Here is a 69,891-nt window from a genome sequence, read left to right on the forward strand (position 1 = left end):
TTGAAGACTGTCGCGACCGAGAAAATTGCCTTTTCCCGAACGCTAGTGTATTAATCCCCGTCCCAGGAAAAGCCGGGGTACACCACACAAACATGATATAAAAGACACATCTTTATTATATCGATAACATTTACACTATTACAAAGGCACTTAAGGCCTGACAATCAAAAATAAACAGCAGCGGACTAGCGGGCCTACGGCTCCATCTTCACAGGCGCTCAACTGGGGTATAAGCCAGGACTCCACCTAAGACATCTTCTCCAAAGCTTCTCTTACTGAAGAGGGGAAGGATTGAGCAAGAATGAGTACAACCACAGTACTCAGCAAGCCACACCGGAGATGCACAATTAATGCAAAGGAGTACAAGGGGATAATAATATAGGGTTTAAGTTTTGCAGTAAACAGCATTTAAAAGTCACTTAGTTGCCCAAAGCCATTTTGTAAAGACGATCCTAGAGCTACACAGTATTATTAAACAAGGCCGTGAACCCTCACGAACCTGCCTTAACCCAAGGCCTACGATGATTCGGACCGAACTGGCAACCCGACCTGGGTTCCAGCTCGTCCCAAGCCAACCCAGGCCAACCATTCCACATTTTAGTTGTTGAGCAAATTTTAAGAATTAGAACACTGACTTGGGTACATTGCTCGGCTTGCCCATATCCGAGGGCTCGGCTATTCGAATAGATTTACTCTGATCAGAGGTGTACATCTTTACCCACAAGACACATCTTCCTCACGTGTAACCACGCGCCACATACCACCACGGTATACGGACGGAAGACGTGACATAGTTTCCAACCCATCCTAGCCTTAGACAAGAGTACCGACCCAATCCCACCTACGGCCAGGATACCCGGGACAGGCAGGCAGAACTGAGCCCCTAGCAGCAGGGCACCAACCCTCTGCCATATGACATCTCGACTACCGGGCCGCAGCTCGTGTAGCCTTCATTTGTCCTGGAGAATGTCCATCGACACCCGACTTCATCCATCTCCAATCCGTGTACTTTTGTTTATGACTAGACTGAGCCACAAACTAAGCCTTACCCATTAGACATGTGGAAGTACGGTAGTGCTTTGCAACAGAGGCCCGAGCTTAATCCTTATAGTGGCCGGGGTGCTACTTCCCACAACTGGCATGCACCCAAACCCCACCGAAAACAGGTTTTAGGGGTTTTGAAAGAGGAAGAGAGGTGTTTGTCCAATTCCAACATAAGCCAACCATTCCATAGTGTCCAAATGATATGAGAATTCCCAAAGTCTAAAGTTATAAAACCACCTAATGTTGCCTAATTAATCAGCGAAGCATCTACCTAAATTCATACTAGTGGAACCATGAATAGAGTACCCACTAGTTGGGGTTTTATTTGTCTAGGGTGAACAAGGTAGTAATAATAACAATAACAATAATAATATGGTCATAACAAAGGTAAATAGGCATGGCTAAGTAAAACAGTGATAACGCGGGAATTTAAATAAAGCGATAATGCAATAATTTAAATCGACATAATTTTACAAACTGGGATTCAATATGCTCAAGGATGATGTGACTTGCCTTGCTCGCTTTCCCAAACGCCGGCTTCAACTTCCACGAAGAGCGGATCTTCCGAAGCTGCAGCGTCTACACGACCAACGGAAAAGAAAAGGCTTTTACTCTAATAAACTCCACATAACAGCAGAAACAAAGCACAAAAATGGGTTCTTTACATCTTAAGGAAAAATTAGAGACTTGAACGGTCCAATTCCGAGTTCAAATGGCCAAGATATGGCCCTTTGAAGTTTATATGCTCTTTAAATGGATATTTACGAATTTCTTCATTTAAATTTTAATTAAAAACCGGGTTTATTGCGTCAGCCGCGGGAGAGGGCGCGCGGACCGGGTCCACGGGAGTGGGGCCCACGCGTCAGCCTCTCGGTCCACGGTGGACCGGGAGCACGCGGCTGGCGGCGGTCGGCGCCGTGGGTCCCACGCGTCAGCCGCACCCGCGGGCGCGGGCGGCTGACGGCCGGGCCCACTTGGCAGCCGCGAGGGCGCGCCCGAAGGCGGCCTCGCCGGCACGGCCGACGGGAGGCGGCACGACCGCGCCCCGATGGTCACCGCCGGCGACCACCGGCGCGGCGGAGCGGCGCCCGAGAGAGCGGAGAGGAGAGGGAAGCGAAAGGGACGGTCCACGGCTCACCCCGAGACACGAGGACGGCGGAGACGACGAACGGAGCGGAGGAACGCGGCGGCGCGGTTCGGGATGACGAGGGCGACGGTGCTCCGGCGGTCGGCGGGCGAAGCGGAGCGGCGGACGGGGTCGGCAACCACTCGGCGAAGCCGATGGAGGTGGCGCCGAGTCGGGAGGAGGACCGGAGCGACGACGGCGGCGAAACGGAGCTCAGCGGCGACGGCGGAGAGAGAGGAGCACGGCGCGGGCACGAAACCGACGGCGAGAGCGAGCGGCGAGCGGCGGAAACGGAAGAGCGAAGCACGAGGGACGATTTTATAGCGTCGGAAGGGAGAGAAGGCGGCCGGGGAGAGAGGAAACCGCGCGCGGAGATCTCGGGCGCCATTGAAGACGCCGGCGAACTTCGCGGGATGAATCCGGACGAATCCGAGGGAGAGAGAGAGAGGGAAAAGAGGGGGAAACGGGAGAGGGAAACGCGGGGAGTAATCCCCCCCTCTTTAATGCGCGCGGGGACGGCGGGATGCGGCGGAATCCGCGGCGGCGGCGGCGCTAGGGCACGGGCGGCGGCGGGCGCGGCGCGAGGAGGGAGATGACAGGTGGGACCCACCCGTCAGCGAGGGCGGCGGGTGGGCCCGCCTGTCAGCGGCGCGCGCGCGCGGGGGAGACCGATGGGCCGCGGGGGAAGAGAGAGAGGGAGGGACTGGGCCGAGCCGGCCCAAGAAGGAAGGGGGGGGAAAAGAGGACTTCTTTTAGGGTTTTTCTTTTTATAAACCTTTTCAACTTTGTTTATTTCTTTTCAATTATTATTTGTGCTCTGAAAATTCCACTAAAATTTGAGGGCTCCTTTTAGACCAAGGAGAATTTAACAAAAATTCTCCGGGCCACATTTGAATTTTTCTTGTACGTATTTTAGTGTTTGCCAATTTCTTTTCGAATTTTAATTAATTCTATTATTCCTTTTAGAAGATGATTTTTATTTCGGGATGAATTTATCAGGACGTGACAAATCCACCCCCCTTACAAGAATCTCGTCCCCGAGATTCGAGGAGGCTAGCAAGAAGATAGGTTGGGCGGTCTTCTCTTTTTGTCTGACTTCTTCCGTTGCGTCTTGACAAACTTCCAGCAAAACTTTACCACTCGGAACTGCTTGGCTGGATCTCCTGTTGCAGGTGGAATCTTCTTTTCACCGGACTCGAACCAGGGTTGAACCTTTAGCTGACTTTGACTGGGTTGCGGCACTTGAAGATGGGGCTTCAGTTCCAGAACTTCGCATAGTTCATATCTTTGGAGTCAACCTCATACAAGTTACCACTTCATGTCATGCGTCGTAACCTGCTTGTCATTACTAAGATACCATGCTTGTCATCATAAGGATATCAGGCTTGTCATTTACTTCTAACTTGCCACAAACTGCCTCATATTAGCTTTCCTGGTCTCCGGTGCTAGGTACTTCGGCTATTCGATGCAAGGGTCAACCACTCTAACTATAAGTTATGCTTCCCAAGAGAACCAATTTATCCCACTCGACATACTTTGACGTCTTCTCCAATGGCTTTATTGCTGGATTTGTTATTGTCTAATCATTACCCTGTCAAATCTGAGGCTTCGTTGTGAGAGGTGATTTTAATCTGACCTCTATAGACTATCTTCGAACATATCACTGGTTCTATAACTGGGAATGGCTCTCACGAACAAGCAGCTCGGATTCACTTTCTTTACATTCAGTTTACTTCCCCTTATTATCTTCAGGTTGTCCTCAGTTAGCATTCAACGTATTCCTTTACACCTTTAACCTTGATGTGTTCTTTCCCATTGGATCATCTCCCAAGACTTGGCATTACCTGGTAACCGGTGCTTGCACTTTTCACTTCGTGTAGCATCTGATACCGAGTTGAAGATTTCACTCCTTGCCTTCATAGAAACACTTTTACCTAGGTCATCTTGCTTACTTAATGACAAGGTGACTGTTGCGGGGCAATTACAATCAGGGGTCTTCCGTGAGCGATGCAGAGCATGTTTCTGTTTATCAATCACCTTTCGGCCTACTTCTTTCATGCTAGAGAACATCTTTGCCAATCTCTTTTTATCAATCATCTTTCGGCTTATCTCTAACAGGTGGTATTCTTTAATGTGGATTGCGGACGCTTCTGGGGACGATGAGGTCCTTTGGCTTGCTGCCTTTCAGTGAAACCTTGACGTGGTTCGTCAAAAGCTGCACTGACTACCTTCAGGGAAATACATTGCCTGCTATCTGTATCTATACCACTAGGGTTGAATTGCCGATGGTCATCTTTAGTGCTTCCTCGAGATGGGGAGCATCCAAATTGTTCTTCTGCCACATCACCTTTGACCTTTTTCTGATACCAGATAAACTAATTACCAACCATCGACTATTATGTTCTCAAATATTGATGTCTCCTGGATCTCCTTATCTGTTGGCAGGTATATCCGATCTTATCAATGTAGAGGCATGGCGGGTACCCTTCGGGGTTTCCTCCAACAATCCTTATCTTGCTCTGTAAAAGGCGTATCCGAACTCCTATCCTCAACTACTGTCTCGTTGGCTTTTTAACCCAACACAGTTTAATTGTTTTTCTTTTCCATCCACAGGTTGGCTATTAACTCGAGGTTAGAATATAGTTCCTCTGACCCGAGACCCTAGGTCTCCTTTGTCAGTAAACAATTATACACATGATCACATATCCGCATCTTTCAAACGAATCCTCATGGAACTTGTCTGTATTACACATTTCTCCCTCATTACATGAATACGAGGCACTGCCTTAAACAAAAAGGGACGGTGCTTAACATCGGTACATTGTATTCTCAATATGAATCATCCATAAGCATAGCAAGCTCACTGTTTATAGACATGAATATATTTATGTATTACATGATTGCTGCAAACTTTCGATTACACCATGATAAGTAGCGGACTGAAAAACCACAAACATGGCTGCTCATTTTGATTCTGGAGAGATATAGCTGGCATTGTTCCAGTGACTGCATCCTCGATTGGTTCTGTGATGATGTGATAGGACTGCATAATGCTATCATTCACAGGAGAAGCTTCCTTCTGATTGCTGGTTGAAGCGGATGACGGTCTTCTGCTTGGTATCGCCCTCCGGAGGTTGATTGCCCTTGGCTCGGCCTGGAGTAGGTCGGGGAGAGACACAACTTCTTCCATCTACGACAATTCTTTGCTGAGGCTGTCGATGCAGAGAATGGTTGCTATGATTTATTGCCGAGTCAGGTGCAGCAGGAGGAGCATTGGTGCATTGTTTCTGCTATGGGTTCTGATTAACACGAGGCCTTACGGGTACGGCGCTTGCTCCAGTGACCACAACACGATTGGAATGTCTGCTTCGTGTAAATTGGCGGTAATGTGGAGGCCGATTTTGCCTTGGTTGGGGACAGTTTTTGGAGTAATGCCCTTCTTCACTGCAGTTGTAACAAACAATAACTTTCTTACACTCGGGTTCTTCATCTTGTACTTGATTTCTCAGCTGCTGTATTGGAACTTCCAAAGGTACAACGCAGATACTGGCCTCTGTCTTGTCAGCTGGTGGCTGGGGCTGAAATTGAGCATTGACACCTTGTGGTAGTACACTCATTGGAATTGGAGCTGTTGCAACGCCGGCTATAGGACTGCTTCGGGATGCATGGATGACAATTCGTTGAGGAGCAAGCTTCTGTTTGCGGGGGTTTGCGTGGACTGACGTGCTGGCAGCCATGTTTCTCGGTTTTGGGCACTTGTCGGCGAAATGACCCATTCCTTGACAATTGAAGCAACAGATATCTTCCCGGACTCGGCATTTTCTTTTCTCATTTTGATTCCTCTGTCCTGGCACTGGAGTTAGGCTGAAACTGTAATCTTGGCGAGGATTTGTGTTTCCTTGATGCTTCTCTCCGTTGGAACTGGCGGGTTGGTTGGCCATCTTCTTCGTCAGCAGAAAACTGAATCGACAATCTTTTGGTACATGATCAGTTCCTTCACAAAAGAAACAAGTGATCCTGCTCGTTGGACACCGGCCGGGTGGATGGTCTTCCTCACAATGAACGCATGTAGAGGCACACGAGCTGGCAACATGACCGATTTCTCCACAACGAGAGCATGCCTTAAGTTCTATTTTATTCTGGTTAAAACCTTGGGGAGACTTCTCATCTTCATCATCTGAGGAGACTTGATCTGAATCTTCACTACCAGACACTCTACCTCCATTAGCTAAAAGATGCTCTGTCCACTGTTGTGCACCTCGGGAGGAATTTCTTCTCTGACATTTTGTCATTCCTGGTGGAGGCCATTCTGTGCTGGTAATGATCATCTTACGGACTTCATCTTCGGTTCGCATTGGTGCTTTTCTTTTTTGCTGAGGACAGTTCCTTGCATAGTGCCCTTGCTCATCACACATAAAACAGATGATACTTGCTTCTTTTGGGTCAACATGTGGCATGGCATGAGGGGCCTTCTGGGATGTTGGCGGTGCGCTGACTTGTGGTGTGAGTGCTTGGACTGCCTCCAACTGCACTTGAGGTTGCATCTGACTCGGGTTCAAAATTGGCATCCGATGCTGCTGTAGTATCTCTATAAGCAATCGGTTCTGGTTAATCAGGTGTTGGACCACTGCCACACAACTGGTGTCTGGTGCTTCATTCACTCGGGAGCTTGAGGTACCAATGTCCTGACTTCTGACCTTATTGCCTTTCTCATTGTCAGCCATCTGTTGCAAAGGTTTGGAGAGGGAGAGAGGGAAAACAAAGGGGAGAGACAGATTAGAAACTAAGGATAGGACCTTAACAGATCTAAGTCTTTTGCTGTTATGATGTATGTTAGGCTTATTCTGCAAGTTGATTAAGCAAACAACCTAGCATGGTTACATCACACCCCACTGATGCAAACCACGCGCTACACACACAAACAAGGAAACACACGACTAACGACTCTACCCTAGAGGGTGGCTTAGGTTCTGCGACGGGTTCTCCAAGATCTTCACTCCTGCTTCACAGCTGGCTTCACTGCTTCCTCCACTTCACTAGCAGATCCTGCAGTCTTCTGGAGCTTCGGCAAACAACTGACGATGTCCTCTTCTTCACTGACCTGACCATCTAGTACTAGTTGAAAATCCGAAGAAGGAAGAACGGAGTAAACCTTTTGCAAAAAGCATTAGGGGAAGGAGAAAAAGGAACTTTCGCAAATAGTTTCATTTATAAAATATGTCCTTAGGTTTTATCCACTTGGCTTATCCTACAGTCGAGATGGCTCTGATACCAGCTTGTCGCGACCGAGAAAATTGCCTTTTCCCGAACGCTAGTGTATTAATCCCCGTCCCAGGAAAAGCCGGGGTACACCACACAAACATGATATAAAAGACACATCTTTATTATATCGATAACATTTACACTATTACAAAGGCACTTAAGGCCTGACAATCAAAAATAAACAGCAGCGGACTAGCGGGCCTACGGCTCCATCTTCACAGGCGCTCAACTGGGGTATAAGCCAGGACTCCACCTAAGACATCTTCTCCAAAGCTTCTCTTACTGAAGAGGGGAAGGATTGAGCAAGAATGAGTACAACCACAGTACTCAGCAAGCCACACCGGAGATGCACAATTAATGCAAAGGAGTACAAGGGGATAATAATATAGGGTTTAAGTTTTGCAGTAAACAGCATTTAAAAGTCACTTAGTTGCCCAAAGCCATTTTGTAAAGACGATCCTAGAGCTACACAGTATTATTAAACAAGGCCGTGAACCCTCACGAACCTGCCTTAACCCAAGGCCTACGATGATTCGGACCGAACTGGCAACCCGACCTGGGTTCCAGCTCGTCCCAAGCCAACCCAGGCCAACCATTCCACATTTTAGTTGTTGAGCAAATTTTAAGAATTAGAACACTGACTTGGGTACATTGCTCGGCTTGCCCATATCCGAGGGCTCGGCTATTCGAATAGATTTACTCTGATCAGAGGTGTACATCTTTACCCACAAGACACATCTTCCTCACGTGTAACCACGCGCCACATACCACCACGGTATACGGACGGAAGACGTGACATAGTTTCCAACCCATCCTAGCCTTAGACAAGAGTACCGACCCAATCCCACCTACGGCCGGGATACCCGGGACAGGCAGGCAGAACTGAGCCCCTAGCAGCAGGGCACCAACCCTCTGCCATATGACATCTCGACTACCGGGCCGCAGCTCGTGTAGCCTTCATTTGTCCTGGAGAATGTCCATCGACACCCGACTTCATCCATCTCCAATCCGTGTACTTTTGTTTATGACTAGACTGAGCCACAAACTAAGCCTTACCCATTAGACATGTGGAAGTACGGTAGTGCTTTGCAACAGAGGCCCGAGCTTAATCCTTATAGTGGCCGGGGTGCTACTTCCCACAACTGGCATGCACCCAAACCCCACCGAAAACAGGTTTTAGGGGTTTTGAAAGAGGAAGAGAGGTGTTTGTCCAATTCCAACATAAGCCAACCATTCCATAGTGTCCAAATGATATGAGAATTCCCAAAGTCTAAAGTTATAAAACCACCTAATGTTGCCTAATTAATCAGCGAAGCATCTACCTAAATTCATACTAGTGGAACCATGAATAGAGTACCCACTAGTTGGGGTTTTATTTGTCTAGGGTGAACAAGGTAGTAATAATAACAATAACAATAATAATATGGTCATAACAAAGGTAAATAGGCATGGCTAAGTAAAACAGTGATAACGCGGGAATTTAAATAAAGCGATAATGCAATAATTTAAATCGACATAATTTTACAAACTGGGATTCAATATGCTCAAGGATGATGTGACTTGCCTTGCTCGCTTTCCCAAACGCCGGCTTCAACTTCCACGAAGAGCGGATCTTCCGAAGCTGCAGCGTCTACACGACCAACGGAAAAGAAAAGGCTTTTACTCTAATAAACTCCACATAACAGCAGAAACAAAGCACAAAAATGGGTTCTTTACATCTTAAGGAAAAATTAGAGACTTGAACGGTCCAATTCCGAGTTCAAATGGCCAAGATATGGCCCTTTGAAGTTTATATGCTCTTTAAATGGATATTTACGAATTTCTTCATTTAAATTTTAATTAAAAACCGGGTTTATTGCGTCAGCCGCGGGAGAGGGCGCGCGGACCGGGTCCACGGGAGTGGGGCCCACGCGTCAGCCTCTCGGTCCACGGTGGACCGGGAGCACGCGGCTGGCGGCGGTCGGCGCCGTGGGTCCCACGCGTCAGCCGCACCCGCGGGCGCGGGCGGCTGACGGCCGGGCCCACTTGGCAGCCGCGAGGGCGCGCCCGAAGGCGGCCTCGCCGGCACGGCCGACGGGAGGCGGCACGACCGCGCCCCGATGGTCACCGCCGGCGACCACCGGCGCGGCGGAGCGGCGCCCGAGAGAGCGGAGAGGAGAGGGAAGCGAAAGGGACGGTCCACGGCTCACCCCGAGACACGAGGACGGCGGAGACGACGAACGGAGCGGAGGAACGCGGCGGCGCGGTTCGGGATGACGAGGGCGACGGTGCTCCGGCGGTCGGCGGGCGAAGCGGAGCGGCGGACGGGGTCGGCAACCACTCGGCGAAGCCGATGGAGGTGGCGCCGAGTCGGGAGGAGGACCGGAGCGACGACGGCGGCGAAACGGAGCTCGGCGGCGACGGCGGAGAGAGAGGAGCACGGCGCGGGCACGAAACCGACGGCGAGAGCGAGCGGCGAGCGGCGGAAACGGAAGAGCGAAGCACGAGGGACGATTTTATAGCGTCGGAAGGGAGAGAAGGCGGCCGGGGAGAGAGGAAACCGCGCGCGGAGATCTCGGGCGCCATTGAAGACGCCGGCGAACTTCGCGGGATGAATCCGGACGAATCCGAGGGAGAGAGAGAGGGAAAAGAGGGGGAAACGGGAGAGGGAAACGCGGGGAGTAATCCCCCCCTCTTTAATGCGCGCGGGGACGGCGGGATGCGGCGGAATCCGCGGCGGCGGCGGCGCTAGGGCACGGGCGGCGGCGGGCGCGGCGCGAGGAGGGAGATGACAGGTGGGACCCACCCGTCAGCGAGGGCGGCGGGCGGGCCCGCCTGTCAGCGGCGCGCGCGCGCGGGGGAGACCGATGGGCCGCGGGGGAAGAGAGAGAGGGAGGGACTGGGCCGAGCCGGCCCAAGAAGGAAGGGGGGGAAAAGAGGACTTCTTTTAGGGTTTTTCTTTTTATAAACCTTTTCAACTTTGTTTATTTCTTTTCAATTATTATTTGTGCTCTGAAAATTCCACTAAAATTTGAGGGCTCCTTTTAGACCAAGGAGAATTTAACAAAAATTCTCCGGGCCACATTTGAATTTTTCTTGTACGTATTTTAGTGTTTGCCAATTTCTTTTCGAATTTTAATTAATTCTATTATTCCTTTTAGAAGATGATTTTTATTTCGGGATGAATTTATCAGGACGTGACAAAGACCGATTATTGCAAGGCAAGTCACACAGATCCTAAACACAATCCTTTGAGCATGTTGATCCTATATTTAAATTCTCTATTTATTTCAACTGTGCATTTATTTTTGAATGTCACTGGGTGGTGTGAACCTATTCCTTTGTTATGGCCTGTTTGCATTGATTACTTTAATCCTTGATACCTTGGGTTATTATAATTTGACTAGTTGAGCTTTATATATTGGTTCAACTAGATATTAGATATTATTGCTTAGCCATGCTTAGAAACATTAGCACACAATTGGGATAACTAATGTTTCACTATCACTTATGGTTATATTTAATGGTAGCTCACGATGGTCAATCGTGATTGGTTAATTAATTACTTGCCAACTAAAACTTGATAATGGTGGGTTGTGAGCACATGGTTTTGAGAGTCGTGCTTATGACAATTAAGGACCGGTTCGCGAGCTACTGTTGTGAAACATTAACCGTGCCAACCACAAGCCAGCGTGGGCAACGGCTTTACCTTTTGTATAACATGATTCATTGCGGAGCACCAGACTGAGAAGTGGCGGAGATAAGCCCACAGGGGTCGCTGGGGAGTCCATGCCTTGTTTTATAAGGGGGTGATTATGATCCAGGAATGGTGCACTGTGGTGAGTTGTGTTATGCAGAGGGTATTGTCACAGCCTCTATTCGGGTACTTTCCAGTATCGCGACGCATGGTAGACATGATGTTGAGGCTGTGTCTTGTGGGTATAGTGGTACACCTCTGGCCAGAGTAAAACTATTCGAATAGCCGTGCCCGCGGTTATGGGCGAGTTGAGCAATGTTTTTCGTGATTAGTCTCACACCTCTCACAATAGTTATGGATGTTATACCTGATAATAATTTGCTTAGCTCCTGGTTTGGAGATTAGATCTGTACAGCCGGGTATGGTTGTTCAGGATGGTTGGGCCTGTGCAGCATGGGTGTGCTGTTCAGTGTTGATTAAAATTCCTGATTAATTACTCCACTGTTTTACTTCTCTTAAATGTTTTGCTAAATGCTGCTTTTGCAAATGAGCCAATATTATGCCATCCTTTGGTATCCTTGTGCACTTGCATATTTGCTGTGTGGCTTGCTGAGTATGTCATATGCTCACCTTGCAATAATCAATCAACCTCAGTTGAAGACAAGTTGCGAAGGAGAAGACGTTTGGCTTATACCCCAGTTGAGCTGCCTGTGGGAGTGGAGCCGGAGCTTCGCTAGATTTTATTTTCCGCTGCAGTTTTCTTCTTGGTGAGGACTTAGTGCCTCTTAAGTAAGTATTTATCGTTTTAGTTAATTTGATGAATCTGTATATTAAATTGTCAATTTGTGTACCTCGGCTGATTCCTGGACGAGGATTTCATGCACAAACAAGTTCGGAAATTACTAGTGAATTTCCGGGCGTGACAAAAAGGCTCTAACTTGCCAGACAAATTGGAGATAAATCTTCTAACAAAATTTATCTTGCCGATCATCTCCTGCAATTCTATCTTGTTCCCCGGAGGCTGAATCTTCTTGATCGCATTAACACTCCTTTGAGTTATCTAAATTCCCCTCTCATGAACAAGAAATCCCAAAAACTGGCCAGCCGATACGCCGAAAGCACACTTTGTCGGGTTCATTTTCAATCCATATTTCCTGGTTCTCTCAAGAACCCTCCTTAGATCGGCTATATGATCCTGTATCGCTTTAGACTTAACGACCACATCATCAATATAGACTTCAACCAACCAGCCGATCAGATCGTGATATATATAATTCATGGCTCTTTGATATGTAGCTCCAGCACTTTTCAAGCCAAAGGTCATTACAACCCATTCAAACAAGCCGATTGCACCAGGACATCTAAAAGCCGTCTTATGGATATCTTCTTCAGCCATGAAGATCTGATTGTACCCGGCATTACCATCCATAAAACTTAAAATCTTGTGTCCTGAAGCAGCATCTACCAGCTGATCGGCTACTGGCATTGGGTATTCATCCTTTGGAGTAGCTTTGTTTAAATCTCTGAAATCAATGCACACCCTCACCTTGCCGTTTTTCTTAATAACAGGAACTATACTAGAAACCCATTCAGCATATCGGCAAGGACGAATAAAACCAGCATCATACAAACGTTTAATCTCAGCCTTGACGGGTTCGAGCATATCAGCTTTACATCTTCTAGGGGGCTGCTGGTGCGGACTAACCCCTAGTTTAATAGGTAGCCGATGCTCGACGATCGATCGGCTGAGTCCTGGCATCTCATAGTATTCCCAAGCAAAGCAATCTCTAAATTCTTTTAAAAGCTCTACCAACTTGGTTCTAAATTCTGGAAATAAGTTCTTACTAATAAATGTTGGCCTTGGCCGATCACCTGGACCTATGTCAATTTCTTCTAAGTCACCGGCCGACATGAAACCCTCTCCTTGTTTGACATCGAGATCATCTACTGTGTCCTTGGTGTAGACGTTTGAACCCTCCACGACGCCCTCAAAATAATAGCTTGGGTTCTCCATCTCCAATTGGCTGTATATCAGAATCGAACACTTTTAGAAAATCTCCATCCCAAACTTTTCCAGATAAGCAATCAAGACCATCCGTCTCCCAAAGAGCTAAATCGGCATTAGCAACATTAACTGACCTGTCGGCTGGCACGGTCTCAATCTTGTCGCCTTGCCACTGAATCAAGCATTGATGCATGGTCGAAGGAACACAACAATTGGCATGAATCCAGTCTCTTCCAAGCAACAAGCTGTAAGAACCCTTCCCATCGATGACAAAAAATGTGGTAGGGATAGTTTTACTGCCGACTGTTAGTTCCACATTTAGAACACCTTTGGTCTCCAATGGATTGCCACCAAAATCTTTGAGTACCATGTTTGTCTTGATGAGATCTTTAGCATTCTTACCCAACTTCCTGAACGTAGCATAAGGCATCAAATTCACTGCAGCCCCACCATCGACCATCATCTTAGACATTGGCTTCCCATTGACATAACCATTTATATATAATGGTTTAAGATGCCGATTCTCTGTCCCCTTAGGCTTGTCAAAGACTGCTTGCCCAGGTGATAGAACCAACTTAGCCGATCCTTTTTCTACTTCGCCAACATCGGCTAGTTTGATCCCAAATTCGGCTGGCAAGGTAAAAACCATGTTAACTGACGTCGTTATAACACTTTTCCCTTTTGCCAACTTCTTCGCCTCGTCAGCTGTGGCGTCATCGGCTTTAGGAGCTTGACTCTTAACGCGCCACTCTCGCCTCGGCTTTGTCTTCTTCAGCCGATGACTGATTTCTTGCTCAACCTCCTGAACACGTTCCCTATTCCTCAACCTTTGAACCCTTCTCTTTTGATTCTTCGTAAAAATACCAGAAGGACACCACTGAGTCTTCCTGTCTTCATCGTCCTTTTGGCTACAATCTTGGTTCACCGGGCCCAACCTTTGATGAACAGGGTTTCTCGTTTGCTTCAGCCGATTGCCTCCATTATACGATCGGCTTGAACTTCCTACGACATTGCTGCACCCAGGACAGTCCTCGATAGATGGCAGCCTCATACCCTCATTCCACCAGAACCTAAAGAACTCACAACCCCAATGAGGATCAAAACCACCATTATCTTCTTCATAACGCCTCTCATGTTGCTTGTCATACTTCCTTTGATATTTGTTTATAATTTTGGCCGAATTCACCTGAAAACCTCTCACACGTCCTCCGTCGGCTATTCGGCCAACCGTGTGCACCATGTTGACAGGAAAAGGATTACCATCAACCTTCATCGGCCTCTTGGAATCATCAAATTTGATCTTGCCTCCCTCGATGGCTACTTGGATCTGTTGCCTAAAGACCTTGCAATCGTTAGTAGAATGAGACCCGGAGTTATGCCACTTGCAATACCTTCTTTTGCCCAACTCCTCGGCCGATGGGATCGTGTGGCCAGCAGGGAGTTGAATCTGCTTCTCCCGAAGTAACAGATCAAAGATCTTGTCAGCCTTGGTAATATCAAAGTCGTACCTTTCCTCTTTCCCAAAATTCTTTACGCACTGGCATGGTATAATCTTTTTACTTCTTACCCATTTGGCTGCAGCTATTTCGGAATCATCCTCATTATCATCCGATCCATATATGTAAGTACAGACATGATTAACCCTTTTAGAATTTTTTCTGACTTCTGCAGACCTTTGCTCATGCAGCGTTACCTTTTGTATAAGGTGTGAGAAGCTATCTGTTGACAACCAAATTTGGTAACATCGGCATCGGAAAAGAAGATTAGATCAAAGTGGAATCGGAGGCGGAGATCAATTCGGGAACAGAGCAGGAATCGGCTAGAGTCCAGATCGGCTACGATTAGGATCGGCTGAGTATGAGTCGGACTAGGTAGGCTGATGCAGCCGATTCCGACAATACAACTTGGTGTGTGACATCGGGTTGAATTGAGGTGCTTCAAGATGATTGCCGCGCATGGATAGAGTCCTGAGAAGGCAATTGTATTTATTAATTAGGATATTTTATGTAATTTCCTTAGGGATATGCTTGGGCAAAAGTCTGCCGCAAAGACTTATGGTATATTAGAGTTTGTTAGAGATAATAGTCGTGTCCGGTATGGACATATCTTGTAATTCTCGGGTATAAATAAGACCCCGAGCCCTATGTAATTTTTTAACACACACGTTCAATACAATCTCGGCGCATCGCAACCCTTTTTTGCTTTTGTTTTATCTCGACGAGTTCTTGCTTTCGGGTTGAGCTGCATCGATTTCGATCTTCAACAAGAGGTAAAACTTGTTATGACAGCCTGCGTTCTCGGGATTAGTGCTTCCATCTTTATGATACTCTAATCTTGTTTATGTAATTCGTCGAGTTATCATATTTCTTACGTAATCTCTAGCAGTATCGCTATCTAACCTACAATCGGCTAACATCTGTCGACAGAGGGCAGCCGATTAGGTTAGATATCGATATTGATTTAGATTATATAGGATATCTACCACTCTATGAAACTTCCAGCGGCTTGATTGTCTAGATATTGTTTTTCTTTTCATACTTAATGCTGCATCAGTTGAGTTTGATCTATTAAGTCGTGCTTAGAATATCAATCTCTAACCTGTCTTTTGGTTGCCGATTAGGGTAGCATCGGAGTTTCAGCCGATCTTACCTGATTTACTATATTTACTTTATATGCTTTATTGACATGTTAAATCTGCTCTTTATGTCAAGATCTTATTGCATTTAAGTATATTAGGCTTTTGTTTGGTATATTCTGCTTGCTTTAATATCTTAACATAGAGTGGTATCGGAGTATTAGCCGATACATACTAAATTTATCTGATCGCCTATGCTATGAACATATATAGTCTTATTGCTAGTATATATTCCAATCTAAGTGATTTATATTGTCTCGGCATGGCAACCGATCTATCCCAATCACTCGATTTAAGTATATACCGACATAAGGATTATATATTGTTAATATCTACAGCCGATCGAGTAGATTTAGTTCTTTATTATTTATTTATAAACGTCGATCGATGTATACATGACATCGGCTCAAAGATAAATGATATGTCATTGGCACTTAGCCGATCTGCTATAGTTTATGGATTTAACCACGGCTTTCTTGTCTTTGTTTCTTGTTGATTGCAGGATCAAATCAAATGGCACGCTAGCATACCCAAAGGCGAGTTTTGGACCTGCACTGGAGTTAAGCAGATCTTCCAGGCCTCGTGTTTTTCATCAACACTATCAAAGTCTTTAGATGAGAACTTCTCCTTAATCGGGGCAATCATACCCTGAAAAGCTAAATCGGCTAACTGGGCATCAATCAAACTCAAGCTGAAGCACTTATTCCTCATCTCTCTGAATCTCTGGATATACTCATGCACAGGTTCATCATGCCTTTGCTTGATTGCTGTTAAGTCAGACAACTTCATCTCATGAATCCCGCTGTAGAAATAACTATGAAATTGCTTCTCCAAATCAACCCAACTGTTAATTGATCCATACGGCAAAGAAGAAAACCAAGTAAAAGCCGATCCGGACAAGGACAACCGGAACAACCTAACCCTCAATGCATCTACAGCCGATGCCTCGCCACATTGAGCTAAAAATCGGCTAATGTGTTCGTAAGTTGATACACCATCTTGCCCTGAGAATTTTGAAAAATCTGGAACCTTGAACCGGTTAGGGAGAGGAACTCTCTCAAACCACTCAGGGTAAGGTTGCCGATACAGGTTTCCGGCGTCCTTCGGATTAAGCCCGAATTGTTCTCTCATCACATCGGCAATCACATCGGCCCACGGTCGTTGCTGAGCTACTCCTTGCGACTGTTGTTGCATGGGCTCGAATTGATTGTATTGAGGAACAAACTGGGGTTGACTGGGCCCCTGCTGATATTGAGCTTGCGGTGAAGGAGGCTGATACTGATAATTCAAATTGCCCCCCTGGTAATTCTGGAAGTTCGGGTGAATATTACGCACCTGATGTTCGGGAACAATTTGAGGCAACACTGTCTGGTCTGGCTGCACGTGATGAACTAAATGCTCTGGGACAACCTGATTTAGAGCATGTTGTCCTAGCTGATTGTTAGGTGTTGCAAACCCAGCCGATGCATTCATTAAACCTTGTTAATGAACCGGCTGAATAACCTGTTGTGTTAATGGCGTTTGCTGAATCGGCTGCAAAACCTACTGTCTTGGTGGCGTCTGTTGAATTGGTTGCACAATCTGTTGGATTGGGGGTGTTTGTTGAGCTGGTTGCACAATTTGCTACCTTGGCGGTGTTTGCTGAATCGGCCGCTGCTGAACTGGATCGATAGTAGGTTGAGGTGGTAAAAACATGGCCGCGACCTGATCTTGTGTTAGCCGATTCACATCCTGCCCACTATGCTGTGGTTGTTCTCTCATCAACAACCGAGGATTAACCAATTGACTTGGCGCCGATGACGGTGCAGCAGGTGCGGGAGCCGACGCTGGTGCCGTCGGCTGAGCTGATGGTGCATTAGGAAGAACTGGTTGAATAGCTGGCTGATTATCAGTGACTAAAGGCCGATAATTCGGAAAAACACCTCCTGGAAAATAAACCGGACCTGTGGCCTGATACTCAGCTATCGAACCATCAACCATCGTCTTCATCATGTTCGACAAAGTATTGACCAACACCCAAGACTGATTGATCAAAGCATTGTGCACGGCATAGTCAACCCGATCTTGGAAGTTGTTGAAAAACTCCTGTGCCGCACTGCCATCCTGGTTAAGATTTCCACCTTGTTGCCCCTGTGAACTATCACCTTGAATTCCTTGAGAACCATCACCTTGTTCTCCTTGCAAACTATCTACAGCACCTTGGTCACCCGATTGAGCCGTGTCATCTAGGGCTTGTTTCACTTCGCCATCTTTGGAAGAACCTGTCCCAGGAACATCAGCAACCACCTTTATTTTGTACATTTGAACTAGCGTTCCCTTGCGGGTCTCCGTGAATGAGCTCAAGAATTGATCCCTTGCTTGCTGCACCATTGCCTCAAGATCCTTTTGCTGCTCACGTGTCAATTTGTCTGGAGTGATGGGCACGATATTGTCACCAGTAATTTCAGACAAACCAAGCCTCGGGAACTTCGTCTTAGCAGAACCATATTTACCAGCCAAAGACGGCGATGCTGGCGGTTTCTCGGCCATGAAGGAAAACTTCTGTAGTGATTCTGACTTCTAATCGGTCCCACCAGGCGTGCCAAAAGCGTGTTGACAGAAAACATGAGGCCTGGGAGATCTGCTTAACTCCAGTGCAGGTCCAAAACTCGCCTTCGGATATGCAAGCGTGCCAGTTGATTTAATCCTGCAATCAACAAGAAACAAAGACAAAGAAACCGCGATTAATCCTATAAATGATAGCCGATCGGCTAAATGCCGATGACATATCATTTATCTTTGGGCCGATGTCGCGTATGCATCGATTGGCAGTCATGAATAATTAAGGAAGAACTAAATCTACTCGATCGGCTGTAGACATTAACAATATATAACCCTTATGTCGATATATACTTAAATCAAGTGATTGGGATAGATCGGCCACCGTGCCGAGACAGTATAAACCACTTAGATCGAAATATAAATTAACAACAGAACTATATACGTTCATAGCATAGCCGATTAGATAGATCTAGCATGTATCGACTAATACTCCGATACCACTCTATACTAAGATATCAAAGCAAGTAAAATATACTAAACAAAAGCATAATATACTTAAATGCAACAAGGTCTTAACACAAAGGGCAGATTTAACATGTCAATCAAGCATATAGGATAACTGTAGTTAAATCAGGTAAGATCGGCTGAAACCCCCACGCTACCCTAATCGGCAACCAGGAAGCAGGCTAGAGATTGAAATTCTAAGCATGACTTAATAGATCAAACTCAACTGATGCAGCATTAAGTATGAAAAGAAGAACAATATCTAGACAATCAAGCCGTTGGATATTTCATAGAGTGATAGATATCTTATACAATCCAAGCTAACGTCGTTATTTAACCTAATCGGCCGCCTTCTACTAACGGATGTTAGCCGATTGTAGGTTAAATGACGATATTACCGAAGATTATGTAAGATATATGATAACTTGACGAATTACATAGACAAGATTAGAGTGTCATAAAGATGGAAGCACTAATCCCGAGAACACAAGCCGCCATAACAAGTTTTACCTCTTGTTGAAGATCGCAACCGATGCAGCTCAACCAGAAAGCAAGAACTCATCGAAACAAAAGAAAAGTAAAAAGGTGGCGATGCGCCGAGTTTGTATTGAACGTCTGTCCTTAATTACATAAGGCTCAGGGTCTATTTATACCCGAGAATTACAAAACATGTCCATATCGGACACGACTCTTATCTCTAACAAACTCTAAGATACCATAAGCCTTTACGGCAGACTTTTGCCCAAACATATCTCTAAGGAAATTACATAATATATCCTAATTAATAGATACAATTGTCTTCTCAGGACTCTATCCATACACGGCAATCATCTTGAAACATATCAAGTCAACCTACTAACGTATACCGAGTCGTATTGTCGGAATCGGCTGTATCGGTTCACCTAATCTGACTCGGACTCAGCTGATCCTGATCGTAGCCGATTTAGACTCAGCCGATTCTTACTCTGTTTCCGAAACGATTTCAATCTCGATTCCTTCTCGATTTCTTCCTCATCTCCGATCCTTGGATTACCTAATTTGGTCGTTAACACTTTGTCAGTCATGTAACTCTAGGCGACTGCACCTATAAGTCATACACCATCAGTCAACATACATATCAAAACATTTGTCAATTCCACAAATAATTTTACAATCCCAAAAGAATATCCAAATCAAATGTTTGTCTGATTGAGTTATCTGGTTACCAATGCCAAAAATAAATGTATCCAAATAGAATGTGGTTGTTTGATCATCCTAAGGTTAGCTATGACAGTGTTAAACTCTGAATTATGAATCTAGATTCATGTGCTGATAATTAAACTAACACATGTTCCAAACATATGAAGCCGTACAACACAACTTGCCAAACATAATTTGCAGTGTGAGGATATTTTTTTTTATGAAAAGTGTGAGGATAAATTTTGAGGATAACAAATAGATAAGTGAGGTTTTACTATAGTTCAAGTAAGTAGTTACCCGCTTAGAATCATCAGAGAACTGTACAGGGAAAGTAATCTGCCATTAGAAACACGAACTACTTTTTTCCAAGCCACTTTTAGCCTATTTTCTTATTTCCTGAATTCTTTGACAATTTCTTTTCTCCTCCTAGCCCACCGGACGGTTTTACCCCTGGTCCCACTGGTCAGGTCGAGAGAGAAAGAGGGCGATCATCCACTGGCCCCCGCCGGTGACGCCATTTGGGCCACCCAAGCCTAGGTCCCATGGCACCTAGGATTTGGGGGCCAAGGAATTGAGATTTGCCATTAGATTGGCTCCAATGCATAATTGAGATTTGCTTGTTGCAGTCAACACATCATTGTGCACACTTCATTGTCATACTTCTCAACCTCACATTTTAATAAGCTTGAATTTTGATACTTTATCCCTTTTACAAAACTTATATTTTATAAAAGGATTGTCTACATCCACAAGTAGCTATAGAGGCCGGACTTCTAGCCATTATCTTAAAAAGAGGTCTCTAATGGAAACCATAACAAAATATATATACATATTTAGACCCCAACTGTACCATCAAGCTCAAAGCCGCAGATGTCTAATATCTCCACACTACATTGACACTATGTGTTTGGCCATAGTGGCGTCAACTCCATATCAACAAAGGTCAGCACGAAGGCGCTTGCAACTGGTCACCTAGCACACAACGACTAGGCTTGGTACGGCCCCATTTTTCTTATATTGTGCTTGGGTACATATTCTTGATCAAGAATAATGTCTTCATATGTTCTGAAAAAGAACTCCCAGTGCCTCTCATTCCAAGTACCTATGATTGTAGTCTTTGAGTGTATATTCTAAGCTTTCTATTGTTTTGGCATCAGTCTCCTTGAGCCATTTTCTGGTGATGGCAAACTTTCCAAGTTACCAATTAGATAGACAAGGTGATTATGTACCTTACCTATATATGAATGGCGCATGGCCAATAAGTATTGTTGGCTTATGCACATGTCCCACCATCCGAGCTGAAGTGTGATTTCTCACTGAATAAAACGTGCAAAACCAAAATGCCATGGATCCATAGTGTGCAAACTATCAAGCTCAACAACATATTTAGCATTTGAAATTTGAAGCATAAAAGTTTTGAGAACAATGAGGAGATGCTTAGTATCAGTTATTATTAAGAGAAATATGCAATACATGATCTCAAACCAAAACTTATCCTGAGTTATGTTTCCTCTACATTTACTAGAAATGTAAAGCTCAGGATTACAACAATTAGTCACTGATAGTTTCTATATCCTCGTTGCAACTGGCGCTTTTGAAGGTGTCTGTCGAAACATGAATTCGGCAATAATAAAAGGGCAATAATAAAAGGGGGTAGCGTACGAGACCTAAAAGTGGATGGATGCAGAGACGAAGGATTTAGACAGGTTCAGGCCCTCTCAATGAGAGGTAATACCCTACTCCTGTTTGGGGATTTGAATCCGCCGGGTGTAGTATAGATCTGACGATCAGGTTGTGTCATATATGCCCCCTAGAGGGCCTCCTGCCCACCTTATATAGGATGGGGGGCAGGATTACAAGATAGAAACCTTAACCAATACGGTATCGGTTTCCTAAATCAGGACTTTAGGCCGTTCCGTAATATACAAGGAAACGTAACACCCAAGTCATGATCTGTTACATATTACATAGATATAAGTTATCCCCTATAACTAGTCGGATAACCATGCCGTGTGGGTATGGGGTATCCATAATCTCCACAGTAGCCCCTGAGACCTTCACAGTCGGAAAGATAACCTTCTCTCGAACTAGATTACTCCAAAGCCGAGTGCTTCAATCATCTTCGCCATGGTCTCCCGAGTACTTTTACCAAATCTGAAGACTGTGGAGGGCTGAAAAATATAGTCAGGTGCATCGACTAGATGCACCTAATAGGTGTAACCCCCGACTATGTGGTTAATCGAACAAACCAAACATATAGTCAAGGAATAAATAATCCAACCAACCGAGTGGTTTTGATAATTATAGTCAACCAAGCGACTTAATATTAATATGTAGCATATGCGGTGTGAATCCCTGAATAATATGATCCAAGTGATATACCGACTGCTTTGTAAAATATGATGAGTGTAACCTAAAGTTGGCTACATTATTGAAAATTCACATAGCAAAACAGCTATAAAAAAGCTTGTATGTTGTGAATAAAGAAATTTCCAAAGTATTGGGCATACGCCATGCGCACACTGCTTTAACAGATGTGCTTAAGTCCCTAGAAGACACATGGTTCCACCACACCTGGAAATATATGGCATATGTGGTATAAAATCCGAGTAAATAAACTCATAAAGGATTTACCAACCGCCTAGAAAATGACCACAATATATAATCAGCCTAAGCCATAATATTGGTCAATAAAAATGCACACTTACGTGGCGAAAAGCAATGATATTGTATCCAATCAATTGCTTAAAAACCCAAACAGCACCATGACTATATAAAAAAGTCAGCGGGCCAGCTATATAAAGCTTTACTGTTTGACACCTTTTAAGATGCATTGTACCAACTCCTAAAAAGTCGAGTAACTGCGGTATAAAAGGATTTTAAGGTATTGGGCACTTGATCACGCGCACTTTGGCCTAAGCGAAAAGTGCCTAAGTCCCTAAAAGAACGTGACAGGCCACACCTGAAAATATGGGCTGCAGACATATTAGGCCTAGACCAAAAAATATGCCTTCGACACCCTTTAAAGGATGACGCATGTAACATGCTCTCGAGTAATAAATCTTCCGGGTGATATAGACCAGGTGTAGCTCATATGAATAGCTTCTGATCTGAGTGATTATCCCTTATGGGATACTCCAAAATAGATATAACAATTGAATCCCGACTGGCGCAAGTATTCAGTTGATAACCTTTACGGGGAATAATAAATAGACCAGTCTTTGAGCATATAAAATAGACCCATGATCATGAATTCATGTTGCATGTATCCGGAGCAAGTCCAAATTGAAGATATAATACTTGTATTTGAGCTAGTAAGCCCCAATCAAAAGTACTGAAGTCGCATAGCCATGGAGGCGAAGAAACCAGTCGGCGGCAGTCAGGTCAGCCAGCAATGAATATGAAGGCGCTCAGCGATAAAGTTGTGTAGCCATGGCAGCGAAATAATCAGTCGGTGACAGACGAGGCAAATCAAAGGCGATGACAAAATCCACCAATCATGGAGATGAAGAAAATAGTCGGCGACGACAAATGCAACTGACATGATGAAGATGACGATGTCGGTGATCCAGTCAATAGCAGTGTCGCAACCAATGATAATGACGAAGACGCTCATCAGCATTTGCATAGTAGGTCAACCGTCAAGGTGAAATAATAAGTCGGCGAAAACATAATCATCCATTAGCAACAGCGGAGATGTCAGGGCCGATGAAGCAGAGGTGCTGGTGATGATGTCAGTGACAATAATCCATCAAATTAATGTTATGGCTGTTGTAGATGCTTCACTTGGAGGAGAGTTGATGTTGTTGTCTAACTCGTCCAAACCGAAATATTTGAAGTTGTTGAAGTAGAATGTCTGCTCCGAATCAAAGATGAAGATAATGACTCCTGGAGTTGACTCGTTGGTTGATGAATTGATTTCTTCAGCTTGACATAAAATTTGTCAAATTTTGAGCCTTGTATTTGTGTAGCCCCCGACTCTTTGATTAGTTGGGAAACAACTGAACATAGAGTCGAGAACTGTAGCTTCTTGTCGTCGAATAGTCATTGCTTGATTGAAGATATGTGTTGAAGATGTCCAAGTAGAAATCCGGTGGTGAAGACGCGCAGTTGTGAAGATAAAAGCACCAGTCGGCGGCGGCATAACCAGTCGGCGACGGAAGACGATGATGTCCATCAGTAGTGGTAGCTGTATAACCAGACGTAGAGGTAAGGGCACTAGTCAGCAGCAGACGAGACGACCGGCGATGAAGATATAGATGCCCAACAACAGCGGCATAATAGGCCAGCCGTGTAGGCGGTGACACCAGTCGGCGGCGGACGAGGCGGCCGGTCGATGAAGACGTAGACGCCCAACAACGGCGGCATAATAGGCCAGCCGTGCAGACGGAAACACCAGTCGGCGGCGATGGAGGCAGGACGGTGGTGGAGTCGTAGACGCCCAACAACGACAGCATAATAGGCCAGCCGTGCAGACGGAGACACCAGTCGGCGGCGGCGAAGGCAAGCCGGTCGGTGAAGACGCAGACGCCCATCAACGGTGGCATAATAGGCCAGCGTGCAGGCGGAAACACCAGTCGGCGGCGGTCGAGGCGGCCGGTCGGTGAAGACGTAGACGCCCAACAACGGCGGCATAATAAGTCAGCCGTGCAGGCGGAAGCACCAGTCGGCGGCGGACGAGGCGGCCGGTCGGTGAAGACGTAGACGCCCAACAACGGCGGCATAAAGGCCAGCCGTGCAGGCGGAAACACCAGTCGGCGGCGGCGAAGGCAAGCCGGTCGGTGAAGACGTAGACGCCCAACAACGGCGGCATAATAGGCCAGCCGTGCAGGCGGAAACACCAGTCGGCGGCGGTCGAGGCGGCCGGTCGGTGAAGACGTAGACGCCCAACAACGGCGGCATAATAAGTCAGCCGTGCAGGCGGAAGCACCAGTCGGCGGCGGACGAGGCGGCCGGTCGGTGAAAACGTAGACGCCCAACAACGGCGGCATAATAGGCAAGCTGTGCAGGCGGAAACACCAGTCGGCGGCGGTCGAGGCGGCCGGTCGGTGAAGACGTAGACGCCCAACAACGGCGGCATAATAAGTCAGCCGTGCAGGCGGAAGCACCAGTCGGCGGCGGACGAGGCGGCCGGTCGGTGAAGACGTAGACGCCCAACAACGGCGGCATAAAGGCCAGCCGTGCAGGCGGAAACACCAGTCGGCAGCGGCGAAGGCAAGCCGGTCGGTGAAGACGTAGACGCCCAACAACGGCGGCATAATAGGCCAGCCGTGCAGGCGGAAACACCAGTCGGCGGCGGTCGAGGCGGCCGGTCGGTGAAGACGTAGACGCCCAACAACGGCGGCATAATAAGTCAGCCGTGCAGGCGGAAGCACCAGTCGGCGGCGGACGAGGCGGCCGGTCGGTGAAGACGTAGACGCCCAACAACGGCGGCATAATACGTCAGCCGTGCAGGCGGAAGCACCAGTCGGCGGCGGACGAGGCGGCCGGTCGGTGAAGACGTAGACGCCCAACAACGGCGGCATAAAGGCCAACCGTGCAGGCGGAAACACCAGTCGGTGGCGGCGAAGGCAAGCCGGTCGGTGAAGACGTAGACGCCCAACAACGGCGGCATAAAGGCCAACCGTGCAGGCGGAAACACCAGTCGGTGGCGGCGAAGGCAAGCCGGTCGGTGAAGACGTAGACGCCCAACAACGGCGGCATAATAGGCCAGCCGTGCAGGCGGAAACACCAGTCGGCGGCGGCGAAGGCAAGCCGGTCGGTGAAGACGTAGACGCCCAACAACGGCGGCATAAAGGCCAACCGTGCAGGCGGAAACACCAGTCGGTGGCGGCGAAGGCAAGCCGGTCGGTGAAGACGTAGACGCCCAACAACGGCGGCATAATAGGCCAGCCGTGCAGGCGGAAACACCAGTCGGCGGCGGCGAAGGCAAGCCGGTCGGTGAAGACGTAGACGCCCAACAACGGCGGCATAATAGGCCAACCGTGCAGACGGAAACACCAGTCGGTGGCGATGGAGGCAGGCCGGTGGTGGAGTCGTAGACGCCCAACAACGATGGCATAATAGGCCAGCCGTGCAGACGGAGACACCAGTCGGCGGCGGACGAGGCGGCCAGTCGGTGAAGACGTAGACGCCCAACAACGGTGGCATAATAGGCCAGCGTGCAGGCGGAAACGCTAGTCGGCGGCGGACGAGGCGGCCAGTCGGTGAAGAGGTAGACGCCCAACAACAGCGGCATAATAGGCCAGCCGTGTAGGCGGTGACACCAGTCGGCGGCGGCGAAAGCAAACCGGCGGTGAAAATGTAGACGCCTGACAACGGTGTTGTGACCAACCAACCGTATAGGCGAAGACACCAGTCGGCGGCGACGACGGCGAGCCGGTGGTGATGTTCTGACTGATCCATTCCTGGAGCGTAAGAGATAAGCTTAAAGCCATGAATCCCTTTTATGCATATCTGGATTTGGATCCTGCAGAACAAACATATAGGATGAGTAGTATCTGATGTAAATATAATACTCGAGAAAAATTCAAGCAGTTTATAAATACGTATTTCTTCTCTTGTTAATTTTGATTTCCCCGAGCAGATGACTCATTACGTTTAAACACTCTGCCCGACTAGTCATAGCCACCAAGCACTGGGAGTCGGCCTAAGCACTTCCCAAACATGCATATGAATGACATGAGTTCGTCATTAATGGAACAAAGTTTCACGGATCGGAGTTTACTACTCGGGTACTTTTGCAATTATTAAGAGCAGAAAATAAATTATCTTATCTCTATGCTTTTGATTTATTCCGAATAATACTTAGCACCTTGCGTTACTCGGTCCATCCAACGAGCCCCCGGGTGCTAGGAATCGGCCTAAAGGCAACTATCCATTGGCAAACCAAACGGAAAGCATAGGAAGATGAACTCCATAACTCGATAGGCACTTTTGTACTTAGAATATGTCGCAAGCAATCAAGATAAATATTATGAAAAATATGATATAACATCTATAGCCCCCGACTCACTACTCAATGGAAGACCAATTGGTGTAGTGAGGCAGAGGAAAAGGAAAAATATCATATAAAGAATAAAATAAATGATGACTTAGCTTTTTCATATTCCCTCGGTGACGATAGAAGTAGCCGATGTGGGAACGAAGTAGTCCATCAATCATGATAAAAACACTAGTCGGCGGCGGCAAAGGCTAGCCGGTCGGTGAAGGCGTGGACGCCCATGAACGGTGGTGTGACCAACCAACCGTATCGGCGAAAACACCAGTCGGCGGCGACGGAGGTAGGCCGGCGGTGAAGTTGTAGACACCCGACAACGGCGGCATAATAGGCTAGCCGTGCAGGCGGAGGCACCCAGTCATGATCCGTCACCAGCACATGCGATTAGAGAAAAACAATAGGGCAAATCAATATGATTAAAAATCTAATTAGCAGCAAGAAGATTAGATGCATATGTATATTTTTGCTCCCTGCTAGCTTGTCCTGTGACGGATCGAAGCACGCACTGGATTGGTGAAAACACCAGAAGATCGGTCGAACCAGAAGATCAAATAATGATTGAAAAACAATCTGATAAAAGTTTATTTGGAATATTCAATTGAGAATATTATATAAAGTAGAGGATAAAGATGACTTAGCGGCTTGATGTTTCACGCGCAGATATTGCCCAGTATGGTAAAGCCGTGTCATGCAGCCGTGTAGACGTAGCGTCATTGCTAGCATATACAGGGATCAATTGGGGAGCCAATTTGTGTACGTCACATCCGATCTGTGTATGCATGTGTCTTGGACAGCAGCAGCTTGTTAGCGCCCATCAGAGCACCAAAGCCGCCGATACATGTTGGCAGATTGCTTCGACTGTTTCTCCTCCGCACGCTGGTAGATGGCTACAGTGCTGCTGATCGCGCCTCCGCCAACTTCGTGTCGGACTCGAGGCGCCGAAGCCCAAATCGATCTTGGCGGAATTAATTTCGCCGAGCCAAACAAAAGATGTTGAACGACGATGAAGTTGAAGCCGGCGACTCCAGAAATTTGTTCCATCTCACTTGATGACGACAAACTCGACGCACCCCTACCTGGCGCGCCAACTGTCGAAACATGAATTCGGCAATAATATAACGGGGTAGCGTACGAGACCTAAAAGTGGATGGATGCAGAGACGAAGGATTTAGACAGGTTCAGGCCCTCTCAATGAGAGGTAATACCCTACTCCTGTTTGGGGATTTGAATCCGCCGGGTGTAGTATAGATCTGACGATCAGGTTGTGTCATATATGCCCCCTAGAGGGCCTCCTGCCCACCTTATATAGGATGGGGGGCAGGATTACAAGATAGAAACCTTAACCAATACGGTATCGGTTTCCTAAATCAGGACTTTAGGCCGTTCCGTAATATACAAGGAAACGTAACACCCAAGTCATGATCTGTTACATATTACATAGATATAAGTTATCCCCTATAACTAGTCGGATAACCATGCCGTGTGGGTATGGGGTACCCATAATCTCCACAGTGTCATCCCACCTGCCATTGCCCAGCAGACTCACTAGCATGAACAAACAGATTTTTCATTTGCTGTCAAGCAACTATGTTGAAAAAAGAAGGCAATGGCAGCTCTCTGCCAATCAAGCTACACACCTTGTTCCCCTACTTAGCATTGAGATACTAGAGCTTATCAAGTTATCATGCAACTGGATAGCATTCTCTTACACCACGCTCTCCTGTTTGCTGCTCTGGTACTCAATGTCGCCGAGGCACTACATGATATTGGCTATGACACTTGGCTGAACTTCCTGATGCCTTCTAAGCCTCCACACATCTTAGCAAATCTCGTGCATCTCCTCGACAATAAAGGCAAAATGCATCACACGCATTTTCTTCTTGACCATATTGAGTATATATGATATCCAGAGGCTAGCTCTCATGTATGATGTCATTGAGAAGATCGACTATAGAATTAGAGTTTTTACGCCGATTTATCTATACTGAAATATAGAGTGCTATTTATCAAAGTTGTCTGCAGAAGTATATGGAATGTTATATTTTCTTTTTAAAAAGGAAAAAGTACACCGAAGGTCCCTCAACTTGTCATCGAGTTACAAAATCGTACTTAAACCGTAAAACCAGATACAACGCATCCCCAAACTTACAAAACCAGTGCAGACTAGGTACCTCGGCGGTTTTGACTCCGGTTTTGTCTGACGTGACAGCTGACTCAGCGTGGGTCCCACGTGGGCCTCACATATCAATGTGTCCACGTCAGCACTTTTTCTCTATCCCCTCTTCTCTCCCTTCTTCCTCCCCCTTTCCTCTCCTCTTCTCTCCTCTCGTGTTGCCGATGAGCAGGCATGATTGCGCCGGCGAGGGTCGGGTTCTGGCAGGCGCATCGCGGCGGCGGCGTCGGCAGGAGGGACGACCTGAGTGCAGCCGGGCTCGGTCGGTTCCTCGGCTACGCCTCGGCTCTGTGTACAGGGAGGGCCATCGCCGAAAAAACCCACCACCACCGGCGGCGCCAGTATGGCGCCCATCTGAGACGCCTGCGACATCCACCCCAGCGCCGTGTTCCGCACCGCCGTCGGGAACAGCTCCGCCGTGTAGATGAACAACAGGTTGTACGTCGCCGCCATGCCGAAGATCCCTACCACCCCGCACGCCAGCCTCGCCACCCTGAACAATCGATCAGCGTTCGTTAGATCATCAAATGTTATGCTCGCGTAGACGCGTAGTAATGATCGAGCTAGCTAATTTTGATTTGATGATCGGACATTAATTACCTCATGTCGCCGGCGCCGGCGATGAGGTTGCCGGCGGAGCAGGAGATGCCGCTGAGAAGCATCATGCCGATAGCGAGCGGCTTCCGGCCGAAGCGGTCGAGGAGCAGCGCGGTGAGCAGGTAGGCGGGCATCTCGGCGAGCGAGTTCACAGGACGCTGACGTAGAGGTTGTTCTTGAGGTTGACGACGTTGGGGCTGAGACAGTACACCACCGAGGGCGAGCAGGTTGATCGCCACTGAGAGCACCAGCCTGAACCGTGCGCACTCACCGCCGGCCTCCCCCCTCGACGGCGGGAAGCGAAGCTAGGAGCGCGGACGCGGCTCCGTCGTTGCCATTGGCGGTAGCGCGTCACCGCGGTTCCGTCGTCGACGCCGCCGCCAAGAGGCCCCGTGGTCCGACGCCGTCCTTGTCCTCTCCCTTGCGCGAGTGAATCAGGAGGTCGTCGAGCTCGAGTCTGCGTTTGCCGGGAGCCGCCGCCGCGCTTCTCCCCTGCCGGCTGCCGCCCGCGCCTGCCGGGCCTGCTGCGCCCGCCGCGCCCACCAAGTGCGACCTTTCTCCCCATGTGCCGTCGTCCTTGCTCACCTCACCGCCGCCGGGGTCTCCGTCCTCGAGTTCGCCCGCGCGGCGACGCCCTTCCCTTCTCCCGCGACGCTGCCGCCGCCGCCGCCCTCCTCCTTCTCCCGCCTCCCGGGCCTCTTCAACCCCGAGGTCGCACTCACCTCCCCTTCTCCCGTGTCGTCGTTGCCGCCGCCGGTCGCTGCCTCCGCCTCGTTGCCAGCCGCCGACGTCCTCCTCCTCGCCTCGTTGGCGGTCGGCTTCCTTCCTACCCGCTTGCCGGCCTTGCGCAGAGAAGAGTGAGAGAAAGGAGGAAGGGAGAGGGGGGGGAAGAGGGAGGGTGATGATGTGGCATCTTGATATGTGGGGCTCACGTGGGTCCCACGCTTACTCAGCTGTCGCGTTGAATAAAACCGTAGTCAAAACTACCTAATGAGTTAAAGTGAACGGTTTTATAAATTGAGGGATGTGAAATATCTGGTTTTACGTTTAGAGGATGAATTTGTAACTCGATGACAAGTTGAGGGACCTTCGGGGTACTTTTTCCTTTTAAAAAAGGAAATTATATTGACAAGAAATGTTGGACTTTATTTACATAATTACATTTTTTATTACAAGAAAGATACACACCCATAAATCACTGTTAAGTGTAGTAGTATGTCAAGGGTATTAGAGTACTTTCCCCTCTCTTGTGTTCCCCTCTCTCGTGTACATATATGCCATTTAGGACCAAAATCAATACAAGGTTGAAATCCCTAATTTCTATCCCCTCTCTGAAATTAACATGGTATCAGAGCAAGAGATCCTAAAACCCTAGCCACCAAATCCGGTCATCGCAGGCGCGCCGGCGGCGCTCGCCGCCGGCGAGCCATCGTCTCATCCTCCCGTCATTAGTTGGCTGTCTTCGAGTTGTAGCAGTTTTGCTTTTTGTCTCTTCTCTTCGCATCAAAGCAGCAGCAACAATCGCCTCCTCCTGCTGCCGCCGGCCTAGCCACCGGCTACCTCGTCCATCCGTCGTCCTCCGCGACCGATCCCGTTGCAGATCTCGCGGCCGGTGGCGGTCGTCGTCGTCGTCGTCGTCCGTTGTCATATGTCGCATCAAGTCATCATGTTGTGGCTGCCGCTCGTTGCGTCCCCTTCCTCGTCGTCCCGTCCTCAAGCCTGTCAAGCAGCAGTCCGGAGCATCGTCCTTCCTCATCCCCACGCATCAGTGCGCGCTGCCAGAGGCAACCCCGTCCAAGCCGTTAGCCCTGTCGTCCCCGCCGCGGCTCGTCGTCAATCGCGAAGCCGTCCTCACCAGCTGTCGTGGTCGTCGTCCTCGCTCCAAGTCGCAGCGCTCGTCAACGGCGGCATAAAGGCCAGCCGTGCAGGCGGAAACACCAGTCGGCAGCGGCGAAGGCAAGCCGGTCGGTGAAGACGTAGACGCCCAACAACGGCGGCATAAAGGCCAACCGTGCAGGCGGAAACACCAGTCGGTGGCGGCGAAGGCAAGCCGGTCGGTGAAGACGTAGACGCCCAACAACGGCGGCATAATAGGCCAGCCGTGCAGGCGGAAACACCAGTCGGCGGCGGCGAAGGCAAGCCGGTCGGTGAAGACGTAGACGCCCAACAACGGCGGCATAATAGGCCAACCGTGCAGACGGAAACACCAGTCGGTGGCGATGGAGGCAGGCCGGTGGTGGAGTCGTAGACGCCCAACAACGACGGCATAATAGGCCAGCCGTGCAGACGGAGACACCAGTCGGCGGCGGACGAGGCGGCCAGTCGGTGAAGACGTAGACGCCCAACAACGGTGGCATAATAGGCCAGCGTGCAGGCGGAAACGCTAGTCGGCGGCGGACGAGGCGGCCAGTCGGTGAAGAGGTAGACGCCCAACAACAGCGGCATAATAGGCCAGCCGTGTAGGCGGTGACACCAGTCGGCGGCGGCGAAAGCAAACCGGCGGTGAAAATGTAGACGCCTGACAACGGTGTTGTGACCAACCAACCGTATAGGCGAAGACACCAGTCGGCGGCGACGACGGCGAGCCGGTGGTGATGTTCTGACTGATCCATTCCTGGAGCGTAAGAGATAAGCTTAAAGCCATGAATCCCTTTTATGCATATCTGGATTTGGATCCTGCAGAACAAACATATAGGATGAGTAGTATCTGATGTAAATATAATACTCGAGAAAAATTCAAGCAGTTTATAAATACGTATTTCTTCTCTTGTTAATTTTGATTTCCCCGAGCAGATGACTCATTACGTTTAAACACTCTGCCCGACTAGTCATAGCCACCAAGCACTGGGAGTCGGCCTAAGCACTTCCCAAACATGCATATGAATGACATGAGTTCGTCATTAATGGAACAAAGTTTCACGGATCGGAGTTTACTACTCGGGTACTTTTGCAATTATTAAGAGCAGAAAATAAATTATCTTATCTCTATGCTTTTGATTTATTCCGAATAATACTTAGCACCTTGCGTTACTCGGTCCATCCAACGAGCCCCCGGGTGCTAGGAATCGGCCTAAAGGCAACTATCCATTGGCAAACCAAACGGAAAGCATAGGAAGATGAACTCCATAACTCGATAGGCACTTTTGTACTTAGAATATGTCGCAAGCAATCAAGATAAATATTATGAAAAATATGATATAACATCTATAGCCCCCGACTCACTACTCAATGGAAGACCAATTGGTGTAGTGAGGCAGAGGAAAAGGAAAAATATCATATAAAGAATAAAATAAATGATGACTTAGCTTTTTCATATTCCCTCGGTGACGATAGAAGTAGCCGATGTGGGAACGAAGTAGTCCATCAATCATGATAAAAACACTAGTCGGCGGCGGCAAAGGCTAGCCGGTCGGTGAAGGCGTGGACGCCCATGAACGGTGGTGTGACCAACCAACCGTATCGGCGAAAACACCAGTCGGCGGCGACGGAGGTAGGCCGGCGGTGAAGTTGTAGACACCCGACAACGGCGGCATAATAGGCTAGCCGTGCAGGCGGAGGCACCCAGTCATGATCCGTCACCAGCACATGCGATTAGAGAAAAACAATAGGGCAAATCAATATGATTAAAAATCTAATTAGCAGCAAGAAGATTAGATGCATATGTATATTTTTGCTCCCTGCTAGCTTGTCCTGTGACGGATCGAAGCACGCACTGGATTGGTGAAAACACCAGAAGATCGGTCGAACCAGAAGATCAAATAATGATTGAAAAACAATCTGATAAAAGTTTATTTGGAATATTCAATTGAGAATATTATATAAAGTAGAGGATAAAGATGACTTAGCGGCTTGATGTTTCACGCGCAGATATTGCCCAGTATGGTAAAGCCGTGTCATGCAGCCGTGTAGACGTAGCGTCATTGCTAGCATATACAGGGATCAATTGGGGAGCCAATTTGTGTACGTCACATCCGATCTGTGTATGCATGTGTCTTGGACAGCAGCAGCTTGTTAGCGCCCATCAGAGCACCAAAGCCGCCGATACATGTTGGCAGATTGCTTCGACTGTTTCTCCTCCGCACGCTGGTAGATGGCTACAGTGCTGCTGATCGCGCCTCCGCCAACTTCGTGTCGGACTCGAGGCGCCGAAGCCCAAATCGATCTTGGCGGAATTAATTTCGCCGAGCCAAACAAAAGATGTTGAACGACGATGAAGTTGAAGCCGGCGACTCCAGAAATTTGTTCCATCTCACTTGATGACGACAAACTCGACGCACCCCTACCTGGCGCGCCAACTGTCGAAACATGAATTCGGCAATAATATAACGGGGTAGCGTACGAGACCTAAAAGTGGATGGATGCAGAGACGAAGGATTTAGACAGGTTCAGGCCCTCTCAATGAGAGGTAATACCCTACTCCTGTTTGGGGATTTGAATCCGCCGGGTGTAGTATAGATCTGACGATCAGGTTGTGTCATATATGCCCCCTAGAGGGCCTCCTGCCCACCTTATATAGGATGGGGGGCAGGATTACAAGATAGAAACCTTAACCAATACGGTATCGGTTTCCTAAATCAGGACTTTAGGCCGTTCCGTAATATACAAGGAAACGTAACACCCAAGTCATGATCTGTTACATATTACATAGATATAAGTTATCCCCTATAACTAGTCGGATAACCATGCCGTGTGGGTATGGGGTACCCATAATCTCCACAGTGTCATCCCACCTGCCATTGCCCAGCAGACTCACTAGCATGAACAAACAGATTTTTCATTTGCTGTCAAGCAACTATGTTGAAAAAAGAAGGCAATGGCAGCTCTCTGCCAATCAAGCTACACACCTTGTTCCCCTACTTAGCATTGAGATACTAGAGCTTATCAAGTTATCATGCAACTGGATAGCATTCTCTTACACCACGCTCTCCTGTTTGCTGCTCTGGTACTCAATGTCGCCGAGGCACTACATGATATTGGCTATGACACTTGGCTGAACTTCCTGATGCCTTCTAAGCCTCCACACATCTTAGCAAATCTCGTGCATCTCCTCGACAATAAAGGCAAAATGCATCACACGCATTTTCTTCTTGACCATATTGAGTATATATGATATCCAGAGGCTAGCTCTCATGTATGATGTCATTGAGAAGATCGACTATAGAATTAGAGTTTTTACGCCGATTTATCTATACTGAAATATAGAGTGCTATTTATCAAAGTTGTCTGCAGAAGTATATGGAATGTTATATTTTCTTTTTAAAAAGGAAAAAGTACACCGAAGGTCCCTCAACTTGTCATCGAGTTACAAAATCGTACTTAAACCGTAAAACCAGATACAACGCATCCCCAAACTTACAAAACCAGTGCAGACTAGGTACCTCGGCGGTTTTGACTCCGGTTTTGTCTGACGTGACAGCTGACTCAGCGTGGGTCCCACGTGGGCCTCACATATCAATGTGTCCACGTCAGCACTTTTTCTCTATCCCCTCTTCTCTCCCTTCTTCCTCCCCCTTTCCTCTCCTCTTCTCTCCTCTCGTGTTGCCGATGAGCAGGCATGATTGCGCCGGCGAGGGTCGGGTTCTGGCAGGCGCATCGCGGCGGCGGCGTCGGCAGGAGGGACGACCTGAGTGCAGCCGGGCTCGGTCGGTTCCTCGGCTACGCCTCGGCTCTGTGTACAGGGAGGGCCATCGCCGAAAAAACCCACCACCACCGGCGGCGCCAGTATGGCGCCCATCTGAGACGCCTGCGACATCCACCCCAGCGCCGTGTTCCGCACCGCCGTCGGGAACAGCTCCGCCGTGTAGATGAACAACAGGTTGTACGTCGCCGCCATGCCGAAGATCCCTACCACCCCGCACGCCAGCCTCGCCACCCTGAACAATCGATCAGCGTTCGTTAGATCATCAAATGTTATGCTCGCGTAGACGCGTAGTAATGATCGAGCTAGCTAATTTTGATTTGATGATCGGACATTAATTACCTCATGTCGCCGGCGCCGGCGATGAGGTTGCCGGCGGAGCAGGAGATGCCGCTGAGAAGCATCATGCCGATAGCGAGCGGCTTCCGGCCGAAGCGGTCGAGGAGCAGCGCGGTGAGCAGGTAGGCGGGCATCTCGGCGAGCGAGTTCACAGGACGCTGACGTAGAGGTTGTTCTTGAGGTTGACGACGTTGGGGCTGAGACAGTACACCACCGAGGGCGAGCAGGTTGATCGCCACTGAGAGCACCAGCCTGAACCGTGCGCACTCACCGCCGGCCTCCCCCCTCGACGGCGGGAAGCGAAGCTAGGAGCGCGGACGCGGCTCCGTCGTTGCCATTGGCGGTAGCGCGTCACCGCGGTTCCGTCGTCGACGCCGCCGCCAAGAGGCCCCGTGGTCCGACGCCGTCCTTGTCCTCTCCCTTGCGCGAGTGAATCAGGAGGTCGTCGAGCTCGAGTCTGCGTTTGCCGGGAGCCGCCGCCGCGCTTCTCCCCTGCCGGCTGCCGCCCGCGCCTGCCGGGCCTGCTGCGCCCGCCGCGCCCACCAAGTGCGACCTTTCTCCCCATGTGCCGTCGTCCTTGCTCACCTCACCGCCGCCGGGGTCTCCGTCCTCGAGTTCGCCCGCGCGGCGACGCCCTTCCCTTCTCCCGCGACGCTGCCGCCGCCGCCGCCCTCCTCCTTCTCCCGCCTCCCGGGCCTCTTCAACCCCGAGGTCGCACTCACCTCCCCTTCTCCCGTGTCGTCGTTGCCGCCGCCGGTCGCTGCCTCCGCCTCGTTGCCAGCCGCCGACGTCCTCCTCCTCGCCTCGTTGGCGGTCGGCTTCCTTCCTACCCGCTTGCCGGCCTTGCGCAGAGAAGAGTGAGAGAAAGGAGGAAGGGAGAGGGGGGGGGAAGAGGGAGGGTGATGATGTGGCATCTTGATATGTGGGGCTCACGTGGGTCCCACGCTTACTCAGCTGTCGCGTTGAATAAAACCGTAGTCAAAACTACCTAATGAGTTAAAGTGAACGGTTTTATAAATTGAGGGATGTGAAATATCTGGTTTTACGTTTAGAGGATGAATTTGTAACTCGATGACAAGTTGAGGGACCTTCGGGGTACTTTTTCCTTTTAAAAAAGGAAATTATATTGACAAGAAATGTTGGACTTTATTTACATAATTACATTTTTTATTACAAGAAAGATACACACCCATAAATCACTGTTAAGTGTAGTAGTATGTCAAGGGTATTAGAGTACTTTCCCCTCTCTTGTGTTCCCCTCTCTCGTGTACATATATGCCATTTAGGACCAAAATCAATACAAGGTTGAAATCCCTAATTTCTATCCCCTCTCTGAAATTAACATGGTATCAGAGCAAGAGATCCTAAAACCCTAGCCACCAAATCCGGTCATCGCAGGCGCGCCGGCGGCGCTCGCCGCCGGCGAGCCATCGTCTCATCCTCCCGTCATTAGTTGGCTGTCTTCGAGTTGTAGCAGTTTTGCTTTTTGTCTCTTCTCTTCGCATCAAAGCAGCAGCAACAATCGCCTCCTCCTGCTGCCGCCGGCCTAGCCACCGGCTACCTCGTCCATCCGTCGTCCTCCGCGACCGATCCCGTTGCAGATCTCGCGGCCGGTGGCGGTCGTCGTCGTCGTCGTCGTCCGTTGTCATATGTCGCATCAAGTCATCATGTTGTGGCTGCCGCTCGTTGCGTCCCCTTCCTCGTCGTCCCGTCCTCAAGCCTGTCAAGCAGCAGTCCGGAGCATCGTCCTTCCTCATCCCCACGCATCAGTGCGCGCTGCCAGAGGCAACCCCGTCCAAGCCGTTAGCCCTGTCGTCCCCGCCGCGGCTCGTCGTCAATCGCGAAGCCGTCCTCACCAGCTGTCGTGGTCGTCGTCCTCGCTCCAAGTCGCAGCGCTCGTCAACGGCATCTGTCACTGCCGCTCGTCGTGGCGTGCATCTCCTCACCATCTCCACATCTGGCCCCCCGCATCTGCCTGTTGTGACCCCTTGCCCGGCGCCGGTCCTCTCCGCCAATCAGGCCTCGTCACCCGTTTGTAGCAGAGCAAGCAGCTGCCGCTGCCGGCAGATCCTTCATTCTTGGCTGTTGCCTGTAAACTGCACAAGTCCATATGCTGCACACAAGGTGCTCGACAAAATGCTTCAAAGAGTTGCTCCCACAGTCATGCTTTTGCCTTTCCAAATTTGTGCTTTACTGAAAGTATTCGTGGTCTCTCATTACCATCTCCTGAAGAAGCTGTCCATCTTCATCAGCTACTGCTCTCTGCTACCAAATTGGATAGAATTAATCAGTTAATCTGCAATTCCTTGGCAGCCACAATTATGTCTTTTGCTAGCATATCAATGTCCTCTACAAATTGATTTCCTTTGTTTCCTATGATCCTATCTAGTTTATCCATGAAAGTCTTGCTGCATATCTATTAGTATCGGTGTCATTTACTAGTTGCCATTCAGTCCATCCAAGTCCATTGCATATTCTTCAATCCGTCGAAGCCATGCCAATTTATCTCCAGCTTCATATCAGCTCTCCGTCGGAGTTGGTCTATCACTTCACCAGCTCCACATTGGAGCTGGTCTGTCATATCACCAGCTCCCCATCGGAGTTGACATCATCATCAATCAATGAAGGACCGAAGAACAATTTGTGAAGGTCCTTCATCATCACCATCATCGTCGTCATCAGATCTATGAAGGTCCGAAGAACAGTTTGTGAAGGGCTTTCCATCATTGTCAACATCTCTAAATCAATGAAGAGCCGAAGAACGAGTTGTGAAGGCTTCAAGGTACCGAGGGCCGAAGAACAGTTTGTGAAGGCTCCGAGGTCCACTTCATTGAAGAGGAGATGGATCTTTTTCTTCTTCATCGTCATCATCCAAGAATTGGCACACTTTGACGACATCATCAAGACTTTGGAGATAGGCTAATATTTAGTTTGTGTCCTAGTGTTTAGTTTACCCTTCAAATGCAATGTTATTGCATACACATTGCATTTGAGTGGGGGTGTTAAGTGTAGTAGTATGTCAAGGGTATTAGAGTACTTTCCCCTCTCTTGTGTTCCCCTCTCTTGTGTACATATATGCCATTTAGGGCCAAAATCAATACAAGGTTGAAATCCCTAATTTCTATCCCCTCTCTGAAATTAACAATCACCACACATGCACAATCGCGAGTGTGGGCGCTTATTTGAACCCACAGTGGTGAGAGTCATGCACCGACCATCGCTCCACCACATTAAATACGTTTCCTCTATATTTACTAATTTATCAATAGTATATCTGGTATCTGATAGAAGGTCAATTTACAATACATTGACAACAACAGTCAAGTGCAAAGCAGCAAAACTTGCTTGGAACTTATCAACCAGCCAAGACCTCTTCAATTGTGACAAAACGCCCCTTCTCAATGGACAACTGCCCAGCCACGCCGATGGCAACAGATAATAGGCCATCAGTTAAATCGACCGATGGGCCGGATGCACCTTGAAGCCTGATGGCAGACAGGAAATTGAGGTGCTCCAGGTAGCTAGATCCATGATGAAGACCTTGATATCTGAAAAATTTACAGTTAGTGGAGATACATAAAACTTCTTACCTACCTAGACCAAAGTAACCTCTGAGCATTACTTCCCTTCTTGGAAGGGATTAATTTTCCTGGACTGTTAACTAATCCTGTAGTTGGATAAGCAGATATTGAATATTATAAAGGAGATCCTTTAAAAGAAAAATTTTTAATGTGATGTCCGTCCATGGATATTAAAACCGCTTTTAGTTTTGGGACACTTTTACAGTGGGTGTTTTCCAATCTGAAGGAAAATGTCAGTGTGTTTTATGGATAACCTGTTGCCCAACGACAACTGTTCAGAAGAACAAAATTTTGTTACAAAGTGGTAAAGCGGAACATACTTGATCCGTTCATCTTCAGCCATTATCGTTACAACTCCATCTCTACCTCCTGTTCTCTTTCCAACCCTAACAATGCTCTCTGGAACAAAAGCCTCGCCCTGTTTAAATTTCCATCATTATACATAATAAAATTCCGTACTCTGACAGTTAACTTAATATAGCATGTATAATAAAGATTAGCTATGCCAAATAAATTCTAAAAGGGACTCCTTTCTATTTCTTAGCTCCATTGCAACAATAAAAAGACTCAAACTTACCTAATGCCCTAATGGCATCTGAAGCAACTTGCCTAAAATCTTTGGCAACAAGCTCAGAACCAGATCATCATGAAATTTTACAGCTTCAACTACATCTTCTGACACCCCCTCCCCCTTATCTATATGGTCCCAGCATTTTATACTATGGTCGTGACATTTAGAAATTAGAATCCATATCTTTATCACTTCTTGCTCATAGTCAGCGTCAAAAAAAACTTCTTGCTCATAGACTTGAGCACAATAGACCAACCTTTTATTTTGGATCTATGGTGTAGAGATGCATGTGTTATTGCCGATGCTTAATCATTCAAATATAATTTACCAGTGAGCCAATGCTTTTGGAATAGATAACTTCTGTCTGAACAACATTCCCCAAGAGTGTGCAATATTCATCTAAAAAAGGTAAAAGATGTAATAACAGGACCCATATTTGATAGGTTACGACTACCACATCTGGTGTGGTGATGTGCCTCTAAGCTCTAGCAGCATGACAAGATATTTTATGCAATTTTGCAGCATAGTGTCATTTTTACTCTTAATTGCCCTTACTGTTGGGGAAGATCTAAATTACCCTAGAAACATCATCAGCTACATAACAAAAATTCACTAAAGTGGCATATCTGCGTATTACTACGCAACTGTACTACGAAGAAATCAAGATATGAAAAGCATCGTCTTAGTTGTACCTTCCCAATGTCACCAACTACAGAAATTTCCTGCTCATTCCTACTACCTTCAGCAAACATGCAGAGGTCAAGCATGCCACGAGAGCCATTATCAAATTCTACTATTACATATGCATTGTCTATAATATCTGGAACCTGCATTGAGAAAGAAGTTAAAATCAGGGACTGCTGTTTAAACTGAGACCACCATAACCCGATAAGCACAAAAAATGCGCTGCAGCTTATAAATATAGCCTTTATAAGCTTATAAATAATCACATGAGTGAAAATGCCATCCAGCTTATAAATCAGCGATCTTGTAGTCAATTAACCTGACCTTCCCATCATAAATTTCATCCTTGTGGTTGACATCAATGGCTCCAGAAGCCATCACACGAACAGGGTTTGCAGCTGCAAACAATCTCATCAAATCAAAAAAATGGCAGCACTTCTCAACAAGAGTTCCTCCACTGTTGCAATTGAACCTATTCCAATTGTTAACCTGCCAGGGTTGTAACAGTTACAGCCTTACAGGAAATTTGAAAAGAATAATTACAACTAGTATCATAGTCTTGGGTCCTTGTACCTTAACAAGGAAAGGAAACCGGTGTTCACGGATTGCCACCATTCTGACTTGCCCCAAGGTGCCACTTTTAACAGTATCTATAAGCTTAGCAACCGGAGGCATATACCTGTATTCTAATCCAACTTGCACAAGTATGTCTGATCTCTGTTTAGCCGCTTCTACAACCTGTATGGAAAGATGGACAGATTCTGAAATCCACATGAAAGAGGTTTGTACAGATCGAGAGAACTAAAATTTTCAGGTGTTCATCAGAGAACAACTGAACAGAGACACAAACAATCAAGATAGATCTATGTAGATTCAAGGTCAAATACATTGATATCTGTTTTTCCTCAACAACCTTGCTAGCATGTCTTCTCTTTAATTTCTCAGTAGATTAGCATGGCTCTCCTTTCTTTTCGCTTCTACTACAAATGCAATTAAATGTTCAACAAACTTCCCACATACAACGAGAACAGCAAAGCTTAAAAGTATTCATGAACGTAAAATTTTGCAGCACTGCAGGCATCAAAATCACATCACACAGCTCTGACCCTCCAAAATTTGAGCTCACCTTCTGACAGTCCTGTACTGTAGTACACAAGGGCTTCTCAACAAGGATGTGGTGTGGTTTGGCGTGACTGATGATGTCCATGAGTATCTGGTAGTGGGTCATGTTTGGTGATGACACGACAACAGCGTCGCAAAGCCCGCTGTCCAGCAGCTCCCCATGACCTGAAAAGATCTTGAAACCTTCTAGTCGTTTAGGATTCAGTACAACAACAGGCACAACTATAGAACACACAAATTGTGGCAATCTAATATCATCCATACTGTCAATAGTTTTGACAAAAAATCTGAATTGAACTAACACACATGGCACACTAAAGTCTAATTGTGATGAAATCAATGAAAAAAAGGGAATTAATTTCAGAAACTAGAATCACAATTATCAGCCACTACTAAGCAGTAATCAAGGCAGTAGTATTCACAGTTTTAATAAAATCACTGTACAAAATGATAGAATAAATAGTAGTGAAAAAAGTAATACCACTTAAAATTAAAACCTTTCTATGGAAGCTTTTCCATTATAAACTTCCATCTGCACACTGCACAACGTTTTCCTCTGGCTAAATTTCGTTGGACCTATCTTAGAGATACTTTTTATTGGGATAGATCTCTCAACAATAGAGAAGACTTCCTTTTTTTCCTGGTTGCATCTGGGATGTGGCCCTGGCTATACAGTTCTCTGTTTTGGGGCTTTGGCCCTGGGCTAATCAGCAAAATCAGAACAAAATGGCAACTGAGAAAAGGTTTCCTAAGAAAACTGAATTAATCCTTCTGAAGAAAGTTTCTATTCTCTTTGCAGTCCTGGAGTGTACTACTGCGGGTGAAGGACAGAACAAAGGTTTAGGATTTCAGCAGTAGCCTAAAGATTTGGATGCAAACTCTACAGAGCCATCCTGGTTGACAAAGGACAATATTTGATATGCAGCTACTTATGAAACATTTTCTGGTGGACCAGCAAAAGAACACCAACAAAACTTCTAAGTTCAATAGAGGCCTGCTAGTTGCTACATGCTCTACAACAAACAATATTACCATACAACATCCAGCCACATCTCAAATCTCAACAACCTTTTTTTTTATCTTTATTAGTAGTGTTTCTCCTCTTTAGGTCCTATTCCTTCCTTTTGGTTTGCATTTGCAGAACAACAAAACTTGTAAAAGTTCAAGTGAGGCTTGCTACATGTTATACAACAAACAAGATCACTGTACATCATCTAGCCAGACCTCAACAACTATGTTGTTTTGATGTATGGCCTCTGGGAACAAGATTGCCATTTTGGTGTTGTCTTTAGTGGTGTTTCTCCTGCTTTTAGCTCAATGTTGCTGTTACTAATTCCTTTTGTTTGCATTTGCAAAACAACTCTGAAACTTCTGCACTCTGAAACCCATGCTTTCAATAAAATAAAAGCAGCAAAGGGTCCTACTCCTACTTGCCCTACAGTTCATCATCAAAGCGAAAGGTGAATTCAGATAATATGATGGCCATGGCGTGCGTGTATACACCTGGGGAGCGGGGAGGGCGAGGTCGGCGGCGAGCTGGAGGCCGAGTTGGAGCGACTCCGGGTGGGGGTCGGCGAGGCAGGTGACGCGCAACCGCACCGGCGGCTCCGCCCGCCCGACCTCGCCGGCGAGGTGGGCGAGGTTGTGGAGGTGCTCCCTCCCCATCATCCCCACCCCGACTATCCCGTACCTCACCTCCGGCGCCGCCGCAGCCGTCGCCGTAGTCGTCGCCATCCGCTCTCGAGTGAATCTGGACGGGTTTCCGGTCAAGTGGTTCGAATGTTCCCCCGCGCATATTTGGAATGACAAATTGACAAGTGTGAGAACGGGTTGGTGCGCATCTTTGGAAGCGGATTCTGTTGTGTTTCTAGCCGTCGGATCGAAAGCATGGAGCGTGCTCGTCCGTTGGATCAATGGCACTGTAGAGTGGGCCAACCACGAATGAGGTTGACTGATGGGTTCGGCCCGTTCGGGCCCAACTTCAGCGTTGGCCTTCGACCTGACCAAGACCCTGATGAACTTAATCCGTTTTTGAGAATATGGATAAACTGGGTTTCTCAGCTTCTAGTTTTAGTTCATTATCTAGATTCTACAATTACAAATTCTCAAAATCTGGATGATAATCTGGATGGTTTGAGAAGCTGCAGCCGCTAAAAGCTTCACAAACAGACCTTCTTCATGCCAAGTGATGGTGAGTCAATACTTTTCTGATATGACCAGTGGATTGGCGGCCGCTTCAACTCCTTGAATCCTCCTGGTCTCTTGGCAACTGTGGAAGGAACGGGACTCCAGGGTTTTTGACTCTGCGCTCTCTTCGGTCTCAGTGGTTCTAGAGTCCATCCTTTCGGAGGGTCGTCTGTGGTCGTTAGTGGATGTTGCTTCTTTTGGAGATTTTTTGGGAGTTGCTTCTTTTGGGGATTTTTTGGGAGTGTAGTGTGGCTCTGCCCTCTCCTGCTGATTGGAGTAGCGTTTATCCGTCGTACGAGTTTTCTTTTTCTTCCTTGGTTTTTGACTTTGTTTTCTCCCTTCCCTTGGCATCAACCGGTCTAGCTAATTGCGTTGTATAACAAAAACTATTTTCTTCTAATATATTGACGAGCAGTAATTTTGCGCGTTTGAAAAAAAAAACAGACCCACGTTAGAATACTTGGTCTTGGGCACTGCCGGGCCTATTTGGAAGGAATAAATTTGAGCGTTACTCCTAGTTTAAAACATTATTATTCGATAGATTAGCCACGGATTATATATACAAGGATAACTTAAAACATTATTATCCGAGAAAACGTATTTGTGTACACCTAAACCTAAACCATAGGCTTGCCATACATTTATCGATGGATTATGACGTTTCAGATTAGGCGTGTTAATTACACCATGCGAGTAAACATACTCTACTGTTCTTGTTAATCAAACCCAATTCAAGCCAACAAAAATTGTGATTTGCCCCGGCCCTGACGACGAGTGGTCTGAACTCTGAAGTCTGAGCTGAAGAAGATTTGCCCCGGCTCTAACGACGAGTGGTCTGAACTCTGAAGTCTGAGCTGAAGAAGAGGGAGTAGTAGCTGGCCACTAACATAAGTACATGCTAATACTACTATGCTAGTTGTAATCTCCATGTAAATGCACTCTGCATCACCTGTTAAATCAAATGCAAACCAAGCCAATAAAACTGTAATGTGCTCCGTCCCTAGTGACAGAGATTCTGAAGTCTGAGCTGAAGAAGAAGAGAGATTAAGATGGCCACTAGTCTGATCAAAAGAAGCTTCTCTTTTTGTGCAGTCGGCTCCGCTCCGCTACTTTCCGCCTCAGATTTCGCGAAAAAGCGGCGGAGCACGAAGCTAGCAATCAGCAATGGCAACGCACGCCTGCAATCTCAATCCGCTGCGTGTCTCATGAATCATCGATCGAAATGGTGGTGGGAATTGCACTGCAAATTTGCATTGAAATGCAGTATTGCGTCCCTGTCGATCTGTCCTACCTGCATGCGCTTTAGCCAAGGCCACGCCATGGCCATGGCCATGCTTGCTCTCGATCGGATGCTCCACCACTCGATGGATTTTCGGACGCACCCGCGGGTCCAAAGGCTGCAGATTTCTCATCATTCTTCCCCCCTCCAAATTCAACAATCCCAGGCCAAGAATTTCGCATTTTCCTGCACCTGCAGTTACACACTGAAGAACACACACGAGAGGATGAACAGTGATACAGTTTCTTCAGAAAACAGAACTAATTGAGCAGTTTTTTCAGTGCTATGTTTTGTGTAACTGTGTTTAGCAGTTCGATGATGATCTCAGCGACAGCATGTGAGGCTGTGAGCATGTTAGTTATAAGTTACATACATCATGCTTAGCGTTTCTTGCATCAGAAAGCGATGTTTTTGCATTATCCTGCACCTGCAGTTACACACTGAAGAACACAACACGAGAGGATAATGAACAGTGATAAGTTCTTCAGAAAACAAAGCTGAACAGCTCTTTGACATTTAACCATTTCAGAGATCATATTCTCTGTGTTCCTCGTGTAAATGTGTTTAGCAGTTCGATGATGATCTTGGAGACAGCATCTTATGCTAGTTATGAGAGTTACATCATGCTTAGCGCTTCTTGCATCAGAAAGCAATGTTGATATGCGAGGTGATCATGGCTAGTACTGATGGATAGTTAAAGAGATCTATACTACATAGAAAGATCATGAACAACTCACTGATGATGATTTTGTCTTTTGATCCAAGATGCACTCTCTCCCCCACCTTGGAAATGAGGACTATTATACACGCATGCTTGCACATTAGCGTCGCCTTTTCGATTTGTTTAGTCTTGGCACACAAGGGAAGGCATTGAAAAGCCTAGTTCATGAGCCACTAATCATCACAAATATTGTCTAGCTATCTATCCCTCTAATTCAGCTTTACACTTTTCTCTAGAAACAACTACTTTAGGAGTTCCAATATGGTACTTAGTACTACTATACTAACTAATCCAAAACTACTAATGTAGTACTCCATGTACACTACAGTAAAAGGCAAAGGGTTTAAATCCAAAGAAAGTTGAAAGGTAGGAGACCAATGAGAGAGTAAAAAATCCTGTACACATACACATGCCTTTAGACAGTGGTGAAGCTACTTTGGTGCACATTTTGTCCATGGGTCTGCAAAAGTTTCCAACTCTGAAATCTATGTGCATCCCTAGGTAAATGTTTTTTGTTTCCTGTTCCTTGTACTGTAAATGACAGGGTAGCTAGTGAGTAGTGACAGCTCTCACTGTAAATATTTTGCAATGATGCATCAAATACTTGGCAGGATTGTGGCTATCAACTAGTATCAAGTATGGTTTGGACCGGTAGGATATATACACCAACACTGTGGTCCATGAAAATATCTTTCTTCTAGGTAATTTAACTTGTGTTTAGTACTTAAATAGTTTAAAGCAAAAAAATAATCCCTCAGAGAATATAGCTGGAAAAAAGTAGTTCATATATACTAGCACTCAGATAAGTTTTAGCCTTTTGGGCCAAACAAAATTCAGATACTCGGTTGACTATATGTTCTAATCATCCAATCACACCAATCATTGGAGAGTTAACTAATATTATAAGCATTCATACATTAAAAACTTTACCACACTAATTAAGTTCATAAGATGGTCAACTTGCTGTTAAAGTTTGAGGTAGCACTTCAGTTATCTTGTCAGCAAAGCTACTAGCTTTCTTCTTCTCACAGTGCTGACTTGTTCGGTTGTCTGCTGCCGCATGCAGAGGCTGCAGCAACCATTTTGCCGCGCGGAATGCAGACAGACAGTATGCATAAAAATAAGGTGTCAAATCTTCAGTTTTTTTTTACAATGTTTGTGTCACTTGGTTCAAGAAAACAATATGAGTGTTTGTACACTTTGATAGATCATCTGCTCGCTTCTGGGATCAGCACTGGACTGATCAATCTGTTTTGAGAGCTATGATTTGCATTGATTTCTACACCCAAAAATGCATCAAGAACAAAGGACAATGTGACAGTTTGTTCACTTGAGTGCTCCATTCTGGTATCTGGTGAGATGAGTGACTTTTACTTAAGCCCATGATATGATCATTGTTACTATTGCATTAGTTCTCTTCATGCATATGTCAATGCTTGGAATTTCACAAAATCGTAAAATTAGTGAAAGAAGAAGGCAAGATTGGTATCATGATTAAGACATTATGTATGCCTTCATGCCTTGGAAAGATCTAATCCAAGTGTACTAGGAACAGTGATCAAAATATCTTCACCTCTGGGATCATATCATCTACTCGTGGCTGATCTTTTGATGAACAATATAATGTTCTGTACTTCTCTTCAGTTAGAATTTGGAAGATAACCAAAACAGTAGCACACGCCATTGCAAATTGAAACTAAACATCAGGAAGAGATCCTAAATGGATCACTAGTAAGTAGCTAGAACTCAAAAAGTTTCAGACATCAAAACGGTGCAAAAATTTCAGAGAGTGAGCGGCAAAACCTTTGAACAGAGGTTTGCCCCCACTTGGATAAGAATCTCCATGAGCATATTTGAGCATTACCTGACACACCTCACTCAACTGAATTTACCAGCATTTAGCTGCCATGTGCCAAAGTTACACAAAAGAAGAACAGCAAGAATCAAAACCTTGGCATTGGCAAGCTATCCAATCGAGTGCACTCTCCCCATGCCTCACCCAAAAGCAATCAGAGCTCCATCATCGCACTCACTGCCACTGTGGGTCCCTCAAGCATATGCAAGCCATGCCATTGTTGCCACAATGCAAAGTTTTTCCCTTCAGCTCTCTAGCCATCTAGCTAGCTAGCTCTTCTTTGAAAACGAAAAGAGAAAGTGAAAAGAAAGAGATCATAAGCAGTGTAGGTATATCAATTCAGAAAGTGAGAAAGACAATGCGAGACAAAGAGATTGTAGATGTTGCATTGTCGCATGCAGCAATGCAGCCACTGCACAACAAGGTTGCACAAAGGCTAAAAGCTTGTGTATATGCTCGTTCCAAGCTACACATCATATTCTCCTCGGAAAAGGGAACTTATAGGTTAGTAATCCTATGCACGCCATCCTTTCTTTCAGTAGAAACATGTGTAAGATCGTGATGTGAAAGTAGGTATTAAATATAGGTGGATTATCTATCTTTTTTGTATCGAGTTTTTTTGAATTTCAATGGTTGGAATTGGAGTGTTTCACATAGAAATTCCTTTGTTGCAATGAAAATGTATCTCATTGAATTCATATATTTTTAATGCCCAGGCTGACTAAGCTAGCAGCATAGCAAGAAAAGGTAACAGTACTAATTAGGAGAAACTTTACCACTCTTAAAGAGATACAAAATTTTTCTAATGTAAAATTGGGTAAAGGTGCCAATTTTTACTATACAAGATGTACTTTCTAATACATAGTCAAATTACTAACTAGTTAAACTATGTTTGAAACACCGGAAAAATTACTACTTCCCTCCATTTTATATTATAAGTTGTTTTAACTTTTTTTAAGTTGAATTTCTTTTAATTTGATCAAGTTTATAAAAAAACATATTACCAAAATATATTTAATGTTAGATTTAAGGAAACTAATTTGATGTTTGAGATGTTACTAAATTTTTAAATTTGATAAATCAAAACACTTATAATATGAAACGGAGAACCGGAGAGATAGTTCCTACGGATTGATTTTTTTTTTGACAATTCCAAGAAAACCCCTATGAAATTCATGGGTTCCAAAATCTCTTGAACCAATTGTGAATAGAGCTTTTTTTTTTAGAACTGTCAATTAACAGAGTTAATGGCATTATCAGATCACAGAGTAATATCATAGTCTGTGTAAATTCAAGATCTTAATCCATATTGATTTGAAGTAGCAAATGCAAGGAACAAAGAGGAGAAGAAGAAAAAAAATGGTTGGCTGCTGCAATAGTGGGATCACCACCCAAAACCATCTCTTTCCAAAGCGAAGCCGACCACCGCCATCATGGCCACCTCCACCTCCACCCATGGCCATGGCCATCTCCTCCCTTCGACTCCTCCTCCTCCCCCCTCCGACCTCCTCATCATGACATGCCGCAGCCACAATGTACCACCACCGCCACCACCTTTCCCGCCTCCATTTTACCACCACCCCCTCCTCCTCCTCGCACCACCTCCACCACCTCCGCCACCGCCATGGCCGCCGCCGCCGTCCATGTCCTGCTTTTGCTGCTGCCTCTCGCTACCATCACATCCGCGTCGTCGGCGCCGCTCCCGCTGCTCGCGCTGCTGTCGCTGAGGTCGTCGCTGGGCGACCCCGCCGGCGCGCTGCGGTCGTGGACGTACGCCGCGGCGGCGTCCGCGGGCGCCACCAGGTCGCTGGCGCCGCCGTGGTGCGCGTGGCCCGGGGTGGCGTGCGACGGGGCAACCGGGGAGGTCGTCGGGGTCGACCTGTCGCGGCGGAACCTGTCCGGCACCGTGTCGCCCACCGCCGCGAGGCTGCTGTCCCCGACGCTGACGTCGCTGAACCTCAGCGGGAACGCGTTCGCCGGCGAGCTCCCGCCGGCGGTGCTCCTGCTCCGGCGGCTCGTGGCGCTTGATGTTAGCCATAACTTCTTCAACTCCACGTTCCCCGACGGCATCGCCAAGCTCGGCTCGCTCGCCTTCCTTGACGCCTTCAGCAACTGCTTCGTCGGGGAGCTCCCCCGTGGCATCGGCGAGCTCCGGAGGCTCGAGCACCTCAACCTCGGTGGCAGCTTCTTCAACGGGAGCATCCCCGGCGAGGTCGGGCAGCTGCGGCGGCTGCGGTTTCTGCACCTCGCGGGGAACGCTCTCTCCGGGCGGCTGCCGAGGGAGCTCGGCGAGCTCACGTCGGTCGAACACCTTGAGATTGGGTACAATGCGTACGACGGCGGGATACCGCCGGAGTTCGGGAAGATGGCACAGCTCCGGTACCTCGATATCGCCGCCGCCAACGTGTCCGGGCCGCTGCCGCCGGAGCTCGGCGAGCTCACGCGGCTTGAATCTCTGTTCCTGTTCAAGAACAGGATCGCCGGCGCGATCCCGCCGCGGTGGTCTCGCCTCCGAGCGCTCCAGGTTCTCGACGTCTCGGACAACCACCTCGCCGGCGCGATCCCGGCCGGCCTCGGCGAGCTCACCAACCTCACGACGCTGAATCTCATGAGCAACTCCCTCTCCGGCACGATCCCGGCGGCGATCGGCGCGCTGCCGAGCCTCGAGGTGCTCCAGCTATGGAACAACTCGCTCGCCGGGAGGCTGCCGGAGTCGCTCGGCGCGAGCCGGCGGCTTGTCCGGCTCGACGTGTCGACGAACTCCCTCTCCGGCCCGATTCCTCCCGGTGTCTGCGCCGGCAACCGCCTCGCCCGCCTCATCCTCTTCGACAACCGGTTCGACTCCGCGATTCCGGCGAGCCTCGCCGACTGCTCGTCGCTGTGGCGCGTCCGGCTCGAGGCGAACCGGCTCTCCGGCGAGATTCCAGCGGGGTTCGGCGCGATACGGAATCTGACGTACATGGACTTGAGCTCCAACTCGCTCACCGGCGGCGGCATTCCGGCCGACCTGGTCGCTTCTCCCAGCCTTGAGTACTTCAACGTCTCCGGCAACCTGGTCGGCGGCGCGCTGCCGGACATGGCGTGGCGGGGGCCGAAGCTGCAGGTGTTCGCGGCGAGCAGATGCGGTCTGGTCGGCGAGCTCCCGGCGTTCGGCGCCACCGGGTGCGCGAACCTGTACCGGCTAGAGTTGGCCGGGAACGCGCTGGGCGGCGGGATCCCCGGCGACATTGGCAGCTGCAAGCGGCTGGTGAGCTTGAGGCTGCAGCACAACGAGCTCACCGGAGAGATACCGGCGGCGATCGCCGCGCTGCCGTCGATCACCGAGGTCGACCTGTCCTGGAACGCGCTCACCGGCACCGTCCCGCCGGGGTTCACCAACTGCACGACGCTGGAGACGTTCGACGTGTCGTTCAACCACCTGGCGCCGGCCGAGCCGTCGTCGGACGCCGGCGAACGCGGCAGCCCCGCGCGGCACACGGCGGCGATGTGGGTGCCCGCCGTGGCGGTGGCGTTCGCCGGCATGGTGGTGCTCGCGGGCACCGCGCGCTGGCTGCAGTGGCGTGGCGGCGACGACACGGCGGCGGCAGACGCGCTCGGTCCCGGCGGCGCGCGCCACCCCGACCTCGTCGTCGGGCCGTGGCGGATGACCGCGTTCCAGAGGCTGAGCTTCACCGCCGACGACGTGGCGAGGTGCGTCGAGGGGAGCGACGGCATCGTCGGCGCCGGGTCGTCGGGGACGGTGTACCGCGCCAAGATGCCCAATGGCGAGGTCATCGCCGTGAAGAAGCTGTGGCAGGCGCCGGCGGCGCAGAAGGAGGCAGCCGCACCGACGGAGCAGAACCAGAAGCTCCGGCAAGACAGCGACGGCGGCGGCGGCGGCAAGAGGACGGTGGCCGAGGTGGAGGTGCTCGGCCACCTCCGCCACCGCAACATCGTCCGGCTGCTGGGGTGGTGCACCAACGGCGAGTCCACGATGCTGCTCTACGAGTACATGCCCAACGGCAGCCTCGACGAGCTCCTCCACGGCGCCGCCGCCAAGGCGCGGCCGGGCTGGGACGCCCGGTACAAGATCGCCGTCGGCGTCGCGCAGGGCGTCAGCTACCTCCACCACGACTGCCTCCCCGCCATCGCGCACCGCGACATCAAGCCCAGCAACATCCTCCTCGACGACGACATGGAGGCACGCGTCGCCGACTTCGGCGTCGCCAAGGCGCTCCAGAGCGCCGCCCCCATGTCCGTCGTCGCCGGCTCATGCGGCTACATTGCACCAGGTGAGCCGCATACACATCATCCGCCACGTGTCCATCAAAATCATTACTAACTCCGTTTCATGTTATAAGACTTTCTAACATTGCCCACATTCATATATATGTTAATGAATCTAGACACATGCGTATCTAGATTGTGTCTAGATTCATTAACATATATATGAATGTGGGTAATACTAGAAAGTCTTATAATATAAAATAGATGAAATATTAATCATATTTTTTATTTTTGTCATTTTCTAAGAGTACACGTACACTCTAAAAGTGAACGAGAAGAGCGATGTGTACAGCTTCGGTGTGGTACTATTGGAGATCCTGACGGGACGGCGGTCGGTGGAGGCGGAGTACGGGGAGGGGAACAACATCGTGGACTGGGTGCGGCGGAAGGTGGCCGGAGGCGGGGTGGGCGACGTGATCGACGCTGCGGCGTGGGCCGACAATGATGTCGGTGGCACGCGGGACGAGATGGCGCTGGCGCTTAGGGTGGCGCTGCTGTGCACCAGCCGGTGCCCGCAGGAGCGGCCGTCGATGAGGGAGGTGCTGTCCATGCTGCAGGAGGCCAGGCCGAAACGGAAGAACTCGGCCAAGAAGCAGGTTAAGTAAAATGGGTGATGGTTAAGTCTTTAGCAGAAAGAAGAACTAATATATATGGTGTGCTCTTCGTGTGCAGTGTGTGTTGTGTATGTATAATTAACTTATTTAGTTACTGTCATGAATGGGCTTGCATATTTCTTGAGCAATTTTCGTGATGTTATTTAAGGGTGAATTACATTTGCTATACAAATCTTGTTTTTAAACTGTGTAATTGTATTCAGTTATGATGACCAATGTACACCGTTATAATTTAGATATATCACGCGATTAACATCTTGTTTATTGATAAGTTACTCGGATAGCAGTGAAACCTAAGGAAAATTTCAACTGTGCAACTTCTGCAAAAATGATCAATGTGCTGAAAATACTAACGGCCTCCAACTTAATGGTAAGCTTCTCCAAATTGGGTGAGCGCTCAAGTAGAATAGCACATTTGCTATCGCCATGTATACAATACACCAATGTTGAGACAAATTTATCAGATGAACTGAATGAGTGGAATGTGAAGTCTGAAGGTTGTCATATCCCTTTATCCCTTTCATGCCAATGCTGGACGACACCCAGTTCCTGAACTTTGCTCTTCAGCCTTCAAAGCATATGCATGCCGAATCCATGGGTTAGAAGCATCACAGAAAAGCCCCACGGTTTCCAAGTTGAGGCGTCGCACCGAGGAGTAGAGATAGCGCCACCTCAATGGCAGCACGGCGTCATGCGCCGCCGTCTTCCATGGAGTCGTCCGGCGACCTCCCCAGACTTGCCATCTTTCTCTTCTTGTGGAGACCTTCTCACCACAGCACTCGTGGGCATTCCGTCGAACAGGTTATGGGCACGGCCGCTGCAGGCTATCCGGTTACGTTTTTTGAGTACCGAGCTAGTGGGCCGAGCCTTCTATGCACTACGATACTGTTTCATGTGGGCCCAGATTTTTGTGGGCCACAGAGGGAAGTTGGGCCACACAGCACGGTCCGTCCGATCGAGTCTCGTAATGTCGGAAACGTGACGGATTTGGACTACATATATAAACCTTTAACTTCTTATATAAAAATTGTTTATATACAATATTTGTTTACATAATTCGAATTGGACTCGATATACAACTCTTAGCTTGTACTACTAGTATACAAACTATTTTGATTAACTAATCCACTATGATTTAACAGCGCAAAATCCTTGACCAAAAACGACAACTGTGATTATCTGCGAGTATCTGTGATTGCATATCTAATCAAGATCGATCGACGAACGATCGACGCGGCTGTCATCCATGGCCGACGACGTCGCGCCGGCGCTGCTCGTGGACGCCCTCCTCCGGAGGCAGCACGGCCATCCGCTGCCGCCGCAGCTGCCGTTCGCCATCTTCGACGCCAACGTCTTCGCCTCCGACCCCTCCACCCTCTACAGTACACATTATTCCTCTACTAAATTTCTTCTTCTTCTTAAATGCACCTGCCATGATGATCGGCTGCTCGATCTGTTGCTCGCTTTGCTTCTCGATCGATCGATTGAAACCAATCTACATATCATCGATTATATGATTGATTGATTGTTCAGATGAGTACTGGAGCTATGCGGCGGACGACGGCAGCATCTACCTGTTCAGCCCGGGGCCCAGCACCGAAGGCCAGTGGAGGACGGCGACGGCGGCGAGGTCGATCACCACGGCCGACGGCACCTACATCGGCCGGAGGACAACCTGGGTCATCTTCGACCGGGTCAACGGCGGCTGGGCCATGGAAGAGTTCTGCACCTACCACAACGACGGCGGCGGCGGTGGCGTCGCCGAAGATGTACGGCTTTACCGGATCTACCGCCGGATCCCTAGTCTACAGCCGCTGCCGCCGTTGGTGCAACGGCGGCGGCAGCATCAGGTGGGGTTGGAAGGGCAGTTTAGTCAGATGTGCTCTCTAAGGTGATGGTCCTGTCTTAGTTGATTAGTGCTCCTGATCACCTTCACTGTGGATATGTTTAGGGCATTTGCAATGTAAAGTGGCCTGTAGTCTTCGAAGAGAAAGCACGTCACATAAGCTGAATTTATCTTTAAGGATACTATTTTTTTTCAATGTATAGTGGTTTAAATGGGCTAAAAAGTTAAATCAAACGTGTACGATCCAAGACACTGCGCGTGCAAATGTCTATGCGTTTTGTTGCGGTTTTCTAGGCAGTGACCCTATACCAATACCAAGTTACTCCTACTTGATGAGGGGCATTGCTCGTATAATTGGTTGGCTAGACAATGGCTCCGCGCATTAGAGCAAGGTCAATAGTATAGTCAATAGTTGGCTCTAAAAACATCCACATCAGCTAGATTTAGCTTAACAAGAGTTAGTGTGTACAATAGTTAGCTATTATACATCATCTACCCGATAGATTTATATACATTTTTTTATTTTATATTCTCTTCTTCGATCCAATGTTCTACCCCTTTCTTCCTATCCACTCGTTCTCACAAGAAAACAACCAGTCTGACCTCATGTGGACCCTATAAACCTAGGAGGGAGTGTGCCGTTGACAACTATTTAATTGTCCGCTCCCTCCCTCTCTCCACCCATTTCCCTGCCACCTCACCACTTTTGCCACCATGGACACACTATCATCGGCTAAATTTTCTTATTGTATCTACTCTTAGGCTACTTTAGCCACTAGCTAGGATGCTTACATCCTCACAAGGTTAGTCGTTTCTAATCTACTGTAGTGACTTAGATCTGACATAGAAGTACAAGGCCATTCGCTATGTCACGTATTTGTAAATGTGTTGTTTCAACTTTATAAAGTTGTTATTTCCTTTAGAAAAAAACCCTAGAAAAAAGACTACAAGGCTATTTTTTATGCTGAGTATTATGCCTCGTTCATTTTCACATATCAATTGGTCGGTGGTAATTTATGGTCTTCTTTGTCAAGAAATGATATTATATCTTATACTGAACCGATGAAATATACATGTGACGTTCATTTTCATTTTTACATCTGTGTACCTACGATCTGCAAAGTGCAATCATATAAGATCAACATAAAAATAGCTGAATTTGTTAACAGGCATACCCCCATATAAAAATGATTAATTTTATTAATACCGCGTAGTTCTGTGAAACATGCGGTTTTACAAGATTTATTATAGTTGACGAGCTGAGGCTGAATATATCGCTGACGTGAAACAAAATAAAAAATTGAAAAAAAAAAGAGCAACAGCTAGGAGGAAGAGAACGTGAGACACATGCATCCATGCAGGCTATAATAGAAAAAATGAACTTCTAGAAGACTTTCAACTAGTAAAATAAAGTAGGTGACCGTGAAGACTGCAGGCTTCAGAGTTTGTATATTGACATGTTTGGTTCTTATCCATTTATAGGCAACGGCAAGAATTAATTGGTCTTGTCAAATTATTTGGCAAAAATTGAAAAAAATGTTCGGGCTTTTGTTAATTAGGTTTGCTACCAGTGTTGCGTTTTGGCTATGGGTTCAATTCAACTAACAAAACCAGCCATAGTATCTTCAAGTGGTTCAAGTGGTTTTTCTATCCTCTAGAATTAATTACTACTTATCACTATTAAGGAAAACATTTTTCTAAATGAACAAAAAGGGTTTCTGCAGGCGGATTCATGGCCTGTCTGCGAGCAAATGACTGGGAAATCATCAATTTTGCTGGGTGCAGGTACACAAATCGTCTTTCAAAGATGGCTAAATTAAGAGATCCGCCTAGAAAATGGTTTTCACGAAAACAAAATAAGAAAAATCATCGTTAACGTCGCTAAGCAGCGGTCCTCGTCACACGTCGAGCATGTTAACAAAATAAATAAAACAATATTGTGCTTCCCTTGGATCTGCTGTCCCGGCCCGAGGCATGAACGGCCACTCCTACAGGCCATCGGCGACGCGAGCAACATCGAGGAAGGGGAAGGGCATGTGGGATCTGCCGCTCCTTGGGCCCATCACCACCGGATCCGACTATCCCGAGACTCTTCTAGGTTCAGCACTCCATAGGGTCGCTGCCGCCAGATCTGGCACCACCAAGGCTCCCGACTCACCACTGTCTACATTGTGCACAAGCCGCACCCCTTGCAACGTTGTTGTAGATGCAACTCCCCCTCCCCCTCTCCCCCTCTCCCGAGCATTACTGCCGCTAGATCCCGCCAACTGTCATCAGCCGTCCCCTTTGATACTTTGTAGGCAGCTCTAGTGGTCTTGAGCACCGTTGTCGCCAGATCCTCCTCTTCCGACCCACCACCACTGGTGCAGCACGAGTGGCTGTCCTCATCGAGGGCGGTGGATAAAACTAGAGCAGCTCGGCCATATCTACATAAGGGGTGAGCTCGAGTGGTGGCCGTAGCACCTATGGTGGAGGAGGAACAACAACGGCCGTGGTTCGGTGCGCACTAGGAGATTAAGGTGTGGGAGGAGAGAGGGAAGAGAAGCGAGGAGAGATGGATCGAGGCTTGGACTTACGGGGGTGTTTAGTTCCAGGGGTGCAAAGTTTTGGCGTGTTATATCGGGTATTATTATAGGGTGTCGCATGGGGTGTTTGGGCACTAATAAAAAAACTAATTACAGAATCTGTCAGTAAACCGCGAGATGAATTTATTATGCCCAACTAATCCATCATCGTTGGTACTAGGATATATGCGAGATTGAGGTAAAAGAGACGGAGACGAGGATTTTTATACAGGTTCGGGCCCCTAAATTGTCAGGTAATAGCCCTACATCCTGTTGGCCGAAGCCGGTAGTTACTCTTATTCATCATAATCACACTAGTACAATATTTGGGGTAGCCTATCTATCTGTTGTCGACTTGGCGGTCTGAAATGCTGACTCGTAGTCGACAATAAGGTAGCCTTCCTCCTCGAGTCCACATCTGACGAGATCAAAGACATCGCTATGTCTCTCCTGACAGTATCCGTAGACACCGTAGGGGACTAGCCATGCTTATCTCTGAAGTCGATATCCGGCGTCTTGTCTTGGCGCATGTTGGCTTGTATTTTGATCTTGTGTCCTGATCTATTGTTCCGTGTCCCCTCTCCTCCTAGGGAGTCTTGTATTTATACCCATAGGTGTCCCCTTGTCCAAGTAGAACTAGGGAGACCAATATGGATACAATATGAGTAGTCCTTGTCGTTTCCATGTAGAACTCTATTCATCCTTCCTTATGCAAAACTCTTCCTATATCCGAAAGTTGTTTCCGTATAAGATATGATATGTGGTGTGTCCTCCCGAGATTTAGTCAACTACTATTAGGTATGTGGTATCCATAACCCTGACAGCCGCCGCTACCATTCTCCAGTCGCAACCCTTCGGCCGGATCCGTGCTGGGGAGAGGGAAGGAGAGGTGGGAGGGGAGAGGTGAGGGGAGGGGAGGGGAGGGAGAGGGGAGAGCCGGAGAGGTGGGATGGCAGCACTCCAACTTAGCAATTTTTGGTGGGTAGGGAGTGTTTTTAAGATGCTTAACCTTTTTGCAGACGGTCGATCGCAGGTGGCTCTTTATTTTTGCAGGCGGAAACGATCTCGCCTTTTTGCAGACGGAACGATCTCGCCCTACGGTTATCATTTTCGTAGGTGGCTATTTAGCTCTGATAGACTTACCCGCTTGAAAAAAAATATCATCGTCTGAAAAAATGGTTTTTAGTGAGGTTGTTATATTATAGGACGGAGGGAGTATTTAATATTGAAGTTATCACAAAATCACATATCTTAGAGTACAAATACTTAGCACTACCATCATGTTGGAAGTATAAATATTGCAGTTTTGTGATTAAATTGGCACTAAACATTTAGTCTTGTGAAAAAATTTTGCAACTGAATATATGGTTATGTGACCCTCCATCTTAAATTTGTAGTTTTGTGATAAATTTGTCACACTAAATTTGTAATTTTTTAATACAACAGCTTAAATATATACTTTTACGATAGTTTAGTTAAGATGTCTGTAGTTTTATGAAATTTACTCTTTCTTTCTTTCTTTCTTGTTCTTAGCTGGTACAGATAGATGTTCACGAGTTAGCAGTGCATTTTATTCATGGGATTTGCTAGCTAAACAACAAATTTAATGTTAATAAATTTGTGTGGTCAAATTGCAACTTTTCCGAGTCACGCTGTGATCGACCGATCCGTGCATCACGCTTGTATTCAATGAACTATGCATTACCATCATATTACCCTTTTTGTGCTGTGCCTGCTGCCTCTCAGGGTAACATTTGTTCTTTTGCCGCTAGCTAGTAGAGGAGCAATAAGTTCTCAAAAAAAGAGTTCTAAAAAAGAGAGGAATAATATTGGGTCCCACGCGAAAGTTAGTGAGCATAAGGAGTATTTATTACTTGGGTTGTTCTGAAGGAGTATTTAAACTCATTTCGTCTCATAATATAAGGATTTTGAGTTTTTCTTTTATTGTCTGACCACTCTTCTTATTAAAAAAATTTGGAATTATTATTTATTTTTTTACTTACTTTATTATCCAAAGTATTTTAAGCACAACTTTTCGTTTTTTATATTTGTATAAATTTTTAAATAAAACAAATGGTCAAACAATACAAACAAAATCTTAAAATCTCTTATATTATGGGACGGATGAAGTAGTGTTCTTGCTAGCTTCCTCATCGACTCTACTAGCTAGCTGTTCTTGGTTGGCTCGCTCGCACATACTCACTCCGTCCCCTCAAAAATTTAATCTAGAAGGGAATATGATCTCCTAAGAAAAGTCATATTTTTTTCTAAGTTAGGGTTGGTTTGGTTTGTGGCCTAAATAGGCCTTACCAAATTTTGTTAATGCCAAATTTTGACAAGTTTTGGTATGACTAATTTTGGTAAGACAAAGTTGTGTTTGGATTGAAGCCAAAATAACCTAAGTTAACTATTGAAATGGCCAATTTTCTTAGGCATGCTAAAATTTGGCTTCAAACCAAATAAACACTATACACTATTGAAATTGCCAAATATTGGTAAGTCTAATTTAGGTCTCAAACCAAAACAGCCCTTAACTTTTATTTTTTAACGAAGGGAGTATTAGCTACCGGCAGTCGGTACATGATCCTGGTAAGTTCTTCGATCTCCTCCATCAAACTATAATGCATGTATTCTTTCCTTTTCCTTTTCTTTTTTTCAGATGCGGTTGCTTGTCTTTTTTTTTCTTTTCCCAAACTTAGAACGCTCGCCCTACTTGGTAGTTCAGTACTCCGACAAATGAGACCGAACTAGCCAGAATAAAATGTACCATCAGCTCTATAAATCGAAGCGCGTGTGGTATCACTTAGATCCACAATCCGATATTTAGGTCCATAATGTTGTTTTAATATACCAACGAGATCTACATCTCACTTAATTAGGTTTGACCACCGACATGACAATCCATCGTGACCACATCTTTGCATTTACCCCCTCCAAGATCCGGTTGACCCCCATCTTCCCCTAGTCACCAGTGGTGTTGACACGGGCTAGGGTAAGGTCATCGATGAGCGTGTCAACGCGGGGGGCGTCGATGACTTTGTGCGAGACGCGTGTGCCGAGGCGAAGGCGGCTATTGAAATGCATCATCTTGCACACGATGAGATGCGGGAAGAGGGTATCGTGCTGGGTAGCTGGAGACTGAGCGTAGATCAATGCTGGTGGCGGGGCACCGTTGAGGAGCCGGTCGAGAGGCGGCGAGAGATGGAAGCAACCGCGAGGATCATGGTGGACTTGCCGACGCCACTAGGACCCATAACATCTTCATCATAATCCACCTCACACACCTGCCACTGGCCATGTTGCTTGGTTGGACAATGCATCTAACACACCTGACACCTCCTAGGCAGTGTTTGGCAAATGTCTAATGGAAATGATTTTCCACCCATCTTTAAATCCTAACCATTCATTATCCCTCATCCATTTAATCATAACCCTTCATTTATTTCCCAATCCCAATCCCATCTCTCATTTCCTATTATCCAAACACACCCCTAGTATCTTCTTCTTTGCGCAGGCGCATAGCTTTCCTAAATAGAGTGGAGAAAAGTGTTGCTAACTTGGTGTGCATCTAGTTGGGTACGACAACCTCCACATCACCTATTTTTGGTCTCTAATTTACATTTAGCGATTTATTTACTAGTTATATTTTCATTCTTCGTTGTCGATTCTCAAATACCTGGATTAGCCTAGCCAATCGCAGACTAATCGACTCCATTCAGTTTTTGTTTTTTTAATAATTAATATAATAATAAATGATGAAAACTTGTAATTGTAATAGAGACACATAAAGATGGGGGGTTGGAAATGGTGACCTGCCAAGGGGTGCATATGGGCCACCATGGGTCGATACAGCCCATATAAAACATGCATGGGCCCAAAATCGAATCTGTCGCCGCCGATTCAAGTTTGGGTGTGCACACACAGTTTCCCGCGCGCGCGACCGTCGTGGCCGACCGGGCAGGACGCCGGCGTCACCCGCTCCTGACGCCGCTCGCTGCCAAAGCCGATGCACAATCTTTTTGCCTCTCCACGACGCTAGCCGCCAATGCGTGGAGGCAGAGAGTGGCTCGCTCCGTCTGCCAATCCTCCCCCAAAGCGGAAGGTGGCAGACCCTTCTTTTTCACCGCGCTCCTTTTTCTTTTTCCCTTCAGGGCTCGACCACCTCGCCCTCCGCCTCTTGGAGAGAGGTCCTTCCCCCTCCCTTGACCGAGTCCGCGCCAGCTAGACTTCCATTCCTCACCAAGCCTCCTCCCGGAGCCTCCGTTCTCCACTTGGATCTTCGCATAACCTCGCGGCCTTCAGAGCTAGCTACAGCCCGGGCTGTTTTCTCGTCCCCCGTCCCCGGCCAGACCGCTCGTCATGCCGGAGGAGCCGGCCGCGTGATCCAGCTGCTGGGAGCTCCCGCGCGCGACGCCCCCCGTCTTCCTCTTCTCCGGCCTTGCTTCGCCCCTCTTCCGTCACGGTAGGCTCCTTCTTCCTTCTCCTTCCCTTCTCATGCTCCTCCTTAACTTGCTATATCTAGCTCTTGTCGTTCTCGTTCTCTAGCGTCGCTCGCATAGGAGCCATGACATATGCCCTGGTGATGCTTCAAATTAATGGTTTCTTGAATCGAACTTTTTTCCCCTTTTCGATCCGTCGCCGTCCATCCATTTCTGGTGGATCTGAGCAGTAGAATTCGACTCCTCTCGTTGCTCCTGTGCCCTCTTTCTCGAACTAATTAACCGCATAGAGATAGAGATAGAATCGTCCCGGAGAACCACCCCATCGTCGCCGCCGGTCGGATGCGGGTACTGTTCTTGACAAGCCACGCGCCCACCAGTCCGCATGGGCCGTGTGTTGGGCCTCGCCCATGCGCGCTCAGCCTCTGGGCCGCGTAGCCTTCTCCCGCTCCGGCCCGCGTTTCCCGGCCTCGTTCTGGCCTCCTGCTTCCATAACCCCCAGGGTGTCAAAATTTCTATACTAGTATCTCATTCAGTGTTTTTTTTTTTATTTTTAGAACACTCATTTAGTGATTCACTAGTCATTTTCATTTCTCGTTCTCGATTCACAAATACCCGAATTAAGATCAATTGATTCCATTCAGTCCTTTTTTCCTTGTAAAAAACTTGTAAATGTAATAGAGACACAAAATATGGGATATGAAATTAAAAATAAAAATAGGTTTCTTAAAAAAGAAGAAGAAGAAGACACTTTGGGACCTGCCAAGGGGTTCAGATGGGTCGACTCACCTGTATGTATTAAGTAGCACAGAGGCTCCCGCATCGACCCTTACTAGTTGCTACTGCGAGAACAATAGGTTCGATGTGCCTCTGCCTCTGTTGTTGAGAACAATAGGTTCGATGTGTGTGTCTGATAGTTGCTAATCTTTCTGTTGAACTAATATGTTCGATATGTGTGTGTGTTTTGCTAATATGACAATCGATCGTCGAATACTTTTCTGGACTAGCCACCTCTCCATTAGCTAATATGATTTGTTTTAAGTGCACTCTTTCTTTACTGTTGATTTTTTTTCCTCTTCAGCTAGCAATTTACTCCTTTCTCCTACTCTAGGCTAGTTGCACATGGCTGACCCGAACAACAACAGGCGTCGACCCAATCTCCTCACCGGGGGCTGCAGCGCAGGCAAACAATACTTGGCTAGTAAAACGGCCCCGTCCATTTTCAGTGTCGAGGTGGCCGTGCGTCATGAGAAGCAGAACAACTTGAAAGCTATGAGGAAATACGTGGCGTTGACAGACAAGGCAACAGATGTGATGGATACGGGGGTGCCAACAGATGAACTTACTATTAAGAGACGACAACAGACTGGATTTGTCGTTCACAGTAGCGACACACAGTTGTTTATCCTGACTACAGCCCATGCAGTTGATTGTGTGTTCAAAAAAGGGGTGCACCAAGTCACTGCTGAAGAGCTCAACTTGGTCTTCCTGTTTGGTGTGGCCTGTACTCATCACGAGGCGCAGATTCAGGCAGATTACCCTGATGGGAATGTATCTGAGCTGTTGAGATCATATTGCGATGCGCATGTGGTAGCCCTTGACATTGAGAAGGATCTTCTTCTTCTTGCAGTAACAAAGGACGAGCTGTGCTTGCAAGACGTAGATGTTGGTGGGGTGTTTGTCCCATGTTCCAGTGATCATCCTATCATTCACCTGGCCGATTTGCCTCCTGAGCAGAGTGATCTATCCCTTTTGCAAGGTTGGCCGCCTCTCCGCGCCAATTCTTCGATTTGGGGTTCCGTAAGCTATCTAGAGAGACCTTACGATGTTCTCACAAGTTGCAATACCAAAGGTTACACTATGAAACTTACGGAGTTTCATGAATTTGACTGTGCCAACGGGTTTTCTGGAGGGCCGGTTATAAATGGTGATGGTCAATGTATGGCGGTATTTCACGCAGTGATGGTGGATGCTAAATGTGGGTATGCAATTTGTTTGGAGGATGTCAGAGAGTTTCTTACCAATGCATTGGAAAACGTAAGTATTATCTATGACTAACAATATGCACATGCTTTCTATCTCATACTGTTAAAGTTTTTTCATTTTAATTATTAGCTGCAGCTTCTTGAGGACAATGAGGATGGAGATGGTGGGCATGCATGACGATGGGTAGGATGCCACAGTTGAGTAGATGCCTCATTTTGTCTGTTTAAGTAAAGTTCTTACTAAATTATTATCTGCATATATACTTATTCAAGCATATTGCGCTCTAACAAGCGGTTTCACTTTTCAGGTCTTGGAAGAATACTTACTAGCCAAGAATTAACCCTTTAAATTAAGTTTTGCGATATCTTAGACCACAGTGGCAAGTAAAGTACCAGTCAATGACCTACCTTTGGATTTTTGTAAGCCTTATTTAGCAGAGAGCTAGACTATTCTCTTTACTCTTTAATTGACTACTACTCTCTCCTTATTATGCTGTTCCTTGTTATTGGGGAGGGCTGAGTCGCTCTCCCGTTGATATATATTTTGTTTATCATCAAGTTAATGGCCATCAAGACTCTAAACAAAATGTTGCATTCTAATATGAAATGCGCCTGGTTTGAGTTCTAAAAAACAAAGCTAACTAGATGACTGGGCGTGCCATCGGCGCGCTTCATGAGTGTGGTTATATAAATACTAAATTTTGCCATTATTAGTGTCAGAAATGCTGCAAGTTACTGTATTACATTTGCATGGAGTATGTTGTAACTTTGCTGTAGAATAAACTGTAACACCTTAATAAAAATTGTGCAGGTTATTGTAATATATGTAAGTCTTAAAGGGGAAAAACGAACAAAACAATTTCAGCATGAAAGTTTTCACTCGATGAACATACAATTTCAGCTAGGTAGCATAATCATTTGGATCCACAAATAAGGATAGAAGCTTATACTTTGGAAGAGTGTCTCCCTGCTTATGCAATAATGCTCATCCTGTATAGCGGCATAAATGCTGAGTACAAAATTCTTCATATAAGGGCGCAGATGACTCAATAAAAAACTATTGGAATAATTCATTAAGAAAAAGGTTAGATGGTTACAATGCCACAAATATTCTGCCAGTTCAACTACACGTTGTTTCTAAATATTTCCAAAAGTTATCGAAGCTATCACCTACTAAGTTAAAAAAAAGAGCTGATCATTTATTCTACATATCACTTGGGAATAGTTAACAATTATCCTAACCCTCATTGAGGGGCTTCCAATTTAAAAGAATCTCAATTCTTGTTTTGGATGCAAATTTGTGAGCAATGATGACTTCATGTGAGGCATCAGTAGATGATGATTGTACTATTGATGTAGCAACATGCTCAAAACAGTTTCTTAAAGGCACTGAAAACAATTTCCGGAAAGGGAACAGGGTTAGGGAATCATTTTGCTTAATGAGAAAAGCCTTGATATTAACCAGGAATCAGAAAAAATGGGCCCATTATATACCAGCAAAGACAACGCGAAGCAGACATACCTCATTATAGGCTTCACCATACTCCTCCATACGAAATGATGAAACAGAAAGAGCTGCAGCGAACATATATTGCCAGGTAAGTGCATTTCAAGTCGATTCAATGATCTACCTCCGGACAGTCATAAGAATTACAAAACACAAAATGGGAGATGCATGTACATTGTAGTGTGTTATAGAACACATTGGATATCACAGCTTTATTTTTCTGAAAAGTTCTAATTATCTGGAAACTACACCAAGAACAGTGACTGATGACTGCAAGCACTATTAAACTGAAAGCACTATCAAAATTGTATATAATCTAGAATTTGAAATGCCTCATTTCAGCCATATCGCTATTTATGTAGAACTGCAAGCATATTTTTTTACAATCAAAACTTACTTCATCGAATATATAGAAAAGGTACATAGGCACAATATCTTCTATTTAGACGCTCAATTTGAAAAGCAGAACACAGTAGTGCCCTATAAAGATAATATGTCTAATTCTAGTGAGTCTAGAAGTGTTACTGGTCCTGAAGAGATAACTGAGTATTTCTTAATAAGTCTCTGAATTTAGAACCCAAGACCAAATTGTAGAACAGAGGCATTAATAGTTTTTTTCTCGAAAAAGAGGGCAGGAGGGCTGCCTCTTTTCATTAATATAGGAGGAGAAAAGAATTCATATACAGGCGTTTGTGTATGTTACATGAGGTCTACTCTCGCGACAAAGCTGGTGTATACTGAATTCTGTTGCCAATCATAAAAATCAGGCAAACCAAGTTATGATGTGTCAATGCTTGTGCCAAAGAATGCAAGGACAATTAAATTATGTTGGATATAAGAAACTGATTCATACAAACAGAGGTGAAATAAATCAACTTACATGTGTTGGTTGTATACTCATCAAGATGATTGAAAGGATCCATAATCCAAACCTTAATTCGTTGGTATGATTGGATTGGATTTACATAGGACGCAAATGACCCCAGAGACGAGCATCAAATCCCTCAAAGAGTAAAAAATCCCAAAAGGAAGTTTATCTTAATTAAGTAAATGTAAGGCATAAATAAACAATATAGAATTATTCTTAGCTTGAAATTTATATTGACATTCTGTCGGATATATGCAACATGTAGAAACTTACATAGGCACACCAAACCATATCTCCCTAAAAGATGACTCTTCGACAACTATTGGTATGATATCCATCTAGATACCTCAAAGAAGATGGGGATGCCAAGAATAAACAACATATCTACATATATGAGCACCTACATAAAATGGAAAGGGAGAAATACCAAGATCGTAGGCAAGCCAGGATAATAGTCATCGCTTCAACGACATTAATCATCCTGCTTGATTTGAAAAAAGAAAGAATCAATTGTTTAGTGCCCAAGAATTATACTAAAAGTGAGGCTCAAATCAGAGCAAAAAATATTTTTACTAAATGGATTACCAATATAACAAAGCACTATTCTAGGTACATACATGCCAGCACATACTCTGATCATAAATTGGTTGTGTCAAAGAGCAAGAGGGGTTAGCAGAGGAGGCAGAAAAGAAAGGATAAGGTGAACTATTTCCATTTAAGAATATATTGCCACTCATCTGCACCAGAAGAATTATTGCAGGTAGATATCTATGCGCAATAATTAGTAAATTAAAAAACTGCAAGAATTATGCTAGGATGATTTTGTAATCAAAATGATATGAAAGATAAAATAGATGAGTGCTATTGGAGAGGCAAGTCGGGCCATTGGTACCTATCTTTCTGTGCTGAATTCTTTGATTTAGAAATTCGTAATGGTTGGACACTTCTATCTGTCTTGCATCAAGGAATGCATCCCATATTCCCATTTTGATGTTCTGTAAAATAAATGTGCAGTTCTGACCACGTATTAGTACAGATATTTATGAAGTAAAGAGAGAGGGAAGGAGAGAGCAAGATGCTAAAAATGCAAATCGTTTAGTTTTGTCATGTAGAACAGATAACACATCCTATGTTGTACTGTTTGGTTGGTTACATTTGCTTGCATGTAATGTAAGTTACTGTGAGGTACTAAAAAACCGTGCGAAACATAGCAGATTAGATTGCCCTTCACAGCAATCAAATAAGAAATTCCAAAGCAGGAATAAAAATCTGCAACTCATGAGAAAGAACCTGTATATATCCCCAACTGTATCTGAAGCATGCTTTTTGCAGACCTTAGAAACTACAAGATGCATAGTCACCTGCTCGAACTCCAGAAAAAAGTAAATTCTATTAAAAATAACCTAAAAATATGTAGGATTGGAGGAAAGGGAGATGATACCTGTGGAAGCTAGAAGGGGTTGATGGTGATGGCGGCTGAAGCAGATCAAGGAAACAGACAGTACTTATCTCTTTATCGGGCCACACGATCTGCTCAGCCGTGAGGCGTAAGGCGAGGCAGTGGAGCAGCTTGGGGGTGGACTTGGCAGCGATGTGGGAAGCGAAGGCACCGTCTTGGCGCTCGCGAGCAGCTGTAACATAAGTAGCTAAAGCCAATGAATATAACAAATACCTCACTTGCTAAAACAAGACCAACATCATCAAGGCAGTAGCAAATTTTTGCTAAAATTAGAAAGGCGTCTCCTTGATTCTTTTGTTATATCATCAGCATCTTCATACATGTAGCTTTGCTTATTCTGCAACTCTGTTATCAATGCATCATACTGCATATACAAAAAAGTGTGTGTTCTTAGAAACATAAAAAATGCTGAGGTGCAAACTTTGATGACAAATTCGATCAATATAGCAGAGAAAAAAAGAGATAAAGAAAACCTTGGGACATAAAACTCCCAATTCTTCACTCAAATCTTCAAAACAAATTGTTTTCGGGTCATAGAATCTGTACATTTCTTTTGCAGAAGGAACGCAAAGCTCTATCTCTTCTCTATCTGAAACTCTGTAGATCTGCTAAAGATAAAAAATGATGAGATTGAAAGTACGCAGACGAATAACATTTTTAAAAGGGGTCATATGTGTATCCCAAAATGGCATGGGTAGAACAGATAGATATATATCACCTAAGCTCTCAAAACAAACACAACAGTCAAACAATTTGCATTTGGTTGAAAACTACAATCTGTCAATAACTGGAATTCAGGTACGTATATATCCTTGCAGTTCAATAGACAAAGTAGAATCGTGTAGTAATCAGAACTAACATGTCCTGTATAATCTAACCCAGCTTATTCATATAATATGTGTGGCAGAAAAGGAAACTGAACATACCTTGGCATCTAACAGGTTTTCCAATTCACAGAACTGACCTTCACAATCCAAATGAGAAGAGACACCTGCAAAGACAACCATGAAAAACTCAAATCATCCAATAAGATTTACTAAGTGATGGGAATAAATCAAATCTGCCAGAAATATTGGCATTTATGAACTCTATGGCCAAAGTGAAACTGGAGAATATGTGCGTGATCATTGTTCCTGGATATTTCTCTGGGATGGCAGGTCAGAATTAACACATATCCTAAATGCTACTGTTTACAAGAAATTTATTGCTGATCTTCTCTAACTTATGCATCTCTGAACCAGAGTTGAAACAAATGAGGTTTAACATCCCATCCTCCATCGAGCCCCCCGGGCACCTACCCACCCACTCACAAAAGAAAAGAAGAAGAAGCATTCTATATAGTTCTTGCAGAAAACTGAATACTTCCCTTTTCTTATAACAGGTGATGCTGTCATACCAAACACACTTGGCTTATGTTCTGATTTGTAATAGAACTCCTGAGATTGTGATAAGTTATAACTTATGACAAACACAAAAAAGAAAAACCTGAATGCAAATATTCATGGTAGTGTCAAAACAAAAAAAAAAACATGATAAGATGGTATTTCATAATACCTTCATTACAAGTATAAGGGTGGTTTCCAGTTGCATGATGGCATTCATAAAATATCATGAGACTAACCTTGTCCAAGATCAAGAAAGCATTGCGTAAAGCTTGTAGGAACACCTGTGGTGTCATGACCATGACCTGTAATTTCATTATTATAAGTGCTGAAAGGATCAACAAGTAGATAGGATCATAGGACAGGGGAAAAATATAAGTTAAGAATATCCTAGTGTAATATAGTGAACAGAAGACTGCAGATCATAACTGCTGCTAGCATGGAGTGAATATTTTCTTTAGCACATATGATGAATCAATGAGCCTTTAAAAAGCATAGAATAAATGCTTGCCTGATATTTTGAGATTTGCTCTTGCCATCTTGGACCTGTCCATTGATCAACCCCCTTTGCGCCATGACATTGTTCCACCTCAAAATCTGTGAGTTTCAGTCACCTCGCATTGCTGTGGTGAAAAATAATGTCAGTATAAATTATGTTACAGTTAGGGTAAAACGAACAGTCTACAGACTCTGGTATAACCTGTGCAACAAGTTGAACTGTTGGTGCAAGAAATATGATGACTTTTCCAGCATTCTTTGTTCTATTTATCTTTCCAAACTCCTTGATAAACATCACAGCAATCATTATCTTCCCAGCTCCTGTGTCAAGCATCGCAATCGTGTTTCTCCGCATTGCAACCTCATAGACATCAAGCTGATATCTGACCAATCTCAGCATCACAAAGCAATGTCACAGGATTGTACTCTTTTTCTGATCATATAAGAATATAAGATAGTGACTGTGAAAAGGAGAACTCTGCAGAACCTTCTGTGTGTGAAAGCTTGACACTCTCTCTTTTGCCGTTTCTGTTTGCCTGCTTCTTCATGTTCCTGAGAAGATGATTCCGGGTTCATGTTTACTGCCATTCGAACAAAAAAAATTACCAAGTGAGGTCATGACAATTCACCATTGGGAATATTCACACCCAAATAGATCGAAATTAGTAATCCTCGAAGCACGAAAGGATAAATATGAAAAAAAAGAAAAAGAAAACAAGTGTTGACAAATAATAAATCTGATTC

The 69,891-nt window shown here is 46.4% G+C and overlaps 6 protein-coding genes and 1 long non-coding RNA gene across 17 annotated transcripts in view; 2 read left to right on the forward strand and 5 right to left on the reverse strand.

Moving 5' to 3' along the window:
- Nucleotides 1–23,532: 23,532 nt before the first annotated feature.
- LOC136357549 (uncharacterized) lies at nt 23,533–24,182 on the reverse strand. The gene is made up of 2 exons (XR_010742908.1): nt 23,788–24,182; nt 23,533–23,694 (listed from the first exon to the last, which is right to left on the reverse strand). It is a non-coding gene; the product is annotated as an uncharacterized lncRNA (long non-coding RNA).
- Nucleotides 24,183–28,946: 4,764 nt separating this feature from the next.
- Nucleotides 28,947–30,592, reverse strand: LOC112936222 (organic cation/carnitine transporter 4). The gene is made up of 2 exons (XM_026020039.2): nt 29,746–30,592; nt 28,947–29,638 (listed from the first exon to the last, which is right to left on the reverse strand). The coding sequence occupies exons 1-2, from the start codon at nt 29,874–29,876 to the stop codon at nt 29,245–29,247; spliced, it is 525 nt and encodes a 174-aa protein (XP_025875824.1). The 5' UTR covers nt 29,877–30,592; the 3' UTR covers nt 28,947–29,244.
- A 4,331-nt stretch (nt 30,593–34,923) lies between these two features.
- LOC112936155 (organic cation/carnitine transporter 4-like) lies at nt 34,924–36,569 on the reverse strand. The gene is made up of 2 exons (XM_026019864.2): nt 35,723–36,569; nt 34,924–35,615 (listed from the first exon to the last, which is right to left on the reverse strand). Exons 1-2 carry the CDS (start codon nt 35,851–35,853, stop codon nt 35,222–35,224), a joined length of 525 nt encoding a protein of 174 aa, XP_025875649.1. The 5' UTR covers nt 35,854–36,569; the 3' UTR covers nt 34,924–35,221.
- A 2,380-nt stretch (nt 36,570–38,949) lies between these two features.
- Nucleotides 38,950–43,492, reverse strand: LOC9272074 (uncharacterized). Of its 3 annotated transcripts, none has more exons than XM_015792739.3 (7): nt 43,181–43,492; nt 41,682–41,842; nt 41,129–41,293; nt 40,880–41,044; nt 40,564–40,698; nt 39,621–39,718; nt 38,950–39,267 (listed from the first exon to the last, which is right to left on the reverse strand). In XM_015792739.3, the coding sequence occupies exons 1-7, from the start codon at nt 43,470–43,472 to the stop codon at nt 39,075–39,077; spliced, it is 1,209 nt and encodes a 402-aa protein (XP_015648225.1). In that variant the 5' UTR covers nt 43,473–43,492; the 3' UTR covers nt 38,950–39,074. The 3 variants fall into 3 exon arrangements, with proteins under 3 accessions (XP_015648225.1, XP_015648226.1, XP_015648224.3); XM_015792740.3 differs by having other exon boundaries at nt 41,682–41,852; nt 43,181–43,454; XM_015792738.3 differs by having other exon boundaries at nt 41,682–41,860; nt 43,181–43,454.
- Nucleotides 43,493–49,107: 5,615 nt separating this feature from the next.
- On the forward strand, nt 49,108–52,838 carry LOC4344655 (leucine-rich repeat receptor-like protein kinase TDR). The gene is made up of 2 exons (XM_015793507.3): nt 49,108–51,990; nt 52,232–52,838. The coding sequence occupies exons 1-2, from the start codon at nt 49,239–49,241 to the stop codon at nt 52,588–52,590; spliced, it is 3,111 nt and encodes a 1,036-aa protein (XP_015648993.1). The 5' UTR covers nt 49,108–49,238; the 3' UTR covers nt 52,591–52,838.
- An 8,343-nt stretch (nt 52,839–61,181) lies between these two features.
- Nucleotides 61,182–63,991, forward strand: LOC9270763 (uncharacterized). 2 transcript variants are annotated; one of them, XM_015794113.3, is made up of 4 exons: nt 61,182–61,471; nt 62,560–63,485; nt 63,570–63,630; nt 63,742–63,991. In XM_015794113.3, the coding sequence occupies exons 2-3, from the start codon at nt 62,571–62,573 to the stop codon at nt 63,609–63,611; spliced, it is 957 nt and encodes a 318-aa protein (XP_015649599.1). In that variant the 5' UTR covers nt 61,182–61,471; nt 62,560–62,570; the 3' UTR covers nt 63,612–63,630; nt 63,742–63,991. The 2 variants fall into 2 exon arrangements, with proteins under 2 accessions (XP_015649599.1, XP_015649598.1); XM_015794112.3 differs by having other exon boundaries at nt 61,185–61,471; nt 63,564–63,630.
- Nucleotides 63,992–64,479: 488 nt separating this feature from the next.
- LOC107282071 (endoribonuclease Dicer homolog 3a-like) overlaps nt 64,480–69,891 on the reverse strand; it is a 5,976-nt gene continuing 564 nt past the window's right edge. For 2 of the 8 annotated variants that reach the window (XM_066303387.1, XM_066303384.1), the window contains exons 2-13: nt 69,635–69,728; nt 69,350–69,530; nt 69,161–69,272; nt 68,889–68,954; nt 68,194–68,258; nt 67,741–67,872; nt 67,250–67,631; nt 67,099–67,169; nt 66,701–66,803; nt 65,821–66,289; nt 64,956–65,008; nt 64,480–64,822 (exon numbers count right to left, since the gene is read on the reverse strand). In XM_066303387.1, coding sequence (XP_066159484.1) covers nt 67,509–67,631; nt 67,741–67,872; nt 68,194–68,258; nt 68,889–68,954; nt 69,161–69,203 — 429 coding nt within the window. In that variant the 5' untranslated portion in view covers nt 69,204–69,272; nt 69,350–69,530; nt 69,635–69,728 and the 3' untranslated portion in view covers nt 64,480–64,822; nt 64,956–65,008; nt 65,821–66,289; ... (1 more) ...; nt 67,099–67,169; nt 67,250–67,508. Of the gene's footprint in view, nt 64,823–64,955; nt 65,009–65,820; nt 66,290–66,700; nt 66,804–67,098; nt 67,179–67,249; nt 67,632–67,740; nt 67,873–68,193; nt 68,259–68,888; nt 68,955–69,160; nt 69,273–69,349; nt 69,531–69,634; nt 69,729–69,891 lie in introns of all 8 variants that reach the window. The other 6 variants (XM_066303386.1, XM_066303388.1, XM_066303391.1 and 3 more) reach the window with 6 other exon arrangements.

This window comes from Oryza sativa, chromosome 8 (assembly GCF_034140825.1).
Source record: "Oryza sativa Japonica Group chromosome 8, ASM3414082v1".
In the NCBI taxonomy this organism is placed as follows: domain Eukaryota; kingdom Viridiplantae; phylum Streptophyta; class Magnoliopsida; order Poales; family Poaceae; genus Oryza; species Oryza sativa.

Excerpts from the sequence above, each read along its gene's own strand:
- LOC112936222 (XM_026020039.2), bottom strand. The coding sequence starts at position 29,876 with ATGCCCGCCTACCTGCTCACCGCGCTGCTCCTCGACCGCTTCGGCCGG. Across the intron at positions 29,639-29,745 it reads GCCGGCGCCGGCGACATGAG|GGTGGCGAGGCTGGCGTGCG; the intron begins GTAATTAATGTC and ends TCGATTGTTCAG.
- LOC112936155 (XM_026019864.2), bottom strand. The coding sequence starts at position 35,853 with ATGCCCGCCTACCTGCTCACCGCGCTGCTCCTCGACCGCTTCGGCCGG. Across the intron at positions 35,616-35,722 it reads GCCGGCGCCGGCGACATGAG|GGTGGCGAGGCTGGCGTGCG; the intron begins GTAATTAATGTC and ends TCGATTGTTCAG.
- LOC9272074 (XM_015792739.3), bottom strand. The coding sequence starts at position 43,472 with ATGCGCGGGGGAACATTCGAACCACTTGACCGGAAACCCGTCCAGATT. Across the intron at positions 40,699-40,879 it reads ATGAAATTTATGATGGGAAG|GTTCCAGATATTATAGACAA; the intron begins GTCAGGTTAATT and ends TTCTCAATGCAG. Across the intron at positions 39,719-40,563 it reads TAGTTGGTGACATTGGGAAG|GGCGAGGCTTTTGTTCCAGA; the intron begins GTACAACTAAGA and ends AAATTTAAACAG.
- LOC4344655 (XM_015793507.3), top strand. The coding sequence starts at position 49,239 with ATGCCGCAGCCACAATGTACCACCACCGCCACCACCTTTCCCGCCTCC. Across the intron at positions 51,991-52,231 it reads ATGCGGCTACATTGCACCAG|AGTACACGTACACTCTAAAA; the intron begins GTGAGCCGCATA and ends TCATTTTCTAAG.
- LOC9270763 (XM_015794112.3), top strand. The coding sequence starts at position 62,571 with ATGGCTGACCCGAACAACAACAGGCGTCGACCCAATCTCCTCACCGGG. Across the intron at positions 63,486-63,563 it reads TTACCAATGCATTGGAAAAC|CTGCAGCTTCTTGAGGACAA; the intron begins GTAAGTATTATC and ends TTTAATTATTAG.